This window comes from Salvia splendens, chromosome 1 (assembly GCF_004379255.2).
Source record: "Salvia splendens isolate huo1 chromosome 1, SspV2, whole genome shotgun sequence".
NCBI classification, from domain to species: Eukaryota; Viridiplantae; Streptophyta; class Magnoliopsida; order Lamiales; family Lamiaceae; genus Salvia; species Salvia splendens.
The window spans coordinates 23,386,225-23,458,313 of NC_056032.1; the positions used below are offsets into that span (position 1 = coordinate 23,386,225).

Consider the following 72,089-nt stretch of genomic DNA (forward strand, 5'->3'; position numbering starts at 1 on the left):
AACGCATCACTCTTAGCATGATTTTACTTCACTCTTGTTTACAAAATACATCACTCTTATTATGATTTTACTTCACTGTTGCTTACAAAACACATCACTCATATTATGATTTTACTTCACTGTTGTTTACAAAACATATCACTCTTATTATGATTTAATTCACTGTTGTTTACAAAACACATCACTCTTAGCATTATTTTACTTCACTGTTGTTTACAAAACACATCACTCTTAGCATTATTTTACTTCACTCTTGTTTACAAGACACATCACTCTTAGCATGATTTTACTTCACTCTTGTTTACAAAACACATCACTCTTAGCATGATTTTACTTCACTCTTGTTTACAAAACACATCACTCTTATTCTGATTTTACTTCACTCTTGTTTACAAAACACATCACTCTTATTTTGATTTTACTTCACTCTTGTTTACAAAACACATCACTCTTATTCTGATTTTACTTCATTCTTGTTTACAAAACACATCACTCTTATTGTGATTTTACTTCACTCTTGTTTACAAAACAAATCACTCTTATACTGATTTTACTTCACTCTTGTTTACAAAACACATCACCCTTATTGTGATTTTACTTCACTCTTGTTTACAAAACACTTCACTCTTATTCTGATTTTACAAAACACATCACTCTTACTGTGATTTTACTTCACTCTTGTTTACAAAACATATCACTCTTATTGTGATTTTACTTCACTCTTGTTTACAAAACACATCACTCTTATTGTGATTTTACTTCACTCATGTTTACAAACAACATCACTCTTATTTTGATTTTACTTCACTCTTGTTTACAAAACACATCACTCTTATTCTGATTTTACTTCACTCTTGTTTACAAAACACATCACTCTTATTCTGATTTTACTTCACTCTTATTTACAAAACACATCACTCTTATTCTGATTTTACTTCACTCTTGTTTACAAAACACATCACTCTTATTATGATTTTACTTCACTCTTGTTTACAAAACGCATCACTCTTAGCATGATTTTACTTCACTCTTGTTTACAAAATACATCACTCTTATTATGATTTTACTTCACTGTTGCTTACAAAACACATCACTCATATTATGATTTTACTTCACTGTTGTTTACAAAACATATCACTCTTATTATGATTTAATTCACTGTTGTTTACAAAACACATCACTCTTAGCATTATTTTACTTCACTGTTGTTTACAAAACACATCACTCTTAGCATTATTTTACTTCACTCTTGTTTACAAAACACATCACTCTTATTCTGATTTTACTTCACTCTTATTTACAAAACACATCACTCTTATTCTGATTTTACTTCACTCTTGTTTACAAAACACATCACTCTTATTATGATTTTACTTCACTCTTGTTTACAAAACGCATCACTCTTAGCATGATTTTACTTCACTCTTGTTTACAAAATACATCACTCTTATTATGATTTTACTTCACTGTTGCTTACAAAACACATCACTCATATTATGATTTTACTTCACTGTTGTTTACAAAACATATCACTCTTATTATGATTTAATTCACTGTTGTTTACAAAACACATCACTCTTAGCATTATTTTACTTCACTGTTGTTTACAAAACACATCACTCTTAGCATTATTTTACTTCACTCTTGTTTACAAGACACATCACTCTTAGCATGATTTTACTTCACTCTTGTTTACAAAACACATCACTCTTAGCATGATTTTACTTCACTCTTGTTTACAAAACACATCACTCTTATTCTGATTTTACTTCACTCTTGTTTACAAAACACATCACTCTTATTCTGATTTTACTTCATTCTTGTTTACAAAACACATCACTCTTATTGTGATTTTACTTCACTCTTGTTTACAAAACAAATCACTCTTATACTGATTTTACTTCACTCTTGTTTACAAAACACATCACCCTTATTGTGATTTTACTTCACTCTTGTTTACAAAACACATCACTCTTACTGTGATTTTACTTCACTCTTGTTTACAAAACACTTCACTCTTATTCTGATTTTACAAAACACATCACTCTTACTGTGATTTTACTTCACTCTTGTTTACAAAACACAAAGAACAACACATAAATATGAAGTGATCTAATTCCAAACTCAAGCACCATCAAGATTCAAGAAATCAAATTCTCATAATAGTAGTGATCAAAAATAAATCCCAGTGCAGCGAACACAAAATTAGAGCAAATTAAGTGCATTATTTAGCAACAATTATCCAAAACTGAAACTCTAATCAACAAAAATCAATGATTTCTGTGAGCATGGAAGTAGAATATGACAGCAGCAGCAGTGGCAATGGCCGTGACCATCCACCTCCTTCCACCGCCGATCTCCCTAATCACCATCTCCTTCTCATCAAAGCACCTCTGCATTTCCTCCTCAGCCAAATCTTCCGATTCTAATTTCTCCACAATCCTTTCCAAGATCTGGATTCGCTCATCTCTAGCATCCTATTCCACCATCAGCGACGCCTTTTTCCTCCAATTCAGCGTCCGATTCCTGCAGAACGTGACTGCGACAGCGACGCCAACGGTGACGAGAAGATTGAATCGCGCGAATTTTGCAGAAGAGAGAAGAGAAGGTTGAATCGCGCGACGAGGTTGAATCTCCTGTCGCCATTGCGACGACAGTGGGTACAAGGCGGCGATGAAGATGGAGAAGAGGAGATGAATTCAATTTGCCGATGTATACTATTTTTGGTATGCAATGACCATTATACCCACGCCTTGTTATTATGGAGTAAATTTGTGATTGAGGGAACTAATTTCTCCTTAAATTCGAAAATTGCATGTATTAATAATAGACATTGATTTTCTTGATCTTGTGGCTGTGATTTGTTCTCTAGTTATAGGTTTAAGGGGCTCTTGCCCTAAATCACTACTATATATATATATATATATATAGAGTTGTGATCATATGATAACCCATAATTTTCGTGATAACCCTATAACCAAATCTGGACCACACATATTTACTAATCTTATGCCTGAGATTCAAACTTAGATTTACTTCATAAAAAAGGCGCAAGGGTAAATATGCCACTCCACACGAATCACTTTCCCCCGACCAAGAATCCGTCAGTATTAGCGGGATGAGATCGAAGCGGCTCTTCTTCGAGCCTGGCGCGATGAGTTCCATACTGGGCGGAAGCAAAAACAATCGACGACGGAGAAACATATGAATCAGAGAGCGTGGCTGGGGTGGTGATGGATTCGATGAATCCGTTTGTCGATTTCAAGGCTTCGATGGCGGAGATGGTGGAGGCCTACGGCTGCAGGGTCAGAGATTGGGAGTTTTTGGAGGAGCTTCTGGGTTGGTATCTCAGTGTTAACGATGACAGCAACCATGGCTATATAGTTGGAGCTTTTGTGGACTTGCTCATTGATGAAGACACTTCTTCTTCTTCTCTTTCTTCTTCTTCTTCTTTAGCTGCTGCTGCTGCCAATTATTCTTTCACTTCTCCTCTCTCGTTTACTTCGTATTCCACTGAGGAAGACATCAATATTATTGTCCACAAATAGTAGTAGTAGTATGATTTTCTTTTTATCTTCAGTTTTTTGGAAATGACAGTTAGTTATGGTTGGCGAACTCCGTCTTCTAGATTAATCTAATTTTCGGTAGTGGTTGATGAAGATGACAATATTTATCTATCCGGTAAAACCATCATTTTATCCCCTGAAACCATCATTTTATCAAGTGCAACTATCATTTTACCTTCTAAAACTATCATTTTATCTCATGAAACTATCATTTTATATCCTAAACAACTTTCCCACAACTTTATTATTTTGTTTTTTTTTTAATTTCTGACAAATTTCACAGCAAAGTCTATATAAATAGATGAGCATAAAAAAGATTCAAACTTTTGCAATTCTCATTCCTCCAAATCCTTCTTTCTTCCATTGAGGCAAGCATTATTTTTCCTGCATGAAAAATATTATTAATGTGTTCTGTTTTGATTTTAATGTTGTTCTGTCTCACATTTACTTTCTCTTTCAAATTGATATTTTATAATTGAATGATTATTTACCAGTAGAATGATAGTAACTGGAACTCATGCAGATTAATTAACACCAAATATTAGTTTTAATTAGTAGTAAACGTAATGAGTAATAAAACATCCATTCACTCTGTTGTGAGATAGTACTAATTTTCCTCCAATTTTAGTGTTAATTTTTCTTTTTATTCATGATAGAGAAACTACACTCACTCAATAAGAACAATGAAGAATTGCCCAAAAGATCATGTTTAATGTCCAATAAAACAGTTAAAATCCGAGTTTATCATAGAATGATACTCTGAGTTGATAAAATGATAGTTTTGCCGGATAGAATGATACTCTGAGTTGATAAAATGATAGTTTTGCCGGATAGAATGATACTCTGAAATCTTTTGTGTATTAGGAAAGAACATGCAGGGTTTCAATTGATTTTTATACACCGTGACTGATTATAATTACCAGCTATTCAATTGAATTTTATACACCGTGACTGATTTGTTTTTTTGCAATTAAAATTTAGTTTGTACTCTTTATGCTAATTGGCGGACAATTCAAAGTTGAACTCTCACTTCATTAACAACCCAGATTGCATCTTCAATTCTTCACATCTCATTTCGATTTGTTGCATTCTCTCAATTTCTTCACCACCTATGGACATCTCCTTGCCGCTGGATCAAATCCAGAGCAGATACAAATTCGCATGCTCGCTCATAAACCCCGTTGTTTTCAAACAAAAGTTCAGATTTTCAGAGTTGATAAAATGATAGTTGCACTTGATACAATGATGCTCTCTGGGGATAAAATGATAGTTTCAGGGGATAAAATGATAGTTCCATTTTTTTCAAGTGCTGGTTGCGACCAGATGCATCCAACACGAATATGAAATATACAAAAAAATGTTTTGGCGAATATAGATAGGTTTCCAAATTCATTGTATTGTAGCATCTTCTTTTTAGAATATTTATTCCATTATTATACAAACAATTATGTAAATTTGCAAATTCAAACAAATAAATTTATGAGGTTGACGCTTGTGATATTGTCACTTATAGCGAACACGAAATAGAATAAATCATTATTGTACACAAATTTATAATCTGTAGAGATTAAAATCAAATTTGTAGACATGGTATTTGATATAGTGATATTTGCCAAACTATATTTGATCGAAATTTGGTAGTGCAAAGATGCTTACCTTGTTGTCGTACAAGTTCTCAAGATGTAGCATATGGCGAACTTCACCTGAGGTTGAGGAGGCATAGAACACTGCATTGTATATCAAGATATAGAATTTCTAGGATTGGATAGTAACTTGGGGTTTATGGTTTGGGATTTCATAGTAGCTAAAATATTGAATTTATGTTCTTCCTTCTGAAAATAAAAAAGATATTTCATGCTGGATAGTTTATCGTTTGTGGTCTCCACATCAGTTTTATTAAGGAAAGTTATATCTAACCTCCATATCATTGGTTAAATTGTTATATTTGCCATTAATCAGTGTTTGTAGTTAAATGGATTCAAATCGCCATTGGGTGTTGGGTATCTTTGCTTTGGTTTTGAAGTCAGATTATATCCGCTGTTGGGGTGATCTAATTGAAATATGTATGAAAATATCCTCCAATTCCATAAATAAAATTTGAAAAGTAGGGCATCGGACACTTAATTATGAATATTCTATAACTAGTAACAAGCATCAGCCGTTGCCACTGTCGCCGTTATATCAATGAAAACAGTTAAAATCCGAGTGTATCATAGAATGATACTCTGAGTTGATAAAATGATAGTTTTTCCAGATAGAATGATACTCTGAGTTGATAAAATGATAGTTTTGCCGGATAGAATGATACTCTGAAATCTTTTGTGTATTAGGAAAGAACATGCGGGGTTTCAATTGATTTTTATACACCGTGACTGATTATAATTACCAGCTATTCAATTGATTTTTATACACCGTGACTGATTTGTTTTGTGCAATTAAAATTTAGTTTGTATTCTTTATGCTAATTGGCGGACAATTCGAAGCTGAACTCTCACTTCATTAACAACCCAGATTGCATCTTCAATTCTTCACATCTCATTTCGATTTGTTGCATTCTCTCAATTTCTTCACCACCTATAGACATCTCCTTGCCGCTGGATCAAATCCAGAGCAAATACAAATTCGCATGCTCGCTCATAAACCCCGTTGTTTTCAAACAAAAGTTCAGATTTTCAGAGTTGATAAAATGATAGTTGCACTTGATACAATGATGCTCTCAGGGGATAAAATGATAGTTTCAGGGGAAAAAATGATAGTTCCATTTTTTTCAAATGCTGGTTGCGACCAGATGCATCCAACACGAATATGAAATATACAAAAAAATGTTTTGGCGAATATAGATAGGTTTCCAAATTCATTGTATTGTAGCATCTTCTTTTTAGTATATTTATTCCATTATTATACAAACAATTATGTAAATTTGAAAATTCAAACAAATAAATTTATGAGGTTGACGCTTGTGATATTGTCACTTGTAGCGAACACGAAATAGAATAAATCATTAGTGTACACAAATTTATAATCTGTAGAGATTAAAATCAAATTTGTAGACATGGTATTTGATATAGTGATATTTGCCAAACTATATTTGATCGAAATTTGGTAGTGCAAAGATGCTTACCTTGTTGTCGTACAAGTTCTCAAGATGTAGCATATGGCGAACTTCACATGAGGTTGAGGAGGCATAGAACACTGCATTGTATATCAAGATATAGAATTTCTAGGATTTGATAGTAACTTGGGGTTTATGGTTTGGGATTTCATAGTAGCTAAAATATTGAATTTATGTTCTTCCTTCTGAAAATAAAAAAGATATTTCATGCTGGATAGTTTATCGTTTGTGGTCTCCACATCAGTTTTATTAAGGAAAGTTATATCTAACCTCCATATCGTTGGTTAAATTGTTATATTTGCCATTAATCAGTGTTTGTAGTTAAATGGATTCAAATCGCCATTGGGTGTTGGGTATCTTTGCTTTGGTTTTGAAGTCAGATTATATCCGCTGTTGGGGTGATCTAATTGAAATATGTATGAAAATATCCTCCAATTCCATAAATAAAATTTGAAAAGTAGGGCATCGGACACTTAATTATGAATATTCTATAACTAGTAACAAGCATCAGCCGTTGCCACTGTCGCCGTTATATCAATGAAAACAGTTAAAATCCGAGTGTATCATAGAATGATACTCTGAGTTGATAAAATGATAGTTTTGCCGGATAGAATGATACTCTGAGTTGATAAAATGATAGTTTTGCCGGATAGAATGATACTCTGAAATCTTTTGTGTATTAGGAAAGAACATGTGGGGTTTCAATTGATTTTTATACACCGTGACTGATTATAATTACCAGCTATTCAATTGATTTTTATACACCGTGACTGATTTGTTTTGTGCAATTAAAATTTAGTTTGTATTCTTTATGCTAATTGGCGGACAATTCGAAGCTGAACTCTCACTTCATTAACAACCCAGATTGCATCTTCAATTCTTCACATCTCATTTCGATTTGTTGCATTCTCTCAGTTTCTTCACCACCTATGGACATCTCCTTGCCGCTGGATCAAATCCAGAGCAGATACAAATTCGCATGCTCGCTCATAAACCCCGTTGTTTTCAAACAAAAGTTCAGATTTTCAGAGTTGATAAAATGATAGTTGCACTTGATACAATGATGCTCTCAGGGGATAAAATGATAGTTTCAGGGGAAAAAATGATAGTTCCATTTTTTTCAAATGTTGGTTGCGACCAGATGCATCCAACACGAATATGAAATATACAAAAAAATGTTTTGGCGAATATAGATAGGTTTCCAAATTCATTGTATTGTAGCATCTTCTTTTTAGTATATTTATTCCATTATTATACAAACAATTATGTAAATTTGAAAATTCAAACAAATAAATTTATGAGGTTGACGCTTGTGATATTGTCACTTATAGCGAACACGAAATAGAATAAATCATTAGTGTACACAAATTTATAATCTGTAGAGATTAAAATCAAATTTGTAGACATGGTATTTGATATAGTGATATTTGCCAAACTATATTTGATCGAAATTTGGTAGTGCAAAGATGCTTACCTTGTTGTCGTACAAGTTCTCAAGATGTAGCATATGGCGAACTTCACATGAGGTTGAGGAGGCATAGAACACTGCATTGTATACCAAGATATAGAATTTCTAGGATTTGATAGTAACTTGGGGTTTATGGTTTGGGATTTCATAGTAGCTAAAATATATAATTTCTGTTCTTCCTTCTGAAAATAAAAAAGATATTTCATGTTGGATAGTTTATCGTTTGTGGTCTCCACATCAGTTTTATTAAGGAAAGTTATATCTAACCTCCATATCGTTTGTTAAATTGTTATATTTGTCATTAATCAGTGTTTGTAGTTAAATGGATTCAAATCGCCATTGGGTGTTGGGTATCTTTGCTTTGGTTTTGAAGTCAGATTATATCCGCTGTTGGGGTGATCCAATTGAAATATGTATGAAAATATCCTCCAATTCCATAAATAAAATTTGAAAAGTAGGGCATCAGACACTTAATTATGAATATTCTATAACTAGTACCAAGCCTCAGCCGTTGCCACTGTCGCCGTTATATCAATGAAAACAGTTAAAATCCGAGATTATCATAGAATGATACTCTGAGTTGATAAAATGATAGTTTTACCGGATAGAATGATACTCTGAGTTGATAAAATGATAGTTTTGCCTGATAGAATGATACTCTGAAATCTTTTGTGTATTAGGAAAGAACCCACGGGGTTTCAATTGATTTTTATACACCGTGACTGATTATAATTACCAGCTATTCAATTGATTTTTATGCACCGTGACTGATTTGTTTTGTGCAATTAAAATTTAGTTTGTATTCTTTATGCTAATTGGCGGACAATTCGAAGCTGAACTCTCAGTTCATTAACAACCCAGATTGCATCTTCAATTCTTCACATCTCATTTCAATTTGTTGCATTCTCTCAATTTCTTCACCACCTATGGACATCTCCTTGCCGCTGGATCAAATCCAGAGCAGATACAAATTCGCATGATCGCTCATAAACCCCGTTGTTTTCAAACAAAAGTTCAGATTTTCAGAGTTGATAAAATGATAGTTGCACTTGATACAATGATGCTCTCAGGGGATAAAATGATAGTTTCATGGGATAAAATGATAGTTCCATTTTTTTCAAGTGCTGGTTGCGACCAGATGCATCCAACACGAATATGAAATATACAAAAAAATGTTTTGGCGAATATAGATAGGTTTCCAAATTCATTGTATTGTAGCATCTTCTTTTTAGTATATTTATTCCATTATTATACAAACAATTATGTAAATTTGAAAATTCAAACAAATAAATTTATGAGGTTGACGCTTGTGATATTGTCACTTATAGCGAACACGAAATAGAATAAATCATTATTGTACACAAATTTGTAATCTGTAGAGATTAAAATCAAATTTGTAGACATGGTATTTGATATAGTGATATTTGCCAAACTATATTTGATAGAAATTTGGTAGTGCAAAGATGCTTACCTTGTTGTCGTACAAGTTCTCAAGATGTAGCATATGGCGAACTTCACATGAGGTTGAGGAGGCATAGAACACTGCATTGTATACCAAGATATAGAATTTCTAGGATTTGATAGTAACTTGGGGTTTATGGTTTGGGATTTCATAGTAGCTAAAATATATAATTTATGTTCTTCCTTCTGAAAATAAAAAAGATATTTCATGTTGGATAGTTTATCGTTTGTGGTCTCCACACCAGTTTTATTAAGGAAAGTTGTATCTAACCTCCATATCGTTTGTTAAATTGTTATATTTGTCATTAATCAGTGTTTGTAGTTAAATGGATTCAAATCGCCATTGGGTGTTGGGTATCTTTGCTTTGGTTTTGAAGTCAGATTATATCCGCTGTTGGGGTGATCCAATTGAAATATGTATGAAAATATCCTCCAATTCCATAAATAAAATTTGAAAAGTAGGGCATCAGACACTTAATTATGAATATTCTATAACTAGTACCAAGCCTCAGCCGTTGCCACTGTCGCCGTTATATCAATGAAAACAGTTAAAATCCGAGATTATCATAGAATGATACTCTGAGTTGATAAAATGATAGTTTTACCGGATAGAATGATACTCTGAGTTGATAAAATGATAGTTTTGCCTGATAGAATGATACTCTGAAATCTTTTGTGTATTAGGAAAGAACCCACGGGGTTTCAATTGATTTTTATACACCGTGACTGATTATAATTACCAGCTATTCAATTGATTTTTATGCACCGTGACTGATTTGTTTTGTGCAATTAAAATTTAGTTTGTATTCTTTATGCTAATTGGCGGACAATTCGAAGCTGAACTCTCACTTCATTAACAACCCAGATTGCATCTTCAATTCTTCACATCTCATTTCAATTTGTTGCATTCTCTCAATTTCTTCACCACCTATGGACATCTCCTTGCCGCTGGATCAAATCCAGAGCAGATACAAATTCGCATGATCGCTCATAAACCCCGTTGTTTTCAAACAAAAGTTCAGATTTTCAGAGTTGATAAAATGATAGTTGCACTTGATACAATGATGCTCTCAGGGGATAAAATGATAGTTTCATGGGATAAAATGATAGTTTCATGGGATAAAATGATAGTTCCATTTTTTTCAAGTGCTGGTTGCGACCAGATGCATCCAACACGAATATGAAATATACAAAAAAATGTTTTGGCGAATATAGATAGGTTTCCAAATTCATTGTATTGTAGCATCTTCTTTTTAGTATATTTATTCCATTATTATACAAACAATTATGTAAATTTGAAAATTCAAACAAATAAATTTATGAGGTTGACGCTTGTGATATTGTCACTTATAGCGAACACGAAATAGAATAAATCATTATTGTACACAAATTTGTAATCTGTAGAGATTAAAATCAAATTTGTAGACATGGTATTTGATATAGTGATATTTGCCAAACTATATTTGATAGAAATTTGGTAGTGCAAAGATGCTTACCTTGTTGTCGTACAAGTTCTCAAGATGTAGCATATGGCGAACTTCACATGAGGTTGAGGAGGCATAGAACACTGCATTGTATACCAAGATATAGAATTTCTAGGATTTGATAGTAACTTGGGGTTTATGGTTTGGGATTTCATAGTAACTAAAATATAGAATTTTTGTTCTTCCTTCTGAAAATAAAAAAGATATTTCATGCTGGATAGTTTATAGTTTGTGGTCTATACATCAGTTTTATTAAGGAAAGTTATATCTAACCTCCATATCGTTTGTTAAATTATTATATTTGTCATTAATCAGTGTTTGTAGTTAAATGGATTCAAATCGCCATTGGGTGTTGGGTATCTTTGCTTTGGTTTTGAGCCTGATAGAATGATACTCTGAAATCTTTTGTGTATTAGGAAATAACATGCGGGGTTTCAATTGATTTTTATTCACCGTGACTGATTATAATTACCAGCTATTCAATTGATTTTTATGCACCGTGACTGATTTGTTTTGTGCAATTAAAATTTAGTTTGTATTCTTTATGCTAATTGGCGGACAATTCGAAGCTGAACTCTCACTTCATTAACAACCCAGATTGCATCTTCAATTCTTCACATCTCATTTCGATTTGTTGCATTCTCTCAATTTCTTCACCACCTATGGACATCTCCTTGCCGCTGGATCAAATCCAGAGCAGATACAAATTCGCATGCTCGCTCAAAAACCCCGTTGTTTTCAAACAAAAGTTCAGATTTTCAGAGTTGATAAAATGATAGTTGCACTTGATACAATGATGCTCTCAGGGGATGAAATGATAGTTTCAGGGGATAAAATGATAGTTCCATTTTTTTCAAGTGCTGGTTGCGACCAGATGCATCCAACACGAATATGAAATATACAAAAAAATGTTTTGGCGAATATAGATAGGTTTCCAAATTCATTGTATTGTAGCATCTTCTTTTTAGTATATTTATTCCATTATTATACAAACAATTATGTAAATTTGCAAATTCAAACAAATAAATTTATGAGGTTGACGCTTGTGATATTGTCACTTATAGCGAACACGAAATAGAACAAATCATTATTGTACACAAATTTATAATCTGTAGAGATTAAAATCAAATTTGTAGACTTGGTATTTGATATAGTTATATTTGCCAAACTATATTTGATCGAAATTTGGTAGTGCAAAGATGCTTACCTTGTTGTCGTACAAGTTCTCAAGATGTATCATATGGCGAACTTCACATGAGGTTGAGGAGGCATAGAACACTGCATTGTAAACCAAGATATAGAATTTCTAGGATTTGATAGTAACTTGGGGTTTATGGTTTGGGATTTCATAGTAGCTAAAATATATAATTTATGTTCTTCCTTCTGAAAATAAAAAAGATATTTCATGTTGGATAGTTTATCGTTTGTGGTCTCCACATCAGTTTTATTAAGGAAAGTTATATCTAACCTCCATATCGTTTGTTAAATTGTTATATTTGTCATTAATCAGTGTTTGTAGTTAAATGGATTCAAATCGCCATTAGGTGTTGGGTATCTTTGCTTTGGTTTTGAAGTCATATTATATCCGCTGTTGGGGTGATCCAATTGAAATATGTATGAAAATATCCTCCAATTCCATAAATAAAATTTGAAAAGTAGGGCATCGGACACTTAATTATGAATATTCTATTATTAGTACCAAGCCTCAGTCGTTGCCACTGTCGCCGTTATATCAATGAAAACAGTTAAAATCTGAGTTTATCATAGAATGATACTCTGAGTTGATAAAATGATAGTTTTGCCGGATAGAATGATACTCTGAGTTGATAAAATGATTGTTTTGCCGGATAGAATGATACTCTGAAATCTTTTGTGTATTAGGAAAGAACATGAGGGGTTTCAATTGATTTTTATACACCGTGACTGATTATAATTACCAGCTATTCAATTGATTTTTATACACCGTGACTGATTTGTTTTGTGCAATTAAAATTTAGTTTGTATTCTTTATGCTAATTGGCGGACAATTCGAAGCTGAACTCTCACTTCATTAACAACCCAGATTGCATCTTCAATTCTTCACAACTCATTTCGATTTGTTGCATTCTCTCAATTTCTTCACCACCTATGGACATCTCCTTGCCGCTGGATCAAATCCAGAGCAGATACAGATTCGCATGCTCGCTCATAAACCCCGTTGTTTTCAAACAAAAGTTCAGATTTTCAGAGTTGATAAAATGATAGTTGCAATTGATACAATGATGCTCTCAGGGGATAAAATGATAGTTTCATGGGATAAAATGATAGTTCCATTTTTTTCAAGTGCTGGTTGCGACCAGTTGCATCCAACACGAATATGAAATATACAAAAAAATGTTTTTGCGAATATAGATAGGTTTCCAAATTCATTGTATTGTGGCATCTTCTTTTTAGTATATTTATTCCATTATTATACAAACAATTATGTAAATTTGCAAATTCAAACAAATAAATTTATGAGGTTGACGTTTGTGATATTGTCACTTATAGCGAACACGAAATAGAATAAATCATTATTGTACACAAATTTATAATCTGTAGAGATTAAAATCAAATTTGTAGACATGGTATTTGATATAGTGATATTTGCCAAACTATATTTGATCGAAATTTGGTAGTGCAAAGATGCTTACCTTGTTGTCGTACAAGTTCTCAAGATGTAGCATATGGCAAACTTCACATGAGGTTGAGGAGGCATAGAACACTGCATTGTATACCAAGATATAGAATTTCTAGGATTTGATAGTAACTTGGGGTTTATGGTTTGGGATTTCATAGTAGCTAAAATATAGAATTTCTGTTCTTCCTTCTGAAAATAAAAAAGATATTTCATGCTGGATAGTTTATCGTTTGTGGTCTCCACATCAGTTTTTTTAAGGAAAGTTATATCTAACCTCCATATCGTTTGTTAAATTGTTATATTTGTCATTAATCAGTGTTTGTAGTTAAATGGATTCAAATCGCCATTGGGTGTTGGGTATCTTTGCTTTGGTTTTGAAGTCAGATTATATCCGCTGTTGGGGTGATCCAATTGAAATATGTATGAAAATATCCTCCAATTCCATAAATAAAATTTGAAATGTAGGGAATCAGACACTTAATTATGAATATTCTATAACTAGTACCAAGCCTCAGCCGTTGCCACTGTCGCCGTTATATCAATGAGAACAGTTAAAATATGAGTTTATCATAGAATGATACTCTGAGTTGATAAAATGATAGTTTTGCCGGATAGAATGATACTCTGAGTTGATAAAATGATTGTTTTGCCGGATAGAATGATACTCTGAAATCTTTTGTGTATTAGGAAAGAACATGCGGGGTTTCAATTGATTTTTATACACCGTGGCTGATTATAATTACCAGCTATTCAATTGATTTTTATACACCGTGACTGATTTGTTTTGTGCAATTAAAATTTAGTTTGTATTCTTTATGCTAATTGGCGGACAATTCGAAGCTGAACTCTCAGTTCATTAACAACCCAGATTGCATCTTCAATTCTTCACATCATATTTCGATTTGTTGCATTCTCTCAATTTCTTCACCACCTATGGACATCTCCTTGCCGCTGGATCAAATCTAGAGCAGATACAAATTCGCATGCTTGCTCAGAAACCCCGTTGTTTTCAAACAAAAGTTCAGATTTTAAGAGTTGATAAAATGATAGTTGCACTTGATACAATGATGCTCTCAGAGGATAAAATGATAGTTTCAGGGGATAAAATGATAGTTCCATTTTTTTCAAGTGCTGGGTGCGACCAGATGCATCCAACAAGAATATGAAATATACAAAACCCTATTCAATTGATTTTTATACACCGTGACGGATTTGTTTTGTGCAATTAAAATTTAGTTTGTATTCTTTATGCTAATTGGCGGACAATTCGAAGCTGAACTCTCACTTCATTAACAACCCAGATTGCATCTTCAATTCTTCACATCTCATTTCGATTTGTTGCATTCTCTCAATTTCTTCACCACCTATGGACATCTCCTTGCCGCTGGATCAAATCTAGAGCAGATACAAATTCGCATGCTTGCTCATAAACCCCGTTGTTTTCAAACAAAAGTTCAGATTTTCAGAGTTGATAAAATGATAGTTGCACTTGATACAATGATGCTCTCAGAGGATAAAATGATAGTTTCAGGGGATAAAATGATAGTTCCATTTTTTTCAAGTGCTGGGTGCGACCAGATGCATCCAACATGAATATGAAATATACAAAAAATGTTTTGGCGAATATAGATAGATTTCCAAATTCATTGTATTGTAGCATCTTCTTTTTAGTATATTTATTCCATTATTATAGAAACAATTATGTAAATTTGCAAATTCAAACAAATAAATTTATGAGGTTGACGCTTGTGATATTGTCACTTATAGCGAACACGAAATAGAATAAATCATTATTGTACACAAATTTATAATCTGTAGAGATTAAAATCAAATTTGTAGACTTGGTATTTGATATAGTGATATTTGCCAAACTATATTTGATCGAAATTTGGTAGTGCAAAGATGCTTACCTTGTTGTCGTACAAGTTCTCAAGATGTAGCATATGGCAAACTTCACATGAGGTTGAGGAGGCATAGAACACTGCATTGTATACCAAGATATAGAATTTCTAGGATTTGATAGTAACTTGGGGTTTATGGTTTGGGATTTCATAGTAGCTAAAATATAGAATTTCTGTTCTTCCTTCTGAAAATAAAAAAGATATTTCATGCTGGATAGTTTATCGTTTGTGGTCTCCACATCAGTTTTTTTAAGGAAAGTTATATCTAACCTCCATATCGTTTGTTAAATTGTTATATTTGTCATTAATCAGTGTTTGTAGTTAAATGGATTCAAATCGCCATTGGGTGTTGGGTATCTTTGCTTTGGTTTTGAAGTCAGATTATATCCGCTGTTGGGGTGATCCAATTGAAATATGTATGAAAATATCCTCCAATTCCATAAATAAAATTTGAAATGTAGGGAATCGGACACTTAATTATGAATATTCTATAACTAGTACCAAGCCTCAGCCGTTGCCACTGTCGCCGTTATATCAATGAAAACAGTTAAAATATGAGTTTATCATAGAATGATACTCTGAGTTGATAAAATGATAGTTTTGCCGGATAGAATGATACTCTGAGTTGATAAAATGATTGTTTTGCCGGATAGAATGATACTCTGAAATCTTTTGTGTATTAGGAAAGAACATGCGGGGTTTCAATTGATTTTTATACACCGTGGCTGATTATAATTACCAGCTATTCAATTGATTTTTATACACCGTGACTGATTTGTTTTGTGCAATTAAAATTTAGTTTGTATTCTTTATGCTAATTGGCGGACAATTCGAAGCTGAACTCTCACTTCATTAACAACCCAGATTGCATCTTCAATTCTTCACATCTCATTTCGATTTGTTGCATTCTCTCAATTTCTTCACCACCTATGGACATCTCCTTGCCGCTGGATCAAATCCAGAGCAGATACAAATTCGCATGCTCGCTCATAAACCCCGTTGTTTTCAAACAAAAGTTCAGATTTTCAGAGTTGATAAAATGATAGTTGCAATTGATACAATGATGCTCTCAGGGGATAAAATGATAGTTTCATGGGATAAAATGATAGTTCCATTTTTTTCAAGTGCTGGTTGCGACCAGATGCATCCAACACGAATATGAAATATACAAAAAAATGTTTTTGCGAATATAGATAGGTTTCCAAATTCATTGTATTGTGGCATCTTCTTTTTAGTATATTTATTCCATTATTATACAAACAATTATGTAAATTTGCAAATTCAAACAAATAAATTTATGAGGTTGACGTTTGTGATATTGTCACTTATAGCGAACACGAAATAGAATAAATCATTATTGTACACAAATTTATAATCTGTAGAGATTAAAATCAAATTTGTAGACATGGTATTTGATATAGTGATATTTGCCAAACTATATTTGATCGAAATTTGGTAGTGCAAAGATGCTTACCTTGTTGTCGTACAAGTTCTCAAGATGTAGCATATGGCAAACTTCACATGAGGTTGAGGAGGCATAGAACACTGCATTGTATACCAAGATATAGAATTTCTAGGATTTGATAGTAACTTGGGGTTTATGGTTTGGGATTTCATAGTAGCTAAAATATAGAATTTCTGTTCTTCCTTCTGAAAATAAAAAAGATATTTCATGCTGGATAGTTTATCGTTTGTGGTCTCCACATCAGTTTTTTTAAGGAAAGTTATATCTAACCTCCATATCGTTTGTTAAATTGTTATATTTGTCATTAATCAGTGTTTGTAGTTAAATGGATTCAAATCGCCATTGGGTGTTGGGTATCTTTGCTTTGGTTTTGAAGTCAGATTATATCCGCTGTTGGGGTGATCCAATTGAAATATGTATGAAAATATCCTCCAATTCCATAAATAAAATTTGAAATGTAGGGAATCGGACACTTAATTATGAATATTCTATAACTAGTACCAAGCCTCAGCCGTTGCCACTGTCGCCGTTATATCAATGAAAACAGTTAAAATATGAGTTTATCATAGAATGATACTCTGAGTTGATAAAATGATAGTTTTGCCGGATAGAATGATACTCTGAGTTGATAAAATGATTGTTTTGCCGGATAGAATGATACTCTGAAATCTTTTGTGTATTAGGAAAGAACATGCGGGGTTTCAATTGATTTTTATACACCGTGGCTGATTATAATTACCAGCTATTCAATTGATTTTTATACACCGTGACTGATTTGTTTTGTGCAATTAAAATTTAGTTTGTATTCTTTATGCTAATTGGCGGACAATTCGAAGCTGAACTCTCACTTCATTAACAACCCAGATTGCATCTTCAATTCTTCACATCATATTTCGATTTGTTGCATTCTCTCAATTTCTTCACCACCTATGGACATCTCCTTGCCGCTGGATCAAATCTAGAGCAGATACAAATTCGCATGCTTGCTCAGAAACCCCGTTGTTTTCAAACAAAAGTTCAGATTTTCAGAGTTGATAAAATGATAGTTGCACTTGATACAATGATGCTCTCAGAGGATAAAATGATAGTTTCAGGGGATAAAATGATAGTTCCATTTTTTTCAAGTGCTGGGTGCGACCAGATGCATCCAACAAGAATATGAAATATACAAAACCCTATTCAATTGATTTTTATACACCGTGACGGATTTGTTTTGTGCAATTAAAATTTAGTTTGTATTCTTTATGCTAATTGGCGGACAATTCGAAGCTGAACTCTCACTTCATTAACAACCCAGATTGCATCTTCAATTCTTCACATCTCATTTCGATTTGTTGCATTCTCTCAATTTCTTCACCACCTATGGACATCTCCTTGCCGCTGGATCAAATCTAGAGCAGATACAAATTCGCATGCTTGCTCATAAACCCCGTTGTTTTCAAACAAAAGTTCAGATTTTCAGAGTTGATAAAATGATAGTTGCACTTGATACAATGATGCTCTCAGAGGATAAAATGATAGTTTCAGGGGATAAAATGATAGTTCCATTTTTTTCAAGTGCTGGGTGCGACCAGATGCATCCAACATGAATATGAAATATACAAAAAATGTTTTGGCGAATATAGATAGATTTCCAAATTCATTGTATTGTAGCATCTTCTTTTTAGTATATTTATTCCATTATTATAGAAACAATTATGTAAATTTGCAAATTCAAACAAATAAATTTATGAGGTTGACGCTTGTGATATTGTCACTTATAGCGAACACGAAATAGAATAAATCATTATTGTACACAAATTTATAATCTGTAGAGATTAAAATCAAATTTGTAGACTTGGTATTTGATATAGTGATATTTGCCAAACTATATTTGATCGAAATTTGGTAGTGCAAAGATGCTTACCTTGTTGTCGTACAAGTTCTCAAGATGTAGCATATGGCAAACTTCACATGAGGTTGAGGAGGCATAGAACACTGCATTGTATACCAAGATATAGAATTTCTAGGATTTGATAGTAACTTGGGGTTTATGGTTTGGGATTTCATAGTAGCTAAAATATAGAATTTCTGTTCTTCCTTCTGAAAATAAAAAAGATATTTCATGCTGGATAGTTTATCGTTTGTGGTCTCCACATCAGTTTTTTTAAGGAAAGTTATATCTAACCTCCATATCGTTTGTTAAATTGTTATATTTGTCATTAATCAGTGTTTGTAGTTAAATGGATTCAAATCGCCATTGGGTGTTGGGTATCTTTGCTTTGGTTTTGAAGTCAGATTATATCCGCTGTTGGGGTGATCCAATTGAAATATGTATGAAAATATCCTCCAATTCCATAAATAAAATTTGAAATGTAGGGAATCGGACACTTAATTATGAATATTCTATAACTAGTACCAAGCCTCAGCCGTTGCCACTGTCGCCGTTATATCAATGAAAACAGTTAAAATATGAGTTTATCATAGAATGATACTCTGAGTTGATAAAATGATAGTTTTGCCGGATAGAATGATACTCTGAGTTGATAAAATGATTGTTTTGCCGGATAGAATGATACTCTGAAATCTTTTGTGTATTAGGAAAGAACATGCGGGGTTTCAATTGATTTTTATACACCGTGGCTGATTATAATTACCAGCTATTCAATTGATTTTTATACACCGTGACTGATTTGTTTTGTGCAATTAAAATTTAGTTTGTATTCTTTATGCTAATTGGCGGACAATTCGAAGCTGAACTCTCACTTCATTAACAACCCAGATTGCATCTTCAATTCTTCACATCTCATTTCGATTTGTTGCATTCTCTCAATTTCTTCACCACCTATGGACATCTCCTTGCCGCTGGATCAAATCCAGAGCAGATACAAATTCGCATGCTCGCTCATAAACCCCGTTGTTTTCAAACAAAAGTTCAGATTTTCAGAGTTGATAAAATGATAGTTGCAATTGATAAAATGATGCTCTCAGGGGATAAAATGATAGTTTCATGGGATAAAATGATAGTTCCATTTTTTTCAAGTGCTGGTTGCGACCAGATGCATCCAACACGAATATGAAATATACAAAAAAATGTTTTTGCGAATATAGATAGGTTTCCAAATTCATTGTATTGTGGCATCTTCTTTTTAGTATATTTATTCCATTATTATACAAACAATTATGTAAATTTGCAAATTCAAACAAATAAATTTATGAGGTTGACGTTTGTGATATTGTCACTTATAGCGAACACGAAATAGAATAAATCATTATTGTACACAAATTTATAATCTGTAGAGATTAAAATCAAATTTGTAGACATGGTATTTGATATAGTGATATTTGCCAAACTATATTTGATCGAAATTTGGTAGTGCAAAGATGCTTACCTTGTTGTCGTACAAGTTCTCAAGATGTAGCATATGGCAAACTTCACATGAGGTTGAGGAGGCATAGAACACTGCATTGTATACCAAGATATAGAATTTCTAGGATTTGATAGTAACTTGGGGTTTATGGTTTGGGATTTCATAGTAGCTAAAATATAGAATTTTTGTTCTTCCTTCTGAAAATAAAAAAGATATTTCATGCTGGATAGTTTATCGTTTGTGGTCTCCACATCAGTTTTTTTAAGGAAAGTTATATCTAACCTCCATATCGTTTGTTAAATTGTTATATTTGTCATTAATCAGTGTTTGTAGTTAAATGGATTCAAATCGCCATTGGGTGTTGGGTATCTTTGCTTTGGTTTTGAAGTCAGATTATATCCGCTGTTGGGGTGATCCAATTGAAATATGTATGAAAATATCCTCCAATTCCATAAATAAAATTTGAAATGTAGGGAATCGGACACTTAATTATGAATATTCTATAACTAGTACCAAGCCTCAGCCGTTGCCACTGTCGCCGTTATATCAATGAAAACAGTTAAAATATGAGTTTATCATAGAATGATACTTTGAGTTGATAAAATAATAGTTTTGCCGGATAGAATGATACTCTGAGTTGATAAAATGATTGTTTTGCCGGATAGAATGATACTCTGAAATCTTTTGTGTATTAGGAAAGAACATGCGGGGTTTCAATTGATTTTCATACACCGTGGCTGATTATAATTACCAGCTATTCAATTGATTTTTATACACCGTGACTGATTTGTTTTGTGCAATTAAAATTTAGTTTGTATTCTTTATGCTAATTGGCGGACAATTCGAAGCTGAACTCTCACTTCATTAACAACCCAGATTGCATCTTCAATTCTTCACATCATATTTCGATTTGTTGCATTCTCTCAATTTCTTCACCACCTATGGACATCTCCTTGCCGCTGGATCAAATCTAGAGCAGATACAAATTCGCATGCTTGCTCAGAAACCCCGTTGTTTTCAAACAAAAGTTCAGATTTTCAGAGTTGATAAAATGATAGTTGCACTTGATACAATGATGCTCTCAGAGGATAAAATGATTGTTTCAGGGGATAAAATGATAGTTCCATTTTTTTCAAGTGCTGGGTGCGACCAGATGCATCCAACAAGAATATGAAATATACAAAAACCCTATTCAATTGATTTTTATACACCGTGACTGATTTGTTTTGTGCAATTAGAATTTAGTTTGTATTCTTTATGCTAATTGGCGGACAATTCGAAGCTGAACTCTCACTTCATTAACAACCCAGATTGCATCTTCAATTCTTCACATCTCATTTCGATTTTTGCATTCTCTCAATTTCTTCACCACCTATGGACATCTCCTTGCCGCTGGATCAAATCTAGAGCAGATACAAATTCGCATGCTTGCTCATAAACCCCGTTGTTTTCAAACAAAAGTTCAGATTTTCAGAGTTGATAAAATGATAGTTGCACTTGATACAATGATGCTCTCAGAGGATAAAATGATAGTTTCAGGGGATAAAATGATAGTTCCATTTTTTTCAAGTGCTGGGTGCGACCAGATGCATCCAACATGAATATGAAATATACAAAAAATGTTTTGGCGAATATAGATAGATTTCCAAATTCATTGTATTGTAGCATCTTCTTTTTAGTATATTTATTCCATTATTATAGAAACAATTATGTAAATTTGCAAATTCAAACAAATAAATTTATGAGGTTGACGCTTGTGATATTGTCACTTATAGCGAACACGAAATAGAATAAATCATTATTGTACACAAATTTATAATCTGTAGAGATTAAAATCAAATTTGTAGACTTGGTATTTGATATAGTGATATTTGCCAAACTATATTTGATCGAAATTTGGTAGTGCAAAGATGCTTACCTTGTTGTCGTACAAGTTCTCAAGATGTAGCATATGGCGAACTTCACATGAGGTTGAGGAGGAATAGAACACTGCATTGTATACCAAGATATAGAATTTCTAGGATTTGATAGTAACTTGGGGTTTATGGTTTGGGATTTCATAGTAGCTAAAATATAGAATTTTTGTTCTTCCTTCTGAAAATAAAAAAGATATTTCATGCTGGATAGTTTATCGTTTGTGGTCTCCACATCAGTTTTATTAAGGAAAGTTATATCTAACCTCCATATCGTTTGTTAAATTGTTATATTTGTCATTAATCAGTGTTTGTAGTTAAATGGATTCAAATCGCCATTGGGTGTTGGGTATCTTTGCTTTGGTTTTGAAGTCGGATTATATCCGTTGTTGGGGTGATCCAATTGAAATATGTATGAAAATATCCTCCAATTCCATAAATAAAATTTGAAAAGTAGGGAATCGGACACTTAATTATGAATATTCTATAACTAGTACCAAGCCTCAGTCGTTGCCACTGTCGCCGTTATATCAATGAAAACAGTTAAAATCTGAGTTTATCATAGAATGATACTCTGAGTTGATAAAATGATAGTTTTGCCGGATAGAATGATACTCTGAGTTGATAAAATGATTGTTTTGCCGGATAGAATGATACTCTGAAATCTTTTGTGTATTAGGAAAGAACATGAGGGGTTTCAATTGATTTTTATACACCGTGACTGATTATAATTACCAGCTATTCAATTGATTTTTATACACCGTGACTGAATTGTTTTGTGCAATTAAAATTTAGTTTGTATTCTTTATGCTAATTGGCGGACAATTCGAAGCTGAACTCTCACTTCATTAACAACCCAGATTGCATCTTCAATTCTTCACATCTCATTTCGATTTGTTGCATTCTCTCAATTTCTTCACCACCTATGGACATCTCCTTGCCGCTGGATCAAATCCAGAGAAGATACAAATTCGCATGCTCGCTCATAAACCCCGTTGTTTTCAAACAAAAGTTCAGATTTTCAGAGTTGATAAAATGATAGTTGCAATTGATACAATGATGCTCTCAGTGGATAAAATGATAGTTTCATGGGATAAAATGATAGTTCCATTTTTTTCAAGTGCTGGTTGCGACCAGATGCATCCAACACGAATATGAAATATACAAAAAAATGTTTTGGCGAATATAGATAGGTTTCCAAATTCATTGTATTAAGGCATCTTCTTTTTAGTATATTTATTCCATTATTATACAAACAATTATGTAAATTTGCAAATCAAACAAATAAATTTATGAGGTTGACGTTTGTGATATTGTCACTTATAGCACGAAATAGAATAAATAATTATTGTACACAAATTTATAATCTGTAGAGATTAAAATCAAATTTGTAGACATGGTATTTGATATAGTGATATTTGCCAAACTATATTTGATCGAAATTGGTAGTGCAAAGATGCTTACCTTGTTGTCGTACAAGTTCTCAAGATGTAGCATATGGCAAACTTCACATGAGGTTGAGGAGGCATAGAACACTGCATTGTATACCAAGATATAGAATTTCTAGGATTTGATAGGAACTTGGGGTTTATGGTTTGGGATTTCATAGTAGCTAAAATATAGAATTTCTGTTCTTCCTTCTGAAAATAAAAAAGATATTTCATGCTGGATAGTTTATCGTTTGTGGTCTCCACATCAGTTTTTTTAAGGAAAGTTATATCTAACCTCCATATCGTTTGTTAAATTGTTATATTTGTCATTAATCAGTGTTTGTAGTTAAATGGATTCAAATCGCCATTGGGTGTTGGGTATCTTTGCTTTGGTTTTGAAGTCAGATTATATCCGCTGTTGGGGTGATCCAATTGAAATATGTATGAAAATATCCTCCAATTCCATAAATAAAATTTGAAATGTAGGGAATCGGACACTTAATTATGAATATTCTATAACTAGTACCAAGCCTCAGCCGTTGCCACTGTCGCCGTTATATCAATGAAAACAGTTAAAATATGAGTTTATCATAGAATGATACTCTGAGTTGATAAAATGATAGTTTTGCCGGATAGAATGATACTCTGAGTTGATAAAATGATTGTTTTGCCGGATAGAATGATACTCTGAAATCTTTTGTGTATTAGGAAAGAACATGCGGGGTTTCAATTGATTTTTATACACCGTGGCTGATTATAATTACTAGCTATTCAATTGATTTTTATACACCGTTACTGATTTGTTTTGTGCAATTAAAATTTAGTTTGTATTCTTTATTCTAATTGGCGGACAATTCGGAAGCTGAACTCTCACTTCATTAACAACCCAGATTGCATCTTCAATTCTTCACATCTCATTTCGATTTGTTGCATTCTCTCAATTTCTTCACCACCTATGGACATCTCCTTGCCGCTGGATCAAATCCAGAGCAGATACAAATTCGCATGCTCACTCATAAACCCCGTTGTTTTCAAACAAAAGTTCAGATTTTCAGAGTTGATAAAATGATAGTTGCACTTGATACAATGATGCTCTCAGGGGATAAAATGATAGTTTCATGGGATAAAATGATAGTTCCATTTTTTTCAAGTGCTGGTTGCGACCAGATGCATCCAACACGAATATGAAATATACAAAAAAATGTTTTGGCGAATATAGATAGGTTTCCAAATTCATTGTATTGTGGCATCTTCTTTTAGTATATTTATTCCACTATTATACAAACAATTATGTAAATTTGCAAATTCAAACAAATAAATTTATGAGGTTGACGCTTGAGATATTGTCACTTATAGCGAACACGAAATAGAATAAATCATTATTGTACACAAATTTATAATCTGTAAAGATTAAAATCAAATTTGTAGACATGGTATTTGATATAGTGATATTTGCCAAACTATATTTGATCGAAATTTGGTAGTGCAAAGATGCTTACCTTGTTGTCGTACAAGTTCTCAAGATATAGCATATGGCGATCTTCACATGAGGTCGAGGAGGCATAGAACACTGCATTGTATACCAAGATATAGAATTTCTAGGATTTGATAGTAACTTAGGGTTTATGGTTTGGGATTTCATAGTAGCTAAAATATAGAATTTATGTTCTTCCTTCTGAAAATAAAAAAGATATTTCATGCTGGATAGTTTATCGTTTGTGGTCTCCACATCAGTTTTATTAAGGAAAGTTATATCTAACCTCCATATCGTTTGTTAGATTGTTATATTTGTCATTAATCAGTGTTTGTAGTTAAATGGATTCAAATCGCCATTGGGTGTTGGGTATCTTTGCTTTGGTTTTGAAGTCGGTTTATATCCGCTATTGGGGTGATCCAATTGAAATATGTATGAAAATATCCTCCAATTCCATAAATAAAATTTGAAAAGTAGGGAATCGGACACTTAATTATGAATATTCTATAACTAGTACCAAGCCACAGCCGTTGCCACTGTCGCCGTTATATCAATGAAAATAGTTAAAATTAGAGTTTATCATAGAATGATACTCTGAGTTGATAAAATGATAGTTTTGCCGGATAGAATGATACTCTGAGTTGATAAAATGATTGTTTTGCCGGATAGAATGATACTCTGAAATCTTTTGTGTATTAGGAAAGAACATGCGGGGTTTCAATTGATTTTTATACACCGTGACTGATTATAATTACCAGCTATTCAATTGATTTTTATACACCGTTACTGATTTGTTTTGTGCAATTAAAATTTAGTTTGTATTCTTTATGCTAATTGGCGGACAATTCGAAGTTGAACTCTCACTTCATTAACAACCCAGATTGCATCTTCAATTCTTCACATCTCATTTCGATTTGTTGCATTCTCTCGATTTCATCACCACCTATGGACATCTCCTTGCCGCTGGATCAAATCCAGTGCAGATACAAATTCGCTTGCTCGCTCATAAACCCCGTTGTTTTAAAACAAAAGTTTAGATTTTCAGAGTTGATAAAATGATAGTTGCACTTGATACAATGATGCTCTCAGGGGATAAAATGATAGTTTCCGGGGATAAAATGATAGTTCCATTTTTTTCAAGTGCTGGTTGCGACCAGATGCATCCAACACGAATATGAAATATACAAAAAATGTTTTGGCGAATATAGATAGGTTTCCAAATTCATTGTATTGTAGCATCTTCTTTTTAGTATATTTATTCCATTATTATATAAACAATTATGTAAATTTACAAATTCAAACAAATAAATTTATGAGGTTGACGCTTGTGATATTGTCACTTATAGGGAACACGAAATAGAATAAATCATTATTGTACACAAATTTATAATCTGTAGAGATTAAAATCAAATTTGTAGACATGGTATTTGATATAGTGATATTTGCCAAACTATATTTGATCGAAATTTGGTAGTGCAAAGATGCTTACCTTGTTGTCGTACAAGTTCTCAAGATGTAGCATATGGCGAACTTCACATGAGGTTGAGGAGGCATAGAACACTGCATTGTATACCAAGATATAGAATTTCTAGGATTTGATAGTAACTTTGCAATTAAAATTTAGTTTGTATTCTTTATGCTAATTGGCGGACAATTCGAAGCTGAACTCTACTTCATTAACAACCCAGATTGCATCTTCAATGCTTCACATCTCATTTCGATTTGTTGCATTCTCTCGATTTCTTCACCACCTATGGACATCTCCTTGCCGCTGGATCAAATCCAGTGCAGATACAAATTCGCATGCTCGCTCATAAACCCCGCTGTTTTTAAACAAAAGTTCAGATTTTCAGAGTTGATAAAATGATAGTTGCACTTGATACAATGATGCTCTCAGGGGATAAAATGATAGTTTCAGGTGATAAAATGATAGTTTCAGAAAGTAAAATGATAGTTGCACTTGATAAAATGATGGTTTCAGGGGATAAAATGATAGTTTTAGAATATAAAATGATAGTTTATGTGTTTAGATTTATGAAAACAGTAATGATACATTGAAAAATGTACTAATACAATTTGTAATTGAACATCGCACCACAAATTTAATGTGTTGTTACGTATAAAAAATCAAATTTTCTTGATAACAATAGTAGTAGCAGTATAAGTTGTGGACTATGTTAGGTGCGTTAAACTGACGTGATCTACCTCTATTCCCATCCCCTGTTTTTGTTTTCATCGAAGACTAATTAATGATTAAACGGAATTCGTGAATTTCCATTCATAATTGAAATTTGTTGAAATCATATCAATGAAATTTTATCCCCTGAAACTATCATTTTATCCCCTGAAACTATCAGTTTATCTCCTGAAACTATCATTTTAGCAAGTGAAACTATCATTTTACCCATGAAACTATCATTTTATCCCCTGAAACTATCATTTTACCCCCTGAAACTATCATTTTATCAAGTGCAACTATCATTTTATCCCTTGAAACTATCATTTTACCTTCTGAAACTATCATTTTATCCCCTGAAACCATCATTTTATCAAGTGCAACTATCATTTTACCTTCTGAAACTATTATTTTATCCCCTGAGAGCATCATTGTATCAAGTGCAACTATCATTTTACCTTCTGAAACTATCATTTTATCCCCTGAAACTATCATTAAATGAAAAAATACTATCTTTTATCCGGACTCCAGAGTATAAAAATTTTGCTTATTAAAAAAATAAAAAATACATATAAAGTAAAATATCTGAAATTGTATGATCAAAATAAAATTCAGGTCGGCAGTTTAAGAGTATATTCGTTTTTCCTTCAGTAATTTATTAGCAGCTGAAAAAATCAAGCAAAAGAATTTGCAGAAATCGAAACCGCCGACGGCTGAGATGGTTGATAGCGGTGTTGCTGCGGCGGCGACGGAGCAGAGGCAGACCATCACCACCAGCACAGCTGAGAGCACCAAGAGCGACGCCGTCAACGCTCCTTCTTCGTCTGACCGCCCAATTCGTGTCTATGCCGGCGGGATCTTTGCTTCTCACAGCTGGAGACGGCGACGGAGCGCTGGAAGGCGATTGCGCTACGGTGGAGGCTAGCAGCAATGCAGAGATCAGGATTGTGAAAATTTTGGAAACCGCCATTGCTGTGGATCGAAGGTAGAGAGATCGAAGGTAGAGAGAGGAAGAGGAAACTGTGGAGAGTAAATTGAAATTGTGGAAAATTTAGAGAATTGAGATTTTTGGATGTTAAGGAGATGTTGGGAGCGGGAGAGGAAGAGAGGAGCTATTTGATAGGTCAAATTTTGATATATCCGAAATGGTAATTTTGCTCTTATAAAATCGAAATATGATAGTTTTGTTAGATTAAATCTAGACTACATTTTAAAAATGTGTGGTGAAGATTTAGTTATAGAGTTATCACGGGGTTATCATTATAATGCACCCCTATATATATATATATATATATATATATATATATATATATATATATATATAAAAATCAAGAGTTCCCATACTATTTCTTATTATTGTCACGTTATTTACTTTCCTGCTTAATAATATAAATAGATAAAAAGTTTTTTACCAATACTAATTGGCATGTGTATCTAAATCTAATTGCTATTTCTCATACAAGGATTAATTAAAATTATAGATTAAAAATAAAACATGAATAGGGGATTAAGTAAAGGATAGGTATAATTAAGATGTATGCTGGACTTGCATCAAGGCTTTTAGTGATGAATGCATGGTCATGTGTTTGAATTTAATAGGTCGGAAATTTTTTTTTCTGTAACATAACATCGTGTGCCCATAAAAGCCATATATATTACCGTTATACTAGGAAATAAAAGGGCCAAAATTATAATTGCTCGTTTCACTCACGTGAACATCAGATGAACTTACCTCCACTCTAGGAAATATGAAAATGGTATATTTAAAAGATAAAAAAAATTAATAGTATTAATAAGTGCAAAAAAGAGTGTCCGTAGAAAGGAGAGATGGTTGGCATTTTTTCATTTATTTTAAGAAATGGTTAGAAAGAGGTGCATAAACATCGAGCGAAATAGAAAAAAATATAACTCCATATTTCTATAAATATAGATTTGCGGATCAAAAAGAAACACCAAAAATTTAAATTGGATGCTGACCACATGTCTAAAACCAATAAACAACAAAAAAGATGCCCATGGAAGTATTATTTTACAATTTGCTTAATACAAAACTCATCATTTAATAAACTATTTCTAGTTGTTTCCATTCCATGTAAGCGAATATTTGACCATCCTTTAATTTTATATATACTGTATATCAGTTATTATTATTTTGGCCATGTGCCAAATAAATATTGTGGGAACGTGGCGATTTGAGGAGCTTATGATTTCCTTGGATAAAATATTGGGTGAGAGTGTTTACTTGAGAAAGGGTTGGCGTTGGTCAATTCTAATACTATTATTAATATTTTTTTATAATGTAATTTTGTTAATTTAAAATTGTGGTATTTACAATCTGGATTGTTGATGTTAACAGCAGAATATATTTACACACAATAAAACTATATATGCGCAATCCTCAGCCTTTTTCCAAATACTAGTACTAGTATTTATTAATGATCCATGAAACGCATGACTTATTTTTAATTTTCCTGTTAGTTAAGATAAATCGATCTCGATAATTAATTTGCGAAAACTCGACTAGCTCAATTTATTCGTATTTGAATCCCTGTTTGTCCAGTCAATTTATATGTGATAGATAAATTATGAGAAATAGCATTGCATTTTGTGATCCTGCTAAGCATATATACTATTTTCTCTAAAATTTATTCTTATACTATTTTGTGATCTCACATTTTTTTAGTTTGTCTCACAAAAGATGTCACATTTCTTCTTTTGGAAAAAGTTCTCTCTCACATCAATTATATAATTATATTTTGTCTCACCACTTAACACATAAAATAACAACTCTTACAATCCCGTGTCATCTCCCAAGTGTGACATTTAACTTGAAACGTAGGGAGTAGTTTTTATTTTTAAAAGACGAAGGGAGTATAATAATAACTACTACATCTTATACGCAAATTATATTTCAGAATCTTGCAGGGTCACTCACAGCATAAAATCTATCACATGTCATCCACTTTTTATCCAAAATAATAGGACGGGGGCATACATGTCTTTTTACTCGCAAATCTAAAATACCACAAAATATTAAATTTATTATAAATATTTCAATTTAAATCCTTTTTTTGTGTGTACCATATATCAAATTAAATGGAGCATAACTTAATAGGATTTCAACAAAATCTTGATTGTATATATTAAAATGAAATTTGTTATTTATGCAAAAATATGAAATACAAAAATCTATATTTGTGTAGACAAAATCTGTTTATATGCTATTGAAAATATGTATATGTACTACATAAAATCTGTAAGTATAATAAGCTCAATCTATATATAATGAATTTGTATAAAACAATTACACCGCATATTGATTTTAAGAGATTTGGTGTGGATCAATATAGAGTTTAGTATAGATCAATATTCAGCTGAGTGTGGATCATTATACGATTTTATTGTAGATCAATATACAAAGTACAGATTTAGTATGTATCAGAATACAATTCAATATGAAGCAATCTACAGCTTAATATGATAAATATACATATTTAATATGTACAATTCCATATTTATCAGTTTACAAACCAATATAAGAGAAGGAATATTTTTTCGTGTCCCATTTTAACTTATGTCAGAATTAGTGTCATTGGTCTGTCTCATCTAGCAGCTAGTCTTTAGGGAGTGTATTAAGTATAATGCATCCCTAAATCATGATCAATGCATAACTAAATCTTAATGCAAAATCAAATAATCAATCATGGAAGTCATCTTAGATAATACGGTGATATTTTTAGATTGTCTCAGTTTTTACAAGGATAATTTGACCTTATTTTACATTAACCAAAATCTTTCTACTAGTGTATCGGTATGAAATCGACCAGTTGCAGCGTACAATTTCTGCTAGAGATGGTCTCCTTCTTACTAGGTATACTACATTGTTTTGCCACAGTTGGCTGAATAACCTTGTTTAAATTTATAAAGTTTATTGAAATTGAATCGATGGTTAACTTTTAATTTTTATTTTCTATATATGACGTGCTTAACTCATATACTCTTTTCAATTCATAAATATAATATATATATATTTTTTGGTTTGTGCCACAAAAATAGTTATCTTCCATTTTTGGTAAGTTTATCTTTTTAATGAGGTGAGTCTCATTCTCTTCTAACAACACTTAATCACTTTTTCTTTCGATCTCCTTATTTTTTCAATTAAGCATTAAAACTCATATAACTATCTTTAAAATCTTATGAGACGGAGGGAGTATGAGAGTGGACGAGACAGCGTTGCAGGTGGCTCGTCTCGTCCGGTGTTGCGCAATGGAGGGGAAGCTTGTGAGCCAGCGCGCCACGCCCCCCTCCCACATGTGGCGCGTTGGGATTGGGGTGTAACGCCCACTCAATTGTCACGAGTAGGCGTCATTTTTCGACAATTTAATTTATTTTTTTAATTCTGAAAATTAAAAAACGTAATAAAAAATTTCACTTCCCAATGAACATAGCTATTTTTTGCCCCCTTTTTCAAAATTGTTTTTCAATTTTCCACGAGCTCCTTCGCTTTTAGGACAATGTATTTTGTTGCATTTAATAAATTGTACTATTAGGATTTCAAATTATATAATTTTCAAATTTTTTCAGTAAAATTTAAGAATTTTAGTATTAAAATAATATTTACTCTAAATATAAATTAGATTTGTTGAAAAAAAATGAAATTAATTAGTGGGACCTATGAATAGTGAAGAGAAGAGATGGAGGATTGGATGTGTTGTCTCTTAATTAAGAGATGAATTAAAAAGGCGTTGTAGGACCCATAAATAGCGAATGGATGAGATGAATAAGGAATGAATAAGAGATAGGGTTGTGGATGGTCTAGCATAAAGTACTTCCTTCGTCTCATAATAGATGACACTTATTTTATGACACAAGATTTTTGAGGATAGTATTATTTTAAGTTAAGTGGAGAGACAAAATAATACTCCATCCGTCCCCAAAGAGTATGAACATTTGGTACGGCATGAGTTTTCATGCATAATTGAAAAAGTAGGGAAGAGAGAGAAAGAAAAAGTTTTTAAAGTATTGTTAGTGGAGAATGAGTCTCAACTCATTAGAGAGAGGAGTTTCCAAAATTAGAAAGCTTATACTTTTCAGGGACACTTATTTTATGACACAAGATTTTTGAGGATAGTATTATTTTAAGTTAAGTGGAGAGACAAAATAATACTCCATCCGTCCCCAAAGAGTATGAACATTTGGTACGGCATGAGTTTTCATGCATAATTGAAAAAGTAGGGAAGAGAGAGAAAGAAAAAGTTTTTAAAGTATTGTTAGTGGAGAATGAGTCTCAACTCATTAGAGAGAGGAGTTTCCAAAATTAGAAAGCTTATACTTTTCAGGGACACTTATTTTATGACACAAGATTTTTGAGGATAGTATTATTTTAAGTTAAGTGGAGAGACAAAATAATACTCCATCCGTCCCCAAAGAGTATGAACATTTGGTACGGCATGAGTTTTCATGCATAATTGAAAAAGTAGGGAAGAGAGAGAAAGAAAAAGTTTTTAAAGTATTGTTAGTGGAGAATGAGTCTCAACTCATTAGAGAGAGGAGTTTCCAAAATTAGAAAGCTTATACTTTTCAGGGACAAACAAAAAAGGAAATAGTTCATATTTATACAGAAACGAAGGGAGTATATTTTTATTAATGTAAGAAAGACTTTTTCTACAAAAGAAAATGTATCATCTTTATAGGACAAATTAAGAAGGCAAATGCAATATCCATTGTGAAATTGATGGAGTAACATTTTATTGGCATGATATAGAGTTACTCTCTCTGTCCCAATGACGGATACAGAAACTAAAGCTCGTGGGGTAGGGCATAAAATATTTAATATTATATAATACTCCCTCCGTCCATAAAAGATGTCTCACTTTCCTTTTTAGTTTGTCCCATTAAAGATGTCATATTTCCATTTTTGAAAAAAAGTTCTCTCTTACATTAATATAAATATTATATTTTCTCTCTCTCCACTTAACACACACAACAAAACCTCATAAAATCTCGTGCCTTCCCACAAGTGTGACATCTTTTATAGGACAGATAGAGTATTTAAATAATTATTATTTAATTTATATATATAATTTTAAATAGTTATTTTTATCATTTTTACAGTCCCTTTTTTTAATTTCTTTAGCATAGGAGTATTATTTAATATTACTTCTATTTGTTATTACAAATTTTATTGTTAATTTTAACAACAATTGAAAAAAAAAACTAAAATTTAAAATTAAATCAAATCAATTAACCTAAATCAATTGCACAAAATAAACAGCCGCATATTAAATATAGAGTACTATACACTAATAACAAGTTTATTGCATAAAAAATGCTTTAAAACAATGTAATCAAAATAAAAAATCATCAATAAAAGAAATACCCCAAGATTTACAAAAACGGCGCCTCTTTCCACCCGACACCACTTGAGTCCGTAGTTGGTCTTATGGCTATTAGGAGTGTCATTTGAATTCGACACATTTAAGAAATGTAAATAAAAGTGAGTGAGAAAATATAGTGAAATGTTTGCCTATTTTTTACATATATTAAATTTTATAATAGAATATGAGTGAAATGAGTTAGTGCAAAGTGAGGTCTAGCCACCATTTTATAGTAAAGTGTACTGAAACTTTTAATGACGGACGAATTAAAATGGTAATCTGAAATTCTAATGGCTAGGAAATACATTTTATTGAGTTTCTATTAGTAGAGACGTATCTTTTGGCACGAAATTTAAGAAAAATTGTTTTAAATGAGTCAAGTAAAAAGAGAATAAAGTAGAAGGAAAAAGGTAGATAGTGAATAGAGAATAAAATACTTTTTGCTAAAAAAAATGACTTGGCTACATTGGAATAACCAAAAAAGGAATACGCCTCAACTAATAGGGACCTAGGAGTATATAATATAAAAGTAAAATCATCTAATTACACGGGGACAGCAGTATAATAAAGTTTCAAAAGAGTTGAGCAAGTGGGGCCCATGTCGCCCACTAATAATATGGGAAATGCATGAAACTATTTGACAGCCTGTAAGTCATTGACACGGAGGCCGTCCCAGTTGATAAGGTTATCTACATATTTCGTCAACAGATTGCAAAAAATTTACTCCCTTTATCCCTCAATTTATATCTCTCTTTAAGGGCCAATTTTGTAGACAAGATTTTCATGGAAAAGGATTATTAACTGGGCTAATCCTCCGTTTTGTAGCTTGGACAAATGTAACTCAAAGCCCGAAGAAAAGGCGGCGGCCCGTCCAGGCCCGCATGAATAGTGTAATTTTTCACTATTGGGCATAGTTAAATAATCTTAAAAAATTTGTGGGTTTATTCACTGTTATAGCAGGTTTCCCCCTTCTACCCCTTTCCCGTCGACGGTAGTGGCGGCGATGGGTCTCGGGATCGGCCATCTGTTGTAGATCCTCGCGAAGCAACCTCTGTCATTCCCGGCCAGGCTGTAGTAGCGGCGGCGACCGGCGAATTCGCAAAATCCGGATGTGACGATTTTCCAAAGGAGATCCGAACCTCCCCTTACTCCCCTCCATCTTCTCTTTTGTGTTGCTTATTACTTTTACAAGTTCTATGTTTAATTTTGATGAATTCAATAATCTGAGTTGTATGCTTATTTTTTGGTCTTATATTTTTTTGTGAATTTTGTTGATTTCTAGAGGATATATAGTCTGGGACGATCATTGATGAATTCTGGGTTGGAATATAGAATCATTGATGAATTGTGAGACGATCTTGATGAATTTTTGGTTAAAATTTGTTGCTTTCTTCTATAAATACATACAAAAATAGTAAGGGTAACTTTGTCATTTTACGTCCTACAAATACTTATTCTGAAAATTTATCCAATCTAAAAAACACATTATCCCAAATTGTAATCTAACAGTATCCTATTTTTGGCCCGAAAATTTTATCCCAACTTAACAATCACACTATATCCTGTCCACGGTACAAAACGAGCCCTAAACCGATACAAATTTTTTTAAAATGTAAAATAAAATGAGATGATAAAGTCAATGGTATATGGATCATATTTTATAATGTAATATACTCCTTCCGTCCTTAAAAAATATGCACTTTGACTTCATCACGAGTTTTAATGCAAAATTAGTAAAGTAAAAGAGGTAGAGAAAAAAAATAATTAAAGTATTCTTAATGGAGAATGTGTCCCACCTCATTAGAGAGAAAAGAGTTTCTAAATTGGAAATTGTATATTCTTGTGGGACGGGGGGAGTAAGAGACAAATAAGTTAATGTAATATGAAGTCTATTACCACAAGTAGTAAAAATGAAATGAGATAATTAATAATGGACATACCAAAATAGAAAACTGAGACATATAACCAGGGATGTAAAGATTTAAACACGCATTTTAAGAAATTGATATATTAAAAATATAAAGAATATAATTATAACAATAAATAGAATAGCATTAAATTGTGGCACGGATTCTAGTTCGCATGTAATCCATTTAAAATTCAAAGTAAGGTGAATAATAATATTTTTTTTTTGAGATGTTCCAACTAAGTTGTCCAGACGATCCAACTACTTCCTAACTTTGCATAGTGCGAGACCACCTGCTGAAGGTCTTCTTTTTGGGCATGTAACCATAGCGACCTGCTGAATGCACCGTATGCGAACCTAGCAGTCCGATGGGTGTCTTATGCTCCCTGGGCAATTTTGCTCTCATTTTTTCTCGAACCCACATTCTGTCATTTTATGTCTTTTCTTCAAGTTTTAGCCTTTGATCCTAAAATAGTATCGAAATGAGTCTAAATTTCACCTTTAAAGTGCTTGAAATAATAATAAAACAAGATTACAATTTGATTATTATCAAATATTAAATCACACGAAGAACTACATTAATAGACATTTCATATCTTAAAATCGTCATGAGTCTGTCACGAACTATTTTAATAGAAATTTCATATCTTAAAATCGTCATGAGTCTGTCGCGCTTTTAGAGAAAGGACTATATATGATTATGGTCTCTACACATATGGTATATGTGTTTTAGAGAAAGAAATATATTCTCTCTCCCAAGAAAAATGACCCAATTTTTGAGTGACAAAATTTTATGTACTGTAGGTTTTTTTTATGTTGAGTGAAGAGAATAAGCGAGAGATGGTGGATAAAGTAGAGAAAAAAATGTTTCTATTTTATAGTAATTCATCATCTTGCTTGGGACAAACAAAAAATAAAAGTGAATCATTTTCAATGGGACGAAGATAGTACTTATATGATTACACTCTACGTAGAGTGTGGTAGATTTTGATTTATTATCAAAATCTTTTGTTAAAAATTTAAAATATGTTATGCAAATATGACGATAATTTATTTTAAAAATTATGGATGAAGTGAAATATATTCAACAATTATTACATAATTTCAATTAGAAAAAATAACTCTAAATATGTTTTGCCAAATACTCCATCTGTCTTGCAATAGGAGTCATATTTAGTTATGACACGAGTTTTAAAAAATGTAATGAAGTTAGTTAAATAAGTTAGTGGAATATGAGTCTCACTTATAGTAGTATTAATTTTATTATAAAATGTGAGTGGAATAAATTGGTAGAATGTGAGTCTTACTTATCATTTATGGTAAAAATGAAATACAGACCAAAATAATAAAATATGACTCTTAATGTATGACATAATGACTATTAATTAAAGAAACAAAACAATGTTTTTTTTAAGAACAAAACACAGTTATGAGAATCCAGTTTAGAAAGAAGCCAAGATACCCGGTTCTTGGTACCAAACGAAACAGAAATGGGTCCCACTCCAACTCGGAAAAAGTTCTAATAAACACCTCTAAATCTATCCCACTCATTATATATGGCCAGAGATTTACAGCAACGACTCTGAATCACTCAATTTAGCCATCGTCTCGACTCACCAAAAATGCCAAGCATTCCAATTTTGTCTCTTTAAATCACTAGCTCCTTCTCCCTTCAACTTCTGGAAGAGTACAGAGCTGCCTTTTCAACAATTATCTTCTTTCCCCCGCTAATTCAAAGGTTTGTTTTCATGATTTCCTTTTTATATGTTTGCTATCTTGTTTTATTTAGTGTTGCGTGTTTAAAAATTGAATCTTTGCGATATGAAGATGTCCTTTTTTACGTGTATGGACACCAGAAAAAAGGTTATTGTAATTCAGTTGACTTAATATAGAAAGTACACTTAAGCCCATTACTTTATATAATCGGTGACGCTTACTAATTTTTAACTTATTTTATTCTGGTAGCTGCTGTTGTTGATGGGATTTTGATGGAGCTAATGTTGCTGAAAATGCTGATTGTGTGTGATTTTTTTTTGCAGAACCCTTTCAAGCTACTGTGAGTCTCTGCCTGATTTTGGAGTTGATTTCTTCCTTCTCTGGTAGGCCTGCATAATTTATTAGCTTTTGAAGTTGGGTGAATTCTAGGGGTTGGTCAATCTTGTTTAATCAAGGTTGGTCAATCTTGTTTAATCAAGGAGATAAGATTCTGAGAAAATCAAGAATTTTGTCATCAAAAGTTGTGGTTGAAGCATGTCTGTTGCCATGTTGTGGGTGGTTTCTCCCACCTCTGAGGTGTTTAATGGAGTTGGGTTCTTGGAGCCAGCCCGGGATGGGAACCGGATTCTTGATTCGTTTAGGTATAGTTCTCGGTGCAAGAATGTGATCAGCGATGGCAGCCTGAACAAGGGTAGGAAGAAAAGGCAGAGCTTTAGCTCTATGAATGCAGATCTGAGGTATGCCTTCCTGGGGTGTTCGAGTTTGGAGAATGGGGGTAGACTCTCTCTCACATCGAGTATGGTAGCTTCTCCAGCAGGGGAAATCGCCTTAACATCCGAACAGAAGGTCTATGATGTGATTTTGAAGCAGGCAGCCTTGGTTAAGAGAAGGCTGAAACCTGACGAGGATTTAGATGTGAAGCCGGATATTGTGCTTCCGGGATCTCTTGGCTTGTTGAGTGAAGCTTATGATCGTTGTCGAGAAGTATGTGCTGAATATGCCAAGACATTTTACCTCGGTTAGATCCCTTTATATATTTTATGTTAAGCAGGAACTGGTTGAGGTAACAATTGTTCCTAATTAGTATTTATTTGCTTCTTTGATAGGTACACTGTTAATGACCCGGGAGAGGCGAACAGCTATCTGGGCAATATATGGTAATAACATTTTTTTTCCTCATGCTTGAGCCATCTTGTAACCGATCTTATTTTGGCTGAACCTGAAATGTTTCATTGCTTTAATCAGTTTATTTGGCCTTCAATTGATCAATTTTTGCTTATTTTTCATGCCTAATTGTTTGGAACTCAAAGATTTGGCTTGCATATCTTTCTTGTCGATATATATTGAAGAAAATTAGTGCGTAGAAGGAGTGGTCGAGCTTGTCTCACTTGGCTGTTGTCGTTTGTAGTCTGGTGTAGGAGAACAGATGAGCTTGTCGATGGGCCGAATGCATCACATATAACTCCAATGGCCTTAGATAGGTGGGAAGCGAGGCTGGAAGATATTTTTAGAGGGCGCCCTTTTGATATGCTCGATGCTGCTCTAGCAGATACTGTTTCGAGGTTTCCCGTTGACATCCAGGTTAAACCACTTTGCCAGTATTTGTTCTTAGCTGCCTCTTTTATTGATGATTTTCTTTCTTGAATCGCTATAATGAAACCATTCGTGCATTCTGCTGTTTGCTGTTGTGTGTGTAAGCTAATATCCGTATACCTTGACTGCAGCCATTCAGGGACATGATCGAGGGAATGAGAATGGACCTGTGGAAGTCGAGATACAAGAACTTCGACGAGCTGTATCTCTACTGCTATTATGTGGCTGGTACTGTAGGATTGATGAGTGTGCCGATCATGGGCATAGCACCCGAGTCCCAGGCTACGACAGAGAGTGTCTATAACAATGCTTTGGCGTTAGGGCTTGCTAATCAGTTGACCAACATTCTCAGAGACGTTGGAGAAGAGTGAGTACATATCTGAGCTTATTACGCACATTATGTGACTACAATCTACGTATGCTTCTGGTTGTCGGACAATATGCTATACTCAAGAAGATTGTGTTCTTATGTGCTGTTTTGGTGTAGTGCGCGACGTGGAAGAATCTATCTGCCTCAGGACGAATTGGCACAGGCGGGGCTATCAGAGGAGGACATATTTGCTGGGAAAGTAACTGATAAATGGAGAGTTTTCATGAAGAAGCAGATCAAGAGAGCGAGAAAATTCTTCGATGATGCAGAGAATGGCGTGAAAGAGCTGAGTTCGGCCAGCAGATGGCCGGTGAGTATTTTACCCAGCTCGACTGACTTAATGTAGGGTATAGGATTCTTAAGAATTATTTTGGTGGTGCAGGTGTGGGCGTCGTTGCTTCTGTACCGACAGATCCTTGACGAGATAGAAGCAAATGACTACAACAACTTTACAAGGAGGGCTTATGTTGGCAAACCAAAGAAGATTTTAGCTTTGCCAGTTGCATATGCTAAGTCCCTTGTTCCTCCAAGAAGCTCATGTGCTCTTCTAAACACTTGATGTCACCAACTCTATTATAGATATAATATCATGTACATCCCAAACTATGCCAATGTATCTTACCATATGATTACCCTTTTTCTTCTATTTTTTTCCATAACAAACTGCTTGCTTAGTTTCGTTATTATTCTATTCTTGAATTGTTGCACAAGAGAAATAAAAAAACTTTAATGACGGAAAAATCAATTACTAATAACATACTAAGATATGCGTCATATTTAGGCAATAAAGTGTAGCTCGTTTGGTAAAAAGCTTTCTGTCCAACTAATAGATCGAGGGTTGAATCGTTACTAAGATAGATGGGGAACCATTGTTGATCTCTTTAACTAAAAAGAAACATGTGTCATACTAATCAATACTCCCTCTTGTGCGGAAAAGAAACATGTCATACTAATCAATACTCCATGTGACCAGAAAAACAGTTTTATTTGTAGACAATATGGATTTTTTATGCGGAATTGGTAAAATATGAAAGATAAATAAAAAAAGTTAAATAGAAAATAGAGAGAAAATATGGATAAAGTAGGAAAAAGAAACATAAAAAATGAGTAATAAATTGGAAGTAACTTTCCATTTGTAGTATACTCCTATTAGACTAATTTGTTTTGAAATCTGTGTACTAGATATAAACACTAGCCAGACATATACAACCCAAAAGAAGAATGGAAAAATTACACGGATATAAACCGAATTGAAATACAGATCATAAACTATAAATCGTAAAGGAATAAGCCGAGTTGAGGAGTCATCTTTCCACAAGACGAGATACGCCCTGCTAGTGCTCTCAGATAGTGTCATCCACAAAAATAAAATGACTCCGTATGAGAAGTAGCAGTACCGCTAGCAAAAGAGTTCCGACGAACTGGATGATTGTGAAAGCGGAGCTTTGATACAAAACAAAAGCTGAGAGAGAGAGGTTATTTAGAGAAAGCTGGTTAGTGTTGTGTGTTAGAATGCATGAATGACTACTCTATTTATAGGTGTAGTCCACTACATGTAGAGGCTGGAGTCAACGCAGACATTAAGTCTGCTATCATTGTTGGAGTATAACCGTAGGGGTTACAAGCCGTTACGAGCATCCGTGCTGGAGCTAGACACTGAACCTGGAGAGACGTATATGGACATGTTACGTCTAGGTTCGTTAGTAGATGTGGACATCCCAATGTGCCAGCCATGTTTGCTTCATTGTGTCAAGTTGACGATGTGGCTTGCTGATTTCGACTAGTGAGGTGGTCTAAAAGGATTAGGCCGGGCTCGGATAGAGCCCAAGCGCCAAGTACAAAGACCAATAGCCAAGATCCAAGATGCAAGTCCAAGGCACACGACCACGCACCTACACCACATTCTCATTCACGGCGCACGAGGCACGCGGCAACGGCCTCGGCGAGGTGGGCGACGGCGGGCGCGTGTGGGATCTACGACCCATCTTTGTCTACTATAATTATTACATGTAATAATTTAGCCTATTAAATACATGTTTAATGAGACTCTCAAAATTAATGTGGGATGACGAACATACTTATTAATTAATCTTATAAAATTTTCTCATAACGCCTTTATAGCTCGCTAATCAATTTTAATATATTATTTTCACTGAACGGTAATTGGTTTGGAGAAATGAATAGACCATGGTCATTTACTCCGAACGTAGATCGGCACTATATCATTTAATTTTATAAAATTAAATTTTCCATCAAATTTATGACTTGGTCAAAACCTTTGACCGGTCACGATTCTAAAAGAATAATAACCTCTAGTTATTGACAGATTTGAAAATTGGGGAGTATAGTAATAGTAGCATAAAAACCTAATTTTGTTAGCAAAAGATACATGCCTGTGAGGCATAAATTTTGCTTAGGTAATAAATTAGCTAGGAAAGGTAATATGGTTTGGGCCGTTTGAGATGTTTTTTAGTGAATGAAAAAATAACTTTAAAACAAGGGGAATTCAAATATGAAACATTGGCCTCATACGTTAGGTGTTCGGTTGGCAAGATTAAATCTCATGATTAAATATGTATCATGTTTGGTTCATAAGATTGAACCCTTCAACTTAATCTTAGATGGATAGTCTCATGATAATTAGTCATAGCCTCCCCCTCCAACTAAAATAATCCCACAACTTAATCCTAGATGGATAGTCTCATGATATTAGTCATGGCAACCGAATCATTAGATTAAAACCGCATTAAATTTTTAAACCACACTACGATAGAAATAGATCATAGACTTTTGATATTTGACATTAAACTTTCGTTCTATTGCAAAGTCAAGATAAATCAGATCTTTTTGAAAAAAATTTGCAATGCAATAACTCGGTTGGTTTGGATATTAAATAATAGTTGAATATTCGAATATTTAATACAGTGCGAAACGCGGCAATTTAATGCAAAAACTAGTCTACTTAACCTAGTGCTGTCAAAATGGATATCGGGAATTGGATACCCGATATCTGAACTCGAAATATCAGGTAATTAGATACCCAATACCCGATTTTTCGGGTTTCAAGATCGGGTTCGGGTATAGGATTTTTAGATTATTGGGTATCGGGTAACCCGATATCCGATCAGGTATACCCAAATTCCCCGAATTACCCGATTTTTTAAATTTCTTTTAAATTAAATAAATTATGTATCTATTTTATTATTTAAAAAATCATATATACTCCTGAAATCCTTCACTCTTAAGTCACATTTAGGGTTAAGGTATGACTTGTGATGTTTATAATGGATGAATGATATGAATTTTTTATTTCTAATAATTTGTAGTTGTTTTTTTTTCTTTTTTAAAATCTTAAACTCGTATCACTTCAAGTTTGTATCAAATTCGAACTATAAGTTTGTATTTCCAAAATTTTGTAGTTAATTTTCTTAAAAAAATAATTAAAAAATATTTAAAAAATCCACAATCGGGATTGGATACCCGATTTTTCGGGACTGGATACCCGAGTCGGGTATCTGGGTACCCGAAATCATTTTCGGATCTGGTATCAGATATTAGATTTTGGGAAATTCGGGATCGGGTACCCGAAATTTTCGGACCTAACTAAACCCATGAAATTTCAGTTAAACTAACACTCCTTGCCCCACTCTTTATGAATATTAATAAATATTATTAATCAGATTTATATTTTCAATCAGATTGTTTTTTGATTAATGAACATTTTAGTAACCAATGGAGAATTCGAAGGAGAGCTGTTTCGTAAGATCGTCAGTCTTGTGATTATGTTAAAAATAGCAGTAGTAGTAGTATTTATTGTGCGAAATCTTATGTCCTCCATATAGTAGGTCAATACATAATAAAATTATATATTTTTAGAAAGTAACATTTATAATTTAAAATTGAAATATTGCAACCTCGCGTGGTGACAACCACCAGATGACAAAGGTGATTGGTGGGTAGATGACAGCGAGAGCAATTTGCAAATCGCGATTTCTAGACTGACACATTTTATATTTGAAAGTAATAATTAGATGATAATTTAATTTACCATAATATAATTGATTTTTGGATTAAGAATGTCCTTTAAACTATTTCTCTCACAACTATTTTAGTCTTAATAAATTTTCGGAGTCGTCGAAAAATGTATTGCCGCCCCTCTAATAAGTGCTAATCGGAAAGCAGTGCTATCAGAAAAACACCACCAAAAATCAACACTATCGTCGGAGGTCATCATGTAAACCTCTTTTAACTCTAAATGTTGATTTGTTACAAAAATTAATTTAATCTCTTTTACTTGATTTTCTTTTATACTTTACTTTTTCTTCAATTACGTATTTTATATTCTCTCATATTTTATTCTCGCTTCACTGATCCACGTTATTATCAATTACTACTATTAGAAGTTTCTGCCTAACTTTTAGTTTAATAGACCAGTGTGAGTTGAACATATTAACTTGTAGGGAATAATATTTTGTTTCCAGATTTTAAATTGGACTTTTGTCTAATTGAAAATCTAAGTTTTTTTTAGAATAACAATATGAATTGATACAAAATATTCAAAAGTCGAGATTCATTAATCCAAAATTTTTATAACTAAATCGATATATCCGTGGCATTTGAAAATTCAACAAAAAGAATGAACTATTAGTATTAAAATATAATACTAAAAATAAATTAATAAATATATACTAGCATTAAATATAATTAGCAATTTAATGTTTTTCTATCTAAAGAAAACCGACCCAATCAATTCGATTATTGAGAATAAAAAATATAATCCGATTCAAAAACTCCCAACCTAATTTAATATTTTAGTTTGATTCGATACAATTATTTGAATTGCATATCTCGTGCTTATTCCTAAATAATTAAATTAATCAAGAGACTTATTATGGTAGTAGGACAGAAACGTCATAATAATTACCCCATCCGTCTCACGGAATATGACCCCTTCCTTGGACAGCACGAGATTTTATGCAATTTTATTTTGTGTAGTAAATGGAGAGAGTAAAGTAAAAGACATGATAAAGTAGAGATAAACGTGTTTCCATTTTAAGTAATGAGTCATCTTGATTGCGACAAACCAAAAAGAAAAGTGAGTCATCTTCAGTAGGACAAATGAAGTATCAAATGGAGTATTGCATATAAACTTCGACTACACCTCCATTTAATTACCACGAAGATGGTTTAGGAAGAAAATAATTATTGTGGGATTAACGAGATGAATACAAACACATAGATGATAACTAAAAATAACAAATGTTTTACTAAAAATATGAGCATCAAAATTAATGCTATTTCACTTCATTTCTAAAAACCTTGATTTTAATACTACAAGATCTCTTATTGAATTTGTGTATTATCATCATCTGTTCATGGCTGTCAACTAAACATTCTTCTAAAAAAAACCTGTTTTCAGAAAATAAAATTAAAGCCAAAAAATTTCTCAATTTCCAACCAACTTTAAACTAAAAAAATAAATTTAGAATGGTGAGTAGAACTCCAGCACCGTGCAACCAACCACCGTTCCCTGCTCTTTCAATATATAAATAAATTTGGACATATGTTTTGGTAGCTAGAAATCACAAGCATTTCAATAAATCAACACAGAAATATTTTCTAAGTTAATTCATTGGGCAAAATGGTGGTTAAAGTTTATGGTGCCACCTATGCAGCTTGCCCACAGAGGGTTATGGCTTGCCTTTTCGAGTTAGGATTTCAATTTGATCTCATAAAAATTGATCTTCAATCTGGAGAGCAGAAACAACCACAAAATCTACTAAGACAGGTAATTGTTTATGAATGATTTTATGTATAAGTATTAAATTAAAGTGTTGAAATGATTCACCATACCAAAAACTAAGTTTATGGAGCAAAACAAGATGCCACTACTGTTATTATGGAATCACAATAACGGAATTTCATCTCAATCTAACTATTTACACGTTTTTAGTAGCTTTATAATGTATCCCCTCCGCCCCATTAAATATGAAATTAGGGATGTCAATCGGATCAGCCCAGTGGGTTTCAGACCAACCCTACTCGGATTGTGGGTCAATCAGATGCAGACTAATCGGGCTATAAAAGTTCAACCCTAACTCTAAAGGTTCGAGTTTCAGGCTAGACCACTGGAGTAATCGGGTTACTGCCGATAAAATAAACATACGATCACTCCAATACATAAAGATGAAAATTAGTTTCTTATAGGATGTGAAACATTTATTTATGATATATTTGAGATATATGCTTAAACTCAAACATGATCAAATATTAATTTTACGATTTTTATAAATAAACTAAAACATAAACATATTTTTAGAAATTTTAAAGCATGTTTAGAAATTTATAATATTGTTTTAGTGAATTCAAAGTTTTTATTTATTTATCTACATTGAAAAAAAACTTAGCATAAAATATGTATATTAATACAGAAATGAAGGTTATTTTTTTAGTTATTTATATTATAAAAATAATCAATTAAGTGTCAATTAGGAGTCAAACAAATAGAATAATAGAAATTTTATCGGGTTTCCGGGCTAGCCCATTGGGTTTCCTAGTTAGCCCTATTCGGGTTGCGAGTTAATCAGGTTATAATTTTATCGTACTACAAATTTCCAGCCCTAATCTTTTAAATTTAACGGGCTATTCGGGCGAGTCCACGAGTTGCGAGCTATACTAACATCCCTAAATGAAACATTTACTTTTCAGCACAAACTTTTATGTAATATTGTCTTGTGAATTAATAAAGAAAAAATAAAGTAATAGAAAAAAATTGAAATGATATTACTAAACGTTAAAATTCAAAAGCAAAACTATTTGTAATAGGACGGCGGTTATATAACAATAGTTAATCACATTTTTTGCAGCCCTTTGGACAAGTCCCTTCCATAGAGGATGGAGATTTCAAGCTTTTTGGTAATTCACTATATTCTTCTTTCTTACAAATTGTCCCACATATAAACTAGCAAATTACTAAATGACACAATAATTTCACCTGGAGAACAGAATCTAGGGCAATAATCAGGTACTACTCAGCAAAAAGCGCAAGCCAAGGTGGCACAAATCTATTGGGTGAAACATTAGAAGATAGAGCCTTGGTGGACCAATGGATGGAAGTAAAAGTCAACAACTACAATCCAATGATTTACACAATGGTCCTCCAGCTTGTGGTTTTACCCCAACAGGGTCAAGTGGGCGACATGGAATTAGTCCGAGATTGCAAGGGTAAATTGGAGAAAGTGCTCGACGTGTACGAGGAGAGGCTGTCCAAGAGCAAATATTTGGTGGGGAGAGGTTCACCATAGCAGATCTGACCCACCTTCCAAACACGAGGTTCCTTATGGAGGAAGGAGGTATGGAGGATTTGATCAAACGGAGGAAAAATCTCCACAATTGGTGGCTAGATATTTCCAGCCGTCCATCATGGCTAAAGGTCATGGACCTCCCAAAATAATTGGGTCCTCCATTCCTATTCCGCGTCGTCGGCTCGTTGTTTGGTAGTATTTCATTTCAAAGTAATCTTCCCATGATACTTCTCCACAAGAGTCTTAAAGTCTTTAAACTTGTCAAAAGACTCTGACTTGTGACGCATCAAGTAGACATATCCAATTTTCGAGAAGTCATCAATAAATGTGATGAAGTATCGAAAACCACCTCTTGCCTCAGTTGACATTGGTCCACATACATCGGAATGAACGAGCTCAAGTACTTCCTTGGCCCTATTGCCCTTAGCCTTAAAAGGCCTCTTGGTCATCTTGCCTTCTAAGCATGACTCACACTTATGAAAAGGTTCCTCCTCTAGACCTTTGATAAGATCTTGTTGAACAAGAGAATGGATCCTCCTTTCATTGGCATGACCAAGTCTAAGGTGCCACAAGTACGTTTCGTTCATTGAACTTGAAGGTTCCTTTCGTTTCGTTGGCTCGTTGTTTGGTAGTATTTCATAGGTGTAGTAGTATTTCTTTTCAAAGTAATCTACTTATGTTTTCAAGTGAAAAATAATGTGCAATAATAAAATAAATAGAGTATTCATATTCATGTTACTGCATTAATATTTTATATTTTCGAAACCTAAATCGTGACAATTTGCACATTCTATCACCATAGCATATTCATTAAAATGTTATGAGATTGTTGAATGCAAATTTTATCTCATTATCTTAAATTTCTATATTAAATAGTATTGTTTACCGTTAAATCAAAGTGACAATATAAGTTAGTAATTCTTACTGATACTCATTATATGTATTTATTAGTTGAATTAGGCAATATTTTAATCTCAAGTACATTAAAAAGCTATTTAATTAAATCAATAATTGATCTATCTAATTTGCAATATTAAATCTCAATTAAGGCTAATGCCATAGTATTTCTCTTACAAATCAAATAGTTGGATAATAATAATTCACTAATTCTATTTACTTTGCATCATTAGATCTCAAGTCTCAATCACGTTAAAAAATTAATAGATCAAATACTAATGTCATTGAATCCCTGGGTGTTCGGTTGGCAAGATTAAATCTCATGATTAAATATGTATCATGTTTGGTTCATAAGATTGAACCCTTCAACTTAATCCTAAATGGATAGTCTCATGACAATTAGTCATAGCCTCCCCCTCCAACTAAAATAATCCCACAACTTACTCCTAGATGGATAGTCTCATGATATTAGTCATGACAACCGAATAGACAAAATAGTACGATGAGAATAATTCAACGTTTAATCTAGTATTTATTTTTTGTGCTTTTAGAGCCCAAGTAAATTAAAATATTATTTAATCAAATAATAACGTCATTACGATTTCTCTAATAAGTCAAAAGGTTGGATGAGAATAAATTACTAGTTGAGTAATGCAATTCTATTATATCTGAAGCACTAAAATGTTATTTAATCAAACCAGTAATCCTTCTATTTTAGCAACATTATATCTCAATCAAGACTATTACTAATGTCAAAATATTTCCCTTACAAACCAAATAGTTGGATTATACACCCCATGTCCCATTAAATATGAAACCTTTGCTTTTTCACATATGTTTAAAAAATAATAATAAATAATTATAGTAGAGAAAAAATAAAGTAAAAAAGAGAATAATGTAAAGGGGACTCTCCTCTACATTATTCTCTCTTACTTTACTTTATTTGGCGAGAGTAATTCACAGTTTGATCTATTTATTTTTTGTGATATTAGAACTCAAAGTAAGTGTGAAAAATTAATTAATCAAATAATAATGTGGTTAGGATTTCTTAATAAGTCAAAAGGTAGGATGAGAATAAACTATAAGCCACTAATTGACTTATGCAATATTAGATCTCAAGCATATTTTAAAAATTATTTAATCGTAATAGATCTATCTATTTAACAAATTTATATCTCGATCAAGACTAATGTCATTATTATTCCTCTTACAAACCAAATAATTAGACGAGAATATTTCACTAATTGATCTTAATCACTTTGCAACATTAGATCTCAAGCACAACAAAAAATTGTTTATTCAAATACTAATATTAAAACATTTCTTGTACAAACACAATAGTTCGATGAGAATAGTGCACTACTTGATCTATTTAATTTTTCGTATTGGACGTCAAGTAAATTAAAAAAATCTATTTGATCAATCAATAATTCTCTAAATAATCTATCTATTTTTTTATATTAGACCCCAAACATATAAAAATTTAAAATAAATTCGTATAATATGAATACAACATAAGATTTAGGGCACCCACAATGGACATAAGATTTAGGGCACCTACAATGGGGCGGACGATAGGCCGCCCGATGCCTCGGGCGCGCCATCGTCCGCCACTGTGGGTGCGCGGACGATGGACGATGCGTCGTCCTCGCCCGACAGATAGTCCGCGGAGGATGGCGCGGACAATGCAATGCGTTTTTTTTTTTTTGAATTTTGTCTATTTATTAAACCTCGTTTCTCATTCTATTTTTCATACGAACATTTCTCGCATCTCTCATTTCTCTTATCTCTCACATTTCTCCATCTCTCACAAACAAAAATGAACCACGACGACGACCGGAGTTCCTCAAAGGGCGGTAGTCCGGCCTTGACTCAAGCCTTAAATGCTGCCGTTCAAGACGCAATGGCAGAATGCTTAGCCGAAATGCAGCGCGAGGAGGCGGCGGCGGCGGAGTAGATCCCCAGGCCTATTCGACGTCGGACGTTTCTCCTCCGTGAACATGCCGCAGCTCACGAACGTCTAGTTGCAGACTATTTTGCCGAGCAACCACGGTGGGGCCCGACTGTTTTCCGCCGCCGGTTTAGAATGCCTCGTTACCTTTTTCTCAGCATTGTCCAGATGTTGGAGTCACGTGATGAATACTTCCAGTATCGGGAAGATGGCACCGACAGACTCAGACTTACGTCGTTGCAGAAGTGCACGGTTGCAATCCGTCAGTTGGCCTACGGCATCACGGCGGACATGTTCGACGAGTACCTCCACGTCGGAGAGACAACAGGCCGCGAGTGCCTGAAGAGATTTTGTAGGGGAGTTGTGGAGGCTTACAGTGACACATATTTGCGAAAGCCGACTGCTGTAGATTGCCAGGGCCTGATGAAGATGCACGAGATGGCGCACAACTTTCCTGGGATGCTAGGGAGCATCGACTGTATGCATTGGGAGTGGAAGATGTTAGGTTTGGTATACTGAAAAGCATGTTTCGAGCGAGTTCGCACAAATAAAATCGAGTTCGCACGAATAGAATCTTGCTTGTGTACGGAAAAACTCTACAATCCACTTTTAATCCGATTCAGTATCATTCGAGCAGTTTGCATGAATAGAATCAATATATTATTACATTGTGTTTGCTTGTGCATTTATAAGATGTTTTATAAACATTTAAATGCATAATAAGTAAACAAAGCCTAAGTCTTTTGCTTAGTAGACAGGTCGTGGGCTGCGCTCACTTTAAGGTACTACAGTCGGTTCTAAGCAATGCTTTGCAAAAGAAAAGAAGAATTTCACAACCTAGATAGGCTTTGGCTACCTATCGTGAAAGGTTGCAATGTCAGTCCGATTATTTCAAAGCCTTATTGAAATAAGATGACGTTGGTGTGGTATAACACTGAATGGATCTAACAGCAAGACGAGTCTTTATGCTATCTACTGAAAGATGAGGTCTTGATAATTAATTTCTTAATCTACTTACGTTAGCATTGAGCATACGACATTGAGTATCTACTACTTTGACTTACCAAAGGTGCGGGTTTTTCGTCACCCAACGATCCAGGAATATTGGGTAGTGGTGATCATTATCTATCGGTGCTAAGATTGCTATTATGTTGAATCGTGCGCGAGGTGAGTCTCGTTTGATAATGTCCTCAAGAGGAGCTTGAACAAGGTGTTATTATTCGGAAACTGGCCAGTTGGAGTTTTATTACTCTATGAATAATAAATAAGTGTTTCTTGCTAAGTCTACTCTTGGAATTAATAAGATGTTAATTAATTAAGTCCATAACAGACTTTAATTAATTAATGGACATTTATATCTTAAGCGCGGGAAATAAATAATAAACAAAATGGAAACCCGGAATACTTATAATTTCAGATTTGGATGGGGAGTTCAATATTACTTCTGTAGTGGCTGCTCGTAATATTCCAATATAAGCTTGTATTAAATTGTGGGTTCAATTTAATTAGTAAAAAGCTAATTGGGAGAGCCCATATCCAAAACCTTCTATAGATGCCTGACTGGGCCCAATATGAACTATTATAAATAGGAGAATAAAAAAAAACAATTTTTTATGAGAAAAATTTCGTCCCTCTCTCTATAGTGTAGGGGATGAAAATTTCTCTCAGCTCCTCCTCCGTGAGAAAGTTCTGTCTTCTTTATTCGAGTCCTAGTGTTTCGATAAGATCAGCCCACCCTGATGTCGAAATACAGTTCGGGACACCAGTCAGAAGATCTGTGGTCTAGTATTGAAGATCATCGTGGAGAAGGCCCGAGCAATCGACGATTCTTTGGAGAATCAAATCGGTAACTCTAAACCGTAGAATTATTTGCATTCTAGCATGCAATTCTGTGTTAACATGTGAATTGATTAATCTCATAATCGGTCAAATAGATCCCATGTCTGATTTATTTGTTTTGTACAAGTCTTCCGCTGTGCAAGGGGCTCCAAACCCCAACAGAAGAATTGTCCGACGGCGTGGAGAAGCCAATTTACTAGTGGATACAAGGGCAGCCACCCGACGATGATCCTCGAAGCCGTCGCTGACCATCGGCTCTGGATATGGCATGCGTACTTCGGTGTAGCCGGGTCGAACAACGACATCAACGTCCTAAACTCATCCACCCTCTTCACCAAGCAATGCAATGGCAACGGCCCGGCCAGCGAGTTCACTACCAACATGCGCCAATACCACATGGGGTACTAATTGGCCGATGGCATATACCCAAGGTGGCTTGTTTTCCTGAAGACGATCAGCTGCCCAATCGGTGAGAAGAGAGTTTTCTTTGCGAAAAAGCAGGAGGCGACGCAGAAGGATGTGGAGCGGGCATTTGGTGTGCTCCGATCACGGTGGACAATAGTGAAAGGGCCGGCGTGTCTCTGGTTCAAGGAAGTCCTCGCCGATGTCATGTATACGTGCATTATCTTGCACAACATAATAGTCGAACATGAAGGTGGGAGCATCACCGATTGGACCGATGATGAAGGTGCATCTAGCTCCTCCAGCACGGCGACCGCGCCCCCCGCTCGAGGATTACTGACGGGCTTCAATGAGGTTCTATCTAGATAGGCCTCAATGCGCAACCAACAAGACCATGCTCAGCTCATGAACGACATGATTGAAGAAGTGTTGATCAAATTACGTTTATGTATTTTGACAAACAACTAGAAGCCAATAAATTGAAAGAGAAAAATAGAAAAAATAGCTACAAATTTATTTTGAAATTATTTTTAAAAGCTTTGATTAGTTGTATATTCACTATTTATTGAACATGTAAACAATGAATAACAACACATTGTCATTGATATAAGGAATAAGGAAAATCATTGAATTAATGGATGAAAATAAATTCTTTTTGCTTGTAACATATAAAAAACTAAAAACTAGAAATGAAAAGCTAAACTAAAATGAAATGAAATCAAAATTGGCAATATGAATATCATGTCGAGAAAAAGATATTGATAAAATCAGTTGAGAAAAAGCCGGTCAAACTCCATTAAAATATTTATATGTTATATTTTTTATAAACTGAATCCTAATGTATAGGAAATAAATATGAAAGATGATTTTTTTTTTTTACCGTGAATCAAGGAAAAATAAATGGGGGAGAGGGAAAACAAAAAAAACAGGCGCCACTTACAGCATCCACTATAGGGGCGGCGCGCCGGCCGCCCCCGAACCGCCGTCGCCGCGCCTACCTATAGCGTGGGAAGCGTCCGCCCCGAGGCAGACGCATTTTTTGGGGCGGAAGGCCCATCGGCGAGAAGGCGCCGAGGACGCCCCGGGCGTGCTTCGCCGCGCCGATAGGCGCGCCGGCCTATAGTGCGCCGGTCATCGGCGCGCCGGCAGAGGCCCAATACTTTTTTTTTAATTATTTTAAAAAATTTTATTTTAAATCCCACTCCTCCACACACATCTTCACACACACTTCACACTCCATCCATCCATCCACTCTCAAAATTTTCACTCTCTAAAAATTCACTGTGGAAACGACGAATCACCAGGCTCTGACGAATCGGGATATGGCGACTATCTTCCTTCCCAGCTGTGGGGATCGAGTCAAACTCCATCCAGGCGTAGTTTTTATTTGTATTTTTTTTAAATGTTCGTTGTATAATTTTACAGTTTCCGTAATACAATGAATATTTGGTCCCAATACTTTTTTTTAATTATTTACGTTCCGATAATTTTAATTAGAATTGATTAAAATATAAAAAAATAAAATAAAATGAAAAGTGGCTAAAAAAGTGTCCACTATTACTGGGGACACTTTTTTTTATGGGCGCGGACAAATAAGAAGTGGCTGTAGACAAAAAAAGTGACGGGGTTATTGGAAGTGTCCACCTTATAGTAGATGTTCTTATGGGGAAGGAAAACAAAAGGCGGCCAATTTATTAAAAGGATATAAAAGTAAATTTAGTTCTTAATGAACCGGGTGTAATAAATTAACCGGTTTTTTTTCTACATAACCCGATTATAGTTGTACATAATGTGGCTTTTTCCCATTTATTATTATTGAAATTATCTATCTATGGGAAAGTGGAAATGAAAAGGTTTTTGAAAATAATATTAGTGATATTATGAATACTTTAATAAAATATATTTTATCCATATAAAATAGAGAATTTTTCTAAGAAACAATGTTGTCATTGTAACAATATAAAAAAGCGTTAATGAAATTAAAAATCTTTTTCGAATTATAGGAGCCAACAAAGCTTATTTACGAATATTAATATTATTTATAACATTTATATAATTAATTTTAAATTCACATTATCTCAAACACATATTAAAATTACCAAAAATTTATATATATATATATATAAAATGTTATGCAGTATGTTGAACTTGGTGGGAGCAGTGGCAGATCCAGGTGGGGTCGGGCGACCCCACCGCCGGCCAGATAAGGTAGGGGGAACTCCATTAGTTTTGGCCTATGAAGCCGCCGCCGACCCCACAGTGCGCCGGAGCAGGAAAGAGAGCAGTCACCATTCTTGGTGGCTATATGTGTGAGACGAGAAATTCACAGGAAGAGAGAGTTATTTGAATATTTGAGAAGAAGAATTAAAAATTTAAGTTGCAGAGAGTGAAATAACCGGTGATTAGAGCTGGAAAGAAGACGATGAAAAGGAAAAATACTCATTGTGGGACCCAACTTCTGGTATATTAATAAAGCTTTTCTATATCTCTTTTGTTGAATGCTTATTAAAATATTCAAAATTAACAAAATAGTTTTAATATTTCAAATTATTCTTTCTAATTAACTTTTTATAAGTAGTAATTAAGTAACTGTGATGGCCTCCTCTAGTATCAAATTAATACCTAGAATTTTAATTAATGGATTGATAAATATTTATACATATCTACTAGTCTTATTTAATAAAGGAAACAAAAATGCATGACTTCATAATATTAAAAGGTTGTGTTTAATAATTTCATAAAATTTTAGTAATAAGTTATGAAAGGTAACATATTATTTTTGTCTAATTTAAACAAACGTCAAATATCAATTTTTAATATCGATATATTTGTCCATCTTACGACTCTTTATTCAAAAGACTTTTTATCGAATTTATAATTTTACATTAACACAATGAAGTAAAAAAAAAGGATACAATGTTATTTAAGGCGAGTTACTATTTATAATCCATGTATTTCGACAAAGTATTAAGCATGGAAAGAATAGTTTAGATGCTGATAATATTTGCGAATTTGATTACTTTGGTAGGATTTATGAAGACGACAACAGAGGAGGAAGCAACAAAAAGGACACCATCAAAGTCGAGAAAAAAGGATACCATCAAAGTCGAGAAATAATAAAAATATTTGTACTATATCCGACCCCACGAATTTCATTTTCTTGATCTGCCATTGGTTGGGAGTTGATCAAACCAATCTAAATGTAGCTGTTGGAATTAGTTGCATATTAGTTAGTTAGTTATTGGAAGTTATTCTAAAGTGTTGTGTGTTGCTGTGAGTATAAAGAGATGAAAATAAGTGATGTAACAGTGATTTTGTATGATCCAATTTCTCAGTTCAATAAAGTTTCTTTTCTTCTCTGTTGGTATGGTTTCTTGTGTGCAGAACTCACTTGTATGTGGAGTTCTTTGATTCAATAGTTTCAACATGGTATCAGTAACAACTCTTTAATTTTCACTACGCTCTCTCTTTCTCTAGTTCTCTGAAAATGAATCGTCCTGTTCGTAATCGTGGTAGTGAACAACTTGTTCAAGCCCCTACTATCCCCATCCTAGTGAGAATCAAAGTCTGCAGCTGGTTTCTCATCTATTATCTGATTTAACTACATCAATTGGAGTTGATCTGTTACCACAACTTTGATTGCAAAAACAAGTTGCATTTTGTCAATGGTGTCCTGTTGCGGCCAGCTGATGATGATCTCTTGTTTCCAGCTTGGCTTAGATGCAATAGCATGGTGGTTTCATGGCTTTAAACTCTATTTCTGCTCAGATCTGTTCCAGTATCATGTATTTGGATGATGCACACGATATATGGTCAGATCTACAAATCCTTTCTCTCAAAGTGATTAAGCTAGATCCTATCAACTGCGCCAACAAATCATGACTCTTTCTCAGGGAAATTTTGATGTTAATGTTAGAAATAGTGGGACGAAATTCTCAAGCCGTGTACACGCGGTACTCTAACTCATACAATCGAAAGAAAACTTGCAACAAAAAGATGAATGAAAATTACAACGGAAATAAAGCAAACCAAATTTATAAGTCGAGTCGAGGAAAACCCTATAGCTGCTTACCATTATAAAAGTCATTTTGTGCTCTACCTATAGCTGCTTTGCTATCACAGTGTATCAATACTGCGGGCACTAGCTTCTTCCAACATGGAATACATTCTAGGAAAGTTCTGAGCCACTCGGCTTCTTCCCCTGCTTTATCCAATGCGATAAACTCAGATTCCATGGTGGAACGAGCAATACACGTCTGTTTCGTTGATTTCCACGAGACAGCACCCCCCCCACAGTGATCCAATTTGCATCACAGTACCCTTCAAGTACTTGGGGATATCTTGTGTAATGCAACCCAAAGTTAATAGTATACTTCAAGTATCTCAAAATTCACTAGGTGACCTTCACCTATGAACATTTCATACTTGGTCGGTATAACCTTTTCACACTCAAATTCTAGTGAAAATAAAAGATGAATGAAAATTACAACGGAAATAAAGCAAACCAAATTTATAAGTCGAGTCGAGGAAAGCCCTCTTTCCGCAAGACAAATTACGCCCCGGCTAGTGCTCACGGAATGACGTATTTCCCTCAAAGACAAAACGACTTCCTCCTAGCGTGTAGAAGCACCTCAAACCCGCTAGGCACCGGCGAACTTGATGGAGTTCCGAGAATCGAGCTAGACAAGGCTCCTAAGATGCACACTATGATGTAGAGACCTTGAGGGAAAAGAGAGAATGTTTGTTGTTGGTGTATTTCATATCCCTCAAATCCACCTATTTATATGATAGAGGATGGTACTTGAAAAGCTTGGCATTCAAGATACAACATGAAGAAATTAGTGGTTACACAAGTTGAAAGGCCATAGGTCTAGGCCATGTGAAAAGCCTCCAAAATCCTCCATGTTTTACACGTTTTTTCCAACAATTGGTGCTGTCTCGTGGAAATCAACGAAACAGACGTGTATTGCTCGTTCCACCATGGAATCTGAGTTTATCGCATTGGATAAAGCAGGGGAAGAAGCCGAGTGGCTCAGAAATTTCCTAGAATGTATTCCATGTTGGAAGAAGCCAGTGCCCGCAGTATTGATACACCGTGATAGCAAAGCAGGTATAGGTAGAGCACAAAATGGCTTTTATAATGGTAAGTCTCGACATATTTATCGGCGACATAATACCGTAAGGCAGTTGATCACAAGTGGCATTATCTAAGTTGACTATGTAAAGTCAGTGGATAACTTAGCGGATCCATTAACAAAAGGTTTAAACCGTGATCAAATGCATAAATTGTTAAAAGGAATGGGACTGAAAACCACATCTTAAAAAGATGATTATAGTGGTAATCCAACCATACGATTGGAGATCCCATGGGCTTGGTTCAATGGGAAAACGAAGCTATATGAATCTAGTTGTAACACTCGGAAGATTTTTAATCTTCGCCCATTCTTTAGAAAGCATTGAGTGTTGTAACCTGCATGTGGTAAGAGGCTAAGTTTTGACTTTTAATGATTCTTGGAAACCTCGAGGGGGTGGGTATTGCAGGATACCTGAAAAAGAATCACCTATGTAAGTGAAGAAGTGTGGGCCGCTTCAACATGTGAATCACTTATGAGTCCAAAGTGGTGTTCCATGGCCAGTAAAGGACACAAACGTGAGAACTGATGAGTTTGTAAATAATATTGTGTCAATATTATTGTCTCGGTATACACCAAGGAGGAATGGTTCAAGGCATCACGTCCACCAGGCCTCCGGTATGCCCGATAGTGTTGACTATGGAAAGTTCAAAGCCCCAAGCTACTATTCCAAATGTAATATTGTTTCTCGAGAATTGAGCAAAGAGTCTGCATGCATACATGTCTTATGTTGGTTTGAGCTGGCAGTGCTCTAACCAATGTTGGGGATTGTTGGAAAAAACGTGCAAAACATGGAGGATTTTGGAGGCTTTTCACATGGCTTAGACCTATGGGCTTTCAACTTGTGTAACCTCTAATTTCTTCATGTTGTATCTTGAATGCCAAGCTTTTCAAGTACCATCCTCTATCCTATAAATAGGTGGATTTGAGGGATATGAAATACACCAACAACATTCTCTCTTTTCCCTCAAGGTCTCTACATCATAGTGTGCATCTTAGGAGCATTGTCTAGCTCGATTCTCAGAACTCCATCAAGTTCGCCGTTGCCTATCGGGTTTGAGGTGCTTCTACATGCTAGGAGGAAGTCGTTTTATCTTTGGGGGCAATACTCCATTCCGTGAGCACTAGCCGGGGCGTAATTTGTCTTGCAGAAAGAGGGCTTTCCTCGACTCGACTTATAAATTTGGTTTGCTTTATTCTGTTTTAATTTTCATTCATCTTTTTGTTGCAAGTTTTCTTTCGATTGTATTAGTTAGAGTACCGTCTGTACAAGGCTTGGGAATTTCTTCCCACTATTTCTAACAGTTAATGCCTATCTCAAGATAGTTTGGGATGAATGTAAGCATTCTTAGCCGGTTTTGTGGTGCACAAGTAATACTTGTAGATGTGGAAGTTGAAATACACATAAGAATGAGGAATGCATAATGCAATTCCTCATTGGTTTGAACTCTTCTTTTTCTTAGATCAAATCATATATTCTCTTTATGACTCCTCTGACTCCACTTTCAAAGGTGTTTTGTCTGGTAGTTCAAGAGGAAAGACAAGAAAATATTGATGGAAGTCTCAATTATGCTATTCTTTTTCCCTCCAGTCAACAACCCATATGCTGCAAATGCTGCCTCCTCAAGTTTTGGCCAAGGAAAGCTTCTGTGTTCTCACTGTGGTTCTAAGGATTTCTCCAATCCTAAACTAATCAATTTTGTGGATTATTCTCCCTCTGATGCAGGTCCAAAACCTGAGTTTCCCCAGCAGCTAATCTCAATACCGCAATCTCAGCTAGCTCTCTTACCATCTTCATCAACACCATCTCCTCTAGTCTCAGTCGCACAAACAAGCCCCCTCTTTCCTACTCAGACTCCATTTACTGGTACAACTCCCTTCTTTCCTTTCATTGCGTCTATATCTTCTCCTACTCCACTCTGGCTCCTTGACACATGGGCCACACATCATGTGTGCTGTGATCTGAGTCTCTTTACATCTTTCTCTTCTGTTAATAATGCAACTGTTACTTATCTAATGGTGCTACTTCTCCTGTCACACATATAGGAAACATTCAATCGACCTCAAATATCACCTTACATTCTGTGCTTTGTGTTCCTAGTTTCTCATTCAATCTTATTTCTGTTAGCTCTCTCACTTACTTTATGTTTTGTACTGTAACTTTCACACATGATTCCATTCAAATTCAGGCAGCTTCTCTGGGAACTGTGATTGGAAGGGGTAGCAGAATTGGCCACTTATACACACTCAAATCTCTCTGCTAACTACAATTTAGGTTCCTCAGATTCACCTTGTATAAACTCTATTGTTGCTATTGATCTTTGGCATATGAGACTTGGACATTTGTCTTTTCATACACAAAAATGCATGTATGATGTTTAGTCTTTCTGAAATATATCTCATTCTATTTGTGATATTTGTCCATTAGCCAAATAGAAATATTATCTTTCTTTCATTCTGATTCAATTGCTGCTGAGGTTTTTAAACAGTTTCTTCCTCACCATTGTGGATGATAACTCTAGGTTTGTCAGGACTTTCTTGATGAAGCATATATCTGATACAAGAACTATACTAACTCAGTTTTTTAACACCATCTATACCTAATTCTCCAAAAAGATCAAGGTCTTGAGGTGTGATAATGGACCATAGTTCAATCTTCATGATTTGTTTTCTGTTTTGGTACAGTGGTACAACATTTCTGTGTACCACAGCAGAATGCGAGGGTGGAGAGGAAACATCAACATCTTCTTAATATGGCAAGAAGTTTGTTGTTTCAGTCACATTTACCTGTTATGTTATTTTCGAGAAGACTGCATTCTAGCTGCATCTTACTTCATAAACAAAACTCATTCCTCCATATTACGAGACAATCTATCTCCTTTCAAGTCCTCTTCAAAAAGTCTCCTTATTCTCATTTGAGGGTTTTTGGGTGCCTCTGCTTTGCTTCCACACTTAGCCATATAGAGACAAATTCTCTCCCTGAGCTTCTAAGTGTGTCTTTTTGGGCTATCCATCTGAGTCCTTGGTATTGACTCTAATCAGGAACTAATCACCATAAATGTGGTGTTTCATGAGAATATTTTTCTCACTGCTCACCTACAACCATCAATCATTCCACCCCAATAACTCTCTTTCTCATCTACTAATAATAACTCTCTTTCTCAACCCATCACTGAAAATAATATTCTTCTCCCTTCATCTACTCCCATCACTAAAACTTGTCCTACATCCATCCTCACTAATAATCCTCAGAAAATAACCACCATACTCGAGCTGGGAGAATCACTAAACCTCTTGCTCATCTCACTGACTATATTTGAAACTCAGTTTCCTTCACCACTCCTTACCCTATCTCGTCATACTTCTCATTATCCCACCTTACTCAAAACTATCTGAAGCATATTGTGCTCATGACTGTTGTCTTTGAGCCTAAGTCATACTCATACTCAGGCTGCTCGTAGTCACCTATTTGTAAGTCATAAAGTTATAGATATTGTTCTTTCATATTGTTTTTAGTTATTTTAATTGTGTGTGCTAAGCAAAATCTATACAGAGAGTTTTGAAGAAAATAACAAGAATATCGTAATGTATTTTTAAATAAAATTTGGGAATTTTGAAAAATGGTGAAATAAAAAAATTATGGAGTGTAATAATTAGGGGAAGTGGAAATGAAAATATTTTTAAAGATAATAACAGTGTCATTATATATTTTTTAATAAAATTAAGCGAATGAAAACATTTTACATATATAAAATGGAATTTTCTATGAAATAACATGAATGCCGTTATAACCTATATAAAGTTAATAAGAAAATTAGTTATTAACTCAAATTAAAAATCCTTGGCAAATTATTAGAAGATTAAATAATTTTTGTGTTTCAGTTTGAATCATTAAACTCTATATTACAATTAAATGATTTTGATACAATTAAAATAATTTTAAATAAATTATTAGTAATAAATATTACCAGTATTATTTAGTATGAAATTAAATGGTGCATTTTAAAGGATGTGTTTCAATTATTCTCTTAAACGATATGTTAAATAACCTCCATTAATCAGTACTCCCTCCGTCCCTTTGTAGTAGATGCATTTATTTTCGGCACGAGATTGAAGAAAAATTGTTTTAAATGAGTTATGTAAAAGGAGAATAAAGTAGAAAGAAAAAGGTAGAGAGATGAAGAGAGAGTAATGTAAGAGAGAGTAAAGTACTTTTTGCCAAAAAAAGAAATGACTCACTACAGTGGACAATCCAGAAAGGAATACGACTCAGCTACAAAGAGACGGAGGGAGTAGTAATTTTGTTACATTGAATTTGGTTGATATGAATTGAACTTTTCACTTTTCATTATCTTATAACCCCCATTAATTTAATACTCTATCCGTCCCACTTTAGGAGTCCCGATTAATTATTTTTTGGTGTCCCACTTTAGGAGCCCCGATTAGAATATTTATGAATGGTAATAGGCCTCACATTCCATTGACATTTTTCTCCTAGCATTTTATTATAAAACTAATATATTAAAATATGACCCACATTCCACTATTTTTTTCACCAACTTTCCTTTACATTCTTAAAACCCGTGTCGAACTTAAATGAGACTCCTAAAGAGGGACGGAGGGAGTAGTTGTTTAATATTGATTTAATTTCATGATTCTTCGTAGGAGGAAAGTTGTTTAATCGCCTAAAAGCTTTTAAATGTAAAATGCTTAGTTACATGCTGCCAAACTCTAGGTTCGCCGCTCCTCCGCTACATCGCCTCCACAATAGACACACCAAGTAGGACACCTAGAAGAGGTATGATAAGATCATAGAAGCCGTGCGTAACAGATTTCACATAAAGCTGAATTAAACCAGTGATCAACCTATCAAGATGATGTCCAAACTCTTTGGGAAGGCCACCTACTCAGGCACAACGAGAGTTGAATTTGAGCTCAGGTGGAAATCTTCTCAAGAAAGGAGTGAATGAAGCTATGGAAGTGATTGAGGAGCTCGCCTATAATGATGAAGGATGGAGTAATGAGAGGAGTAAGGTGCATAGGGTGGCTTCCACTACAAATCATGATCCAATAAGCACCTTATCCGACAAGTTGGATGCTATTACAATGAGATTTGACTGCATGGCGATGGGGCAGCCCTCTCAAGGACCCCAAAGAGGTGTAGAAGATATGAACTACGTGCAACAAGGGGGCAACAACAGGTACTATAATAACTCCCGCCCCAACTATCAAGGTGGAGGTTATAATCAGTACGGGAACATGGGGCATCCCAACCTCTCTTATGGGAACCCCAATAATGCTCTGCAACGACCTCAGGGGTTCACAGTTACTGATGGAATGGTTAATGATCAAAAGAAGATGACCACATAGGACATACTCAAGTCCTTCATGATTCAGACTAACAAGGTCATGGAACAAAACAACCAAAGGATGGAGAAAGTTGAATCAGACGTGCAAGGAATGGCCACTCATCTGAAGAATATTGACATACAAATCAGCCAGATTTCCCAAACTGTGAGTGCTAATACTCAATCGGGAAAGTTTCCATCAAATACTATCATCAATCCCAAGGACTGCAAAGCTATACATCTGAGGAGTGGAACAAGCTATGAGGGACCTCCAATGCTATCCGAAAATGAGGATAGAGTAGCAGAAAAGAGAGCTGAAGAGAAGGAATTGGTCGAAGAAAATGAGACTGTGTAGATTTCCACTCCACCTAAGGAGAACACGACTATACATTCACCTACACCACCTACAACTCATAGTCCAGCTGAAGTGAGGATCCCTTATCCTCAACGTGTTTAGAAGAAGAAGACAGATGCTCATTTTTCAAGGTTCTTAGACATCTTTAGGAAGGTTAACTTGAATATTCCATTGGTGGAGGCACTTCAAGAAATGCCTACATATGAAAAGTTCCTAAAAGATGTGCTCTCCAAGAAGAAGAGGTGGACTGACTATGAGACGGTGAACATATCTGAAAACTGTAGTGCCATAATTCAGAAAAAGCTACAGGCCAAGCTTAAAGATCCTGACAGTTTCAACAACTCATGCGTCATTGGAAATGACAAACAGACAAAGGCACTTTGTGATCTGGGGGTGAGCATAAATTTGATGCCATTATCGTTTTTCAGAAAGATGAAGATCAACACTCTCAAGCCGACAACAATCACACTGCAGATGGCAGATAGAACCGTCACCTATCCTAAAGGAATTGTTGAGGATGTTCTTGTGATGGTACACGACTTCATATTTTCCGTCGATTTTGTAGTGTTGGATATGGAAGAAGACGTGAATGTACCGCTTATCCTGGGGTGTCCATTCCTTGCAACGGGAAAAGCATTGATAGATATAGCAAAGAGAGAGCTCACTCTTCATATGGGCAACAAACGCCACATCTTATCTATCTACAATGCTATGAAGAGTCGTGAGGAAGAGGAACTTGTTATGAAGAAGGAGTGCAAAGCTGTGCATGTTGTAGAGGTCCAAAAGGCACAAGAAATTGAGTCCACATTTGGGGATTTTTCTTTGCCGCAATGGATGTTTGGTTCATGTGGTGGATCAAGTTCTAAAGAAGAGACTGCATTAAATCCTAAAGTGAAGGAGATGAAAACAAAAGCTGAAAATTCACCCAAAGTGGAAACCAAAATTTCTGATGGAGCTCTGAAAAATACTTGGTGGAAGAAGAGATTGGCTAGATCATATGCTTCCAAGATTGACAGAAAGTCTAACACCACCAGTTATGGCGTGACATGATGCAGCTCATGGAGGACGTCGAGCCAACGACGATAACCAAAGGCAATGTAGGGGAGGTAACCCCTAGTAGGTAACTTTTAATTTTATCATTTCAGTTTATTTTTGGTGTATTTTGTGTTGCTTGCATACCATGTAAGTCTCCCTTCTCCACCAACTTTTCAAACTTATTCTTTGCATAGCTATGTACTTAAAAAAAAAGAGGCGTGAACGAAAAAAAAGAAAAAGAAAAAGGAAAAAAAGAAGAAAGTAAAAAAAATTGTATATAGAGAATAATTTGAGGTCTTTGGAAGTTGGGAAGAAATTAGACAAAGTCTAGTTATTATCGAGAATTGTTTTGAGAATGGTTGAGGTTAAAAGTTGATTGTTGTTATTTCTTGGGATTTTACGTTTTGGGAATTTTAGTCACTTTAGCCAAATATTTCCTCACCTTACCAAAGAGCCTACATTATAACCTAAATAAAAGACCTTTCAGACTCTTGATTTATTGTCACACGAGGTAGAGGAGAGGTTAGACATTGAGCAAGCTTATGGTAAACCATGCATTTTTGCTTGATTTGAGTGACTACTTGATATCTTATACACTTTTTAGTGAGGTGAATATACACACATATATACATCCCGAGTGAAGCATGAATCCAAGGTGATATACGAGTTAGTAGTAAAAGTGCATTCCACAGCTTAACTTGATAGAATTTGTATTGTGATATGTTTTTTTATTCCGTATTCTTTGAGACGATGATGATGTCTAAAACCCCTTTAAATCCAAGTCTTCTTTTAGTTTTTTTTCTTCATTGCTCGAGGACTAGCAATTATGTAAGTTCGGGGGAGTTGACATACTTGGATTTTACATGGTTTTAGAGGGTGGTTTAGTATGAATTTGATCATATATCATCTATTATTAGGCGTGTTTATATCTACTTCTCTATCATGTTGGTATGTTGACCATTTTGTTAAGCATGTGTAGAAAAAGGTGCAAAATAGGTGGATGTGCAGCAGCCTTGGTTTGAGAAAATTTTACTAGAGATTCTGAATTCCAATCAACCCCCAATGCATATCATTCTCTTTGTCTTCGAAAGAGCTTCGCGTGGGTATCTTAAACACCTCAATCGGAGCTCTGTAGAAGAAGTTATGACCGTTTTACAAGAACTGCGCTGTCCAGAAAATCTCACGCGGCCGGGTGAATTGTTACCCTATAATTTCACCCGGCCGGGTGTCGCAAATTGAGCGCTGGAAGGTCAGAAACTGGTCAAAAATCATCACCCAGCCGGGTGATTTTTACCCTTTATAATTCCACCCGGCCGGGTACGTTGTTTTGGCGTATTGTTATGCCAAAAACGCGATTTTTTATGGGGATTAAAAGGAGAAAAAGCCTAGGGTTCAATCTATTCTACACTGACCGCCAAACACACATTCTCTCTCTCTCCGAAGAACGCTTAGAAGACTATTGAAGATTCAAGCTTCAATTCCTCCGCCAATTGTAATTCGTATCATGAATTCCATTGTTTTTCTTAGTTTTGGTTTGTTTTCTACCATGAACATGAGTAGCTAAGCACCATTCATGTAGAATTCTTGGTGAAGATGCATTGATTCATAGTTTTAATCCAATTGACTTCGGTTTATCTTGCTCTTGCAATTGTTTGAATTATTCTTGTGCTTTTTCCTATCAATTGCTTGATCACCAATTGGGAGTGTTAGGGTTTCTTAGAGTAATCGGGAGATGAAATATTTAATCTTGAAAGAGGAATAATTCACACCTTAATTCAATAGAACTCGGGAGAGTAAAGAGTGGGATCATTAATCTAATCAAACTGCTAGGAGTTAGGTCTAAGAATTCGAAGGGGATTTCAATTATTACACCTAATCTACGGATTTCTCACCTCGAGAGGGGGTTTAATCTACAATCGTGATTGATTCAACAATTCTGGAGACTTTAAATAGTAAATCTATTTCAATTGGGTTAGACTATGAGTTGGGCATTGGATCCCGGAATTCTGCATATTTCTTCATCATCTTATACAACTTGCTTAATTGCTTTCTTGTTTAAGTGTTTTAATTTAATCTCTGAATTTATATGCTTTTAGTAGTTGGTAGTTTCAAAACCCAAAATTTCCTGATTGTCTGGATAATAGTTGAAATTTGTTCGTGGTACTTAGGTTTACACTTAATTGTCTCTGTGGGATACGATATACTCTTGCTTGCTAAATGCTACAATAACCCAGTACACATGCGGGTATTAAATGGGTAAAATACAGTTGAGTCAACTATCCTTGTCTCCTTGTGATGGTCCCTTGGATATGATTGGATTAGAGAAGCCATTTATTTTGATAAATTTGTCATTGGTGACTTGTGTGATATGTGGCATTAAGAGCTTAAATGGGTGAAGCCTAAGCCCATCTTCGCATCATAGTTGATCCGTTCTTGATAAATACAAGCATTGATGAGCATATTATTTCTCTTGTGGATTCTAACTTGAAAGATGGAATGACTTTCTTTCATGCTAACATGCCTAAGCTTTCATTTGTTAGTCATTTTGAGTTTCATAAATATGTCGATGGGAATAGTAGGACCAAGAGAAGTAAAATTGTTGATTGCTTTAGAATTTTGTGTGTTCTATGTTTTCATTGCAAAGTGGTTAAACCCTTTAATGGGATTGGAGTGTTCTGTGGCCTTTTTGTGAAGGATTTTTCCACTCATATGTCTCTTGTGGATGGTGTTGTGATTATTAGCATAAAATTGCATTGTTCCCATAGTTGTAGTCTTGTTTTAAATTGTTGGAGGAATTGTGTTAGGCCTATTTTGATAAAAATCTTATGATGCTTATAATGGCTTTACACAAGTTACATAAGCATGATGTCTTGTGCTTATTATACATGTTGATCATAAAGATTTATGGTTACATTGTGCATATGCTTTTGACCACTTCTTGAAATTGTTGAAGCAAGTGAGTGAAATCCATTGTGATGAACTTGGCTTGTTGAATGATAATTCTTCTTGCAAGCTTGATGTGGGTTGTAGTTCATATTTTTGGCAAGAGTGATGCATTAAATGATTTTGTTTGGGATTACTTTGTGAGGGAGTGTTCTCCTCAATTTAGTTTGTATGCTTTGGATTTGTTTGAGCGTTGGCGTGAATGATACATTGATGAGCTTGAAGTGTTTTATTATGAGGTTCCTCCCTTATTCCCCCCTAGAACTATTGAGAATATCAATTCTTTTGTGAAGAAGTAGTGTGGGCAAGGTTGGGAGCAAAGATAAGGGTTTGATGCATATGCGTCTTGGCATGATCTTTGCTTTCATTGCATGACAATCTCAATGGGGCTAGCATGTTTTATTATCATTTTGTCAAAGACTTTGCATCACATGGTTTTATTTGGGACTTAAATGTTAAAGAATGCCTAGGTTTTTGTTTCCCCATAGCTTATGTATTAGTTTTGAGCTTGTTAGAGCATGCCCACCGTCTTGGTGTTGTAACTTCTATTAAAGTCGTTACTGTCTTAATCTTTATCATCCTACTTTGATATTTGATTTTCTCTCGTTCTATTTTATAAGCATGCGGAATCCGGATTTGAGGGAAAATCCTTTCCAAGAAGGGGAGAATGATATGACCACGGGTGCTAGACGTCAAGAGTCTTCACTTCGACGTGAGCCATGGATTTATTGCGGTCCAAAGATGAGGAAGAAGAGAACCAAAGACCCAATAAAGCTCGAGGGCTGACCAAGGAAACGACGAAGAGAGAAGGCTCGGATATGAGGACAAATCTCTTCCAAGAAGGGGAGGATGGTACGATCATGAAAGCTGTGCATCAAGGATTTCACATACATCTGGATTCATTCAGTGATCAGCCTATCGAGATGATGTTCAAACTCTTTGGGATGGCTACCAATGTCTTCGTCTTAGAGAGAGCATCACGTGAGTATCTTACAGGCCCCGATCGGAGGAAGTGCAATGCAGAATGTTCCACGCGGAAGGGTGACAGAATGAAAGCATTGCGGAGTCAGCGAGTTCCACCCGGACAGGTGACTTTCGGCCACCAAAAGCCACCCCTACGGGTGACAAAACTAATGCATCGATCTAGGGAGATTCCATTGGGACGGGTGACTCGAGGCCGCCGAGTCCACCCGGCTGGGTGGCTCAAGCAGAGGCAAGATTTTGTGGGCCTTTCTTGGAATTTGGGCCTAATCGATAAACAACACTTCTTCTCATTTTTCCTACTTAGTTGATTGATGATGAATTAAGCTATCTCCCTAGTGAGTTTTCCTCTTTGAGGATTTTATCCAATTCCTTCATTGAAGGTTACTTGTTTCTTCCATAGATAGATTCAAGTATATGTATGCATCAAAGTGAGTGTATCCATTGAGTAATGGAGTCAACGGGCGATTAGGGTTGATGAAAGTTTTCTATTGTTGTTTCTATTGTCACTAATTTTTCAAAATGCGTGGATGGTCTAGCGGTAGACAAGCTCCTTTACTCAGCAACTGACATGAGTTCGAGTCCCATTGTCGACATTATTTATTCAATCAGTTGTTTATCTTTTATATATTGGGTATTAAATATTACAGTATTTCATTTTCAATGTATCGTGTATTTATTTGGTATGAAATTTGCACCTTCAATTTAAAAGTTCTGAATCTGCCACTATTTGTAATAGAGATTAAACTAAGTCATAATCAATGAGTATTTCTATTACTTTATTTTAAAACTTATTTGATTTTATTTAATTAATAATAAACTTATTTGATTTTATTTAATTAATAGTAATTTATATTATTATTAATAAAATAAAATGAACCGTGCATCACACAAACTGTTAGTACTGTTATAACGTGTCATATTCTAAATAGGATCTAACTACATTGCAATTCTTCTACTGAAATATTCATGTACTCAAATAGAATCGGCGATTAAAACAAAAATTAAAAATCGGCAATTTTTTTTTTAGTTATTTATGGGCGGGGAGTATATCAAATAATCTATCCGCTTCATAGAAATAGTCCATTTTGGAGATGACAATATATAATTGGTAAAATAAGAGAGATGTAGAAAATAATCAAAATGATGTAGTTCATGGTGGGGCCTATAAATAATACTTCCTCCATCCCAAGGTAGATGGCCCCTTCCTTGGACGCTACGGAAATTTATGCAACTTTAGTTTGTGTGTGAATTGAAGAGACTAAAGTAAAATAGAGAATAAAGTAGAGATAAAGGTGTTTCTATTTTTAGTAATGAGTCATCTTTATCGAGACAAACTAAAAAAGAAAGTGAGTCATCTTTAATGGTATGAAGGGAGTAGTAAAGTAAAAGAGAAAGGAGAAAAAGTTTCTGTAAAAGGATATAAACTATTTTTATTAGACGGACGAAAAGAAAATTCAGTCTAATTCTATGGGACGGATGGAATAAAATAAATAGATTATAAAAATAAAATTCATTATAATTCTATGAGACGGAGGGAGTAAAATGAATAGATTATAAAAATATAGAGTTAGTTCCCCAATGATAATTTTGAGGGGGGTGCAGACTTGTCATGTAAACATCGAGTTCTAGAATTCAAATTGAGCCGCTCAAATAGAAATAAATAAATTGAAACTTTTTAATTGAATACTTTCCTTTGTTCTATTATAAGTGAGTCATATTCCTTTTTGAGCTGATATCAAATTGAACCGCTCAAATAGAAATAAATAAATTGAAACTTTTTAATTGAATACTTTCCTCTGTTTTACTATAAGTGAGTCATATTCCTTTTTGAGCTATCTCATTATACGTGACATATTTTTTTATGGTAAAAAAGCAATACTCTGTTTTTCTCTTATTTTATTTTCTTTCTTACTTTTTCTCTCTATTTTTTTTTTCTTACACCTACTTTATTTCATATTCATTTAAGCACTAAACACAACTATTTAAAAACCTGTGCCCAAAAGAAATGTATCACTTGAAATGGAACAGAGGAAGTATTTCGTAGTCTCTATGCTTAAGTATGTGTCTTTTTTCATGGAAGTTTGATTTTTTTGGTACGCACATGATGAACACAAATTTTACACTCATCTAGAGGTTGTAGTTTAGTTGATTTAATTGATTAATGTATGAATTTTATATGTTTTTGTTCATATTCTTATTAATTGGTTGTTTGGTCATTTTGTTGTGTTTTGATAGTGAAAAAAATTTGAAAAATGTCAAGAACATAAAGTTCGGAATTGGAAGCTGGAGTCGCGAGCTGAACAAAGCCAGTGGTCCGTTGTACACCAACCCGACGATCAATCTGCCGAAGTAATGTATGATATCCCAAGCAAGACCGGTGGCCTGCCGACTTTGCATTCGACCTTTGCGACGGTCAGCTGGAGAGAGGCAGAGACGCCAGAACAAGGGCGGTGGTTCGCTGGGTTGGTTCCATACCAACTTGGTGGTCCGTCGACGATGTCTCGAAAATACAAATTTAACAAGATTTCTGGCCTTTTGATGTCTGATTTCTTCCCAAAGATAAATAGAGACATAAGGTCTCATTTCCTACACATCCTTAGTTTCCAACCAATTATATGAAAATTGTTTTTTTTTTTGAAGCAATTACTCCCTCCGTCCCTTATAATTTGTCACCATTTGACCTGCCACGGGTTTTAAGAAATGTAATAGAAAGTGAGTTGAAAAAATAAGTGGTATATGAGTCCTACTTTTATATATTAGTTTTATAATAAAATGTGAGTGGGAATAGGTTAGTGGAGTATGAGGTACCCTACCAAAAATGGTAAAAGTGCAAAGTGACAAGTTTTTAGGGAAGGACGAAAAAGAAAATAAGTAACAAATTTTCAGAGACGGAGGGAGTATATGACAATTGAGAATTTGATGAGTTTGAAATGTGTTTAGATTAACACTTGAAAACGGATTTAAAAGGAGAATGCTCCAGAGAATTCTACCTGGTCGTGTAGAGCTCCACCTCGAAGCAACACAACCGAGTTAGGCATCCAACTACCAATCTAGAAACCACTATATAAGTTTAATGGTTAGGATTAGTATACTGAAACCACTATATAAGTTTAATGGTTAGGATTAGTATACTGAAACCACTATATAAGTTTAATGGATCACTCTTATCGCCAATTGGTTTAAGGATGAGACCATATGTGTTTCTATCATGGTATCAGAGTGGATCATCGACAGTGAGCTAAATCTAACTAATCCAGCTATATATCTAAGCTACAAGTGAAAATGATTGACCCAACAGTATATCTAGTTTTTAAATTCGAGTCAGTTCGATACCAGCGCAATCAAATTTAAAAAGTTCAAACCCCTCCAAGATTGAGCCAGTATATCTAGTTGTTATAACAATATCTCACGGCGGTGTAAAAAGACAACTAAAACTACCGTGCAAGTCTAATGAACCATTCCTCCTATAAATTTGTATCAGATCAAGACGAACAACACCAGCTCTGTGATGAATTTGCATTAGATTTTGATGCAAATGATAACTGTAAATCCAATAATAGAAAATGAAACAGTGATCATCTCCTTTTTTTCTTAAAACAAACAAATGAGTTCATCGATGAACAAAAATAATGGTTTAGTCTAATCACAAAGTATACAACGTAGATGGCTTAACCTGGTTAGTGACATTGAAGAAAGTAAGTACATCCAGCCACTGCTCCCATCTCTTAAGCCGATGAACCGCGATGGTGTCCAGAACAAGGTCATGCGAGCATCTACCATTAGTACGTGGATAGTCATACATTGCCGGCTTGTTCGAAACCCTATTCTTGGCCTTATTCCCCCGATTCAGCCACTCTCCCACCAGCTTATCCTCCGGCCCAACCGTATGGTTCAACGGGATCAACGAGGCGCCTATCCACTCAACAAGGTCCCACGACAGCACAAACCCCATCCCGGACATGTAGTGAACAAACGGATTCATGCTCTGGCAAGGGATCACGAAGCCGTAGTACAAGTCCTGCCTCGGGAGAGGGCTTAGCGACGTGGCCAGCTGCTCCAGGCGCAGGTAGACGTCGTCGTCGGTCTTCATCACATAGTCGTACCTGTGGGAATGGAAAAATATATTAATTGGAGAACAAAAAATCAAGAGATGAAGTTATGGCAAGAGTAATCGAGAAAATCAATTAATGATTATAGAAAATCAAATCAATAAGATAATAGTAGAATTAGAATATATTTTCCATGTATAGTTAGAATTGAAGCCGATTAAAAGAAATTCATTCAAGTCAATCACAATGTAGGTCTTCAGAATTGTTCAGTGCTTTTTTTTTATTTTCCGCATTTTACTTTTCAACAGTACCTGGCCGGGAGGATCCTGGGGAGGGAGGAGAAGTAGGTGTAGGTTTTTCCGGCGTTCATGTTCTCGGGGCAGTTGAGGATGATGATGTCGTCGAAGCGCATGATCTCGAGGGCGACGA

The 72,089-nt window shown here is 34.4% G+C and overlaps 2 protein-coding genes and 1 pseudogene across 2 annotated transcripts in view; 2 read left to right on the forward strand and 1 right to left on the reverse strand.

Moving 5' to 3' along the window:
• Nucleotides 1–37,296: 37,296 nt before the first annotated feature.
• Nucleotides 37,297–40,067, forward strand: LOC121797362 (phytoene synthase 2, chloroplastic-like). The gene is made up of 7 exons (XM_042196120.1): nt 37,297–37,480; nt 37,782–38,476; nt 38,565–38,615; nt 38,867–39,039; nt 39,183–39,418; nt 39,539–39,731; nt 39,804–40,067. The coding sequence occupies exons 2-7, from the start codon at nt 37,993–37,995 to the stop codon at nt 39,978–39,980; spliced, it is 1,314 nt and encodes a 437-aa protein (XP_042052054.1). The 5' UTR covers nt 37,297–37,480; nt 37,782–37,992; the 3' UTR covers nt 39,981–40,067.
• Nucleotides 40,068–45,010: 4,943 nt separating this feature from the next.
• On the forward strand, nt 45,011–47,065 carry LOC121797373 (annotated as a pseudogene).
• A 24,189-nt stretch (nt 47,066–71,254) lies between these two features.
• Nucleotides 71,255–72,089, reverse strand: part of LOC121752120 — a 9,169-nt gene continuing 8,334 nt past the window's right edge. The window contains exons 2-3 of the mRNA XM_042147058.1: nt 71,972–72,089; nt 71,255–71,714 (exon numbers count right to left, since the gene is read on the reverse strand). The exon at nt 71,972–72,089 is cut by the window's right edge and continues 209 nt beyond it. Coding sequence (XP_042002992.1) covers nt 71,255–71,714; nt 71,972–72,089 — 578 coding nt within the window. The remainder of the gene's footprint in view (nt 71,715–71,971) is intronic.

Excerpts from the sequence above, each read along its gene's own strand:
- LOC121797362 (XM_042196120.1), top strand. The coding sequence starts at position 37,993 with ATGTCTGTTGCCATGTTGTGGGTGGTTTCTCCCACCTCTGAGGTGTTT. Across the intron at positions 38,477-38,564 it reads TGCCAAGACATTTTACCTCG|GTACACTGTTAATGACCCGG; the intron begins GTTAGATCCCTT and ends CTTCTTTGATAG. Across the intron at positions 39,732-39,803 it reads GTTCGGCCAGCAGATGGCCG|GTGTGGGCGTCGTTGCTTCT; the intron begins GTGAGTATTTTA and ends TTGGTGGTGCAG.